Below are 71,470 nucleotides of genomic sequence, written 5' to 3'. Positions count from 1 at the left end.
CCTCTTTACTTTTCATGAACTTTGATCACTCTGTGAACTATTGGAATGTCTCGTCCTTCAACTTTAAAAACAACGATTTCACCAGCTCGAATGGGATCTTCCCGGAAGTTTGTCAGGAACAGCAGGTCGCCCCTGTGGAAGGCTGGCTCCATACTGCCACTGGAACGAAACACAAAGTCACACCCGAATTACCCTGGGGTCAAAGGCGAGCATTTCCATCCATAAAGATGGTAGATGAAATATCTGAGTTAAAGTTCCAACTCATATCCCTGACCAAGTCAGTCTTGGTCAGCCACAGAGGTTTCCTTCTGCCAGATGTTATCAGAGGTGATAGCATGATATGAAAAAGGAAACAATTGCTTCTTAGAGTTAAATATGGGAAGGGTGCTAGCAGCCCCTCCGCAGTTTGTAGTAGGCAGGAAAAGAACCAATAATAAAGTGACATTTTTAGAAAAGAATCTCAGTCTGAGATAACAATTAAGGAATGAGGCCGGCCACCCCCAGGTCCATCTCAGAGACAAGAGGAACACACTGCGGTTTGGCCTCTGGCGTCATTAGCGTGTCCTCCCAGGACAGCAGGTCTTTGAAATGTCTCACTGACATCAACTCATGCTTGCATTCCTCATGGGCCAGTGGCTCCCCAAGATCAGGGTTCCTCAGGGTCAAGTTTATGTTGACAAACCACACTGCTTCAGAGTGGTGACATGTGATTAAAAAAATAAAGCCCCTCCCTCCTGCAATTTCACGATAATTTCTCTGTGCAAGTGTGTCTGTGTGATGTGAGGGAAGCTGTGGTTTGGGGTCTGCCAAAAGTAAATCTGAGGTGCAACTGACTTGGCCTCGATGGGCGTCAGGTTCCTTACCAGTTAAAGTTTTCACTTTCTTTTTGTCAAGTCTTAAAATCCTTATTTGAAGTGTACTCTCACTAGGAAGAGTAACGAGCACAATACATAAAAGCAGGGCTGCCACAATTGAAGCCAGGCTAAGGCATCAGGAGCCCGTGAGCTAAGACACCCCGCCCCCAGTCTATCCAGCTGGACCCCAGTGGATTCGAGGCCCCCTCAGTTCTGGGTGGGAGCTGTGCTATCCTAAGGCTCCTGAGTTTATTATAAAACGCTGCATCTCTAGTTGTGGTGGGCCTGAGGCCAGTCACCCCAGAGGCCTGGTAAAGCCAGAGCGTTGGCTGTAGCCCTGTGACATCGCAGCAGGTGGTGGGGGGAAGGGCCCTGGCATGGGTGCTGAGAACCCTGCATGCAGGCCTTGGTCCCTGCACTGGCCGGCTGTGACCCCGCTCAAGTTACTGCTACACCCCTGAACCCCACACCCCACCTGTCACACCCTCTATCCACCCGCACTAAGATTCAATAACCTAAGGTATGTTGGATAGAGCATCTAAAGGCACCTCATGACTCCAGAACATGCTTATTTAATTTCAAATGGTGGTTTTTCCCTTTGGATGTCTGCAGGGGCACGTGAAGTCAACTGAAGTGCCAACTTTCCTAAAACTTTCCTGCTGTTTTTTAAGAGTAATGGTCACCTATAAGAGTATGGCTGAAGAAGTGTGAGAAACTACCACACGCTGTGTAAGATGCTGGGGATGCACGCTCTTTGCCCACTGGGTACAAAGAAGACAGAGAACTCATTTTAAATTAGTTATGTTTAAAAATCCATTTGTGCAGGCCTCCCTGGTGGTGCAGCAGGTTGAGTGCAGTGCTGTGAAGCTGTCCACAGCCTCTGCAGCACAGGTTCAATCCTGGCTGGCCAGGGAGATACCCACGTGGCACAGCAGACCTCTCCTGTCTCGCCGCTGCTCCCCTCAGCAGTGTATTTCAGTCAGTCTGCCTGTTCTGTTCCCCACTGTCACTGGTGAGTCCTCTCACACCCTGCACCTCTGGCCTGTACCCCAGTTCTTGTATGCATAAATAAATAAGTCTTTAAAAAAATGCAAAAGTTAGTCAGTTCATCGCACTGGAGAACAAGCACCAGTGTGATTTAAAGCTCTAACATGCCTATTGAGAAAGATGAGGCTTCTCAACGGGCCAGGAAAAAACACAGCCCTAGAGACATCAGTGAAGATGATGCTAACACTGTCACTGACTGACCACTGGGTCCCGGTAGCCCCTTGGGCTGCCCCAACGGCAGCGCCACCACCTACCTGAGCACCACCACGATGGGGCTTTCGCTGCCCGTGAGAACAATCAGGCCCTTCCAAATCATGAGTGCAGAAGACACGATCATGGCGAAGTTCAAAACCTGGTAGTAGAGCTGGAACAAAAAAGGCCAGACCCTCAGTGAAAACCCAGGGCAGAACATCCACCCGCCCTAAACGGCACAAGTGTTCATTGCGATTTTAGGATATGAAACCAAATTACACAAAGCACAAGATCACGTAATGTTGCAACTTTTGTCTGTGGAGAGAGCACCCCAGGTCTGGCTCCCCTTCCCAGACAGGAAAGGCAGGAACAAAAACCAGAACTGTGCTTAGGCCCTGCTTTGGTAAAGCTTCTCTAAGACTGTTTACCTCTGGGGAATCCTCAAACTTTCAACCCTGAAGGGCCTGCCACTCAGGTTGCACCACTGGGGCTGCTGCTCCCTACGCAGTGCACAGGTCCAGCCTGAAACCACTCCCTCACCCCAGGGCCCTGGCGGCCCCCTTGAAGCCTGAGTGCTTAGCAAAGGGGCCGCTCTGCGTGTGACATCATACTTGAAAAGTGAACAAAAGCTTTGAACACCTGCATGTTTAGATCTTCCATACCTTAAAGGCAAACACCTGAACAGGTGAACAGCAAATATTTATTTTAGAAGTCAGGCGGGAAGGCCACTTAAGGCAAAAATCTTACTTCCCCAGCTGACCTTGCCCACCACAGACCACTGAGCTGAGCCACACAGGTCTTGGCCTCACTCTGGTACCTCACATGCTGAAGCACCAGGCTCTTCCTTGCACCACTGCCTGCCCCCGTCAACCCCTGGGGATGACAGGAAAAAGCAACACTTGCCCACATCACAACACCCTGTTGGGCTATGGGTGACCTGTTACCCAGGAGTCTCCGGTCCTCCAAGAGGCTGTAGGGACTGGAGCAGCCTTACTGGACTTAAGCCCTCAGCACGGCCAATGGACTGTGCTCCAAGAGGGCTCGTTTCTCTGGCAGCTGCCTCAACCCTCCGTTTCACAGCCCCTGCAGCTGCCCAGGGGACCTGACGCCCCAGTGGTGATCCCTCCAACACTGGCAGCTCAGTACCTAGGCCTCCGCATCTCCACTTGAACCATACCCTCAGCAACATGCCTGGCACTGAAGACCCTCCAGCCCTGCATCTCCAATCCAATTCTCCCTCAGCCTGACCACACAGGCCTACACTCCAGGCCTCTGTGCTCACCTTCACCCCTTCACCTATCTTTCTACCACCAGGCAGTCCCTCGATGGACAGGATCCACAGCCTCCATGAGGCCTGGCTGCCCTTACTCCAGAACTTCTGTTTACCCCTCCAGGATATAAACTTCTAGAAAGTTCTCTACCTGGGAGGGGAGAACCTCCAAGTGGAGTGGGGAAAGACAGGTAGGCATGTCTCTGCTTTCCCAGCCTTTTTATACACTCCATGTATTTTAACCCCACCTCCTCCTCCACCCCCAGCCCTGGGGATTCCTGGCACAGCCAATTCTTGAGTCTTTGAAGATTCTGCATCACAGACTGTTTCCCCACTGCTGGCTCTGGCTCTGTCAGATGCCACTCTCCCATCTATTTTCTAGTTCCTGGTGTCTGACTGAGCATCCTATCTTGGTATAGCTGATGACTTTTCAAATCCCCTTGTTATAGTCTGAATGATGTTCCAGAAAAGCAAAACAAGCTAGGTTTCATTCCATCTTAACTACCTCCCAGCTCACCCAACCAGCTTTCAAGAACATCCTTTTGAAATGAGTTTGGAACTTCTTAAGTCTCACTTTAAATCCCAGGTCCTAGGGGAAGCGTGCCCTGACCCACTAGACAAGGCATCAACAAAATTTTTCTGTAAAAGCTAAATAATAAATATTTTTGGTTTATAGACCCTATAGTCTCTGTTGAAATGACTCGACTTGGCTATTGTAGTAGGAAAGCAGCTATAAACAATAAGTCAAAGAATGAACATGGCCGTGTTCCAATAAAGTGGTGGGTGGGGTGGAGTCTACAGACCTCAGCTATAGAGCCTCGGTCCTCCTGTTGTATGTTCTCACTGCGCCCTGTGCTTCTTCACACTATCCATCCTATCGATGCATATTCATTGCCAACATGTCTTTCACAACTGACTGGAAGTTCCACAAAGGTGAGGAGTGTTCAGCCTTGTCCACAGCTGTATCCCCAATGTTCAATAATGGCCTGACAAAAGGTAACTACTCAATTTATTGAATAGTGATAAAATGAATGTCTTTAATATACGGTGAGCACAAACCAGTAATAAGAAAAGCATTGAAATCCAAACCAAAAAACCAAAAAGAGGTAGAAGCTTAAAGGTATTACTTTTCCAAGAAGAAATACAAGTGGTAGAAAACACTTAAAATGTATAAACCAAATCCTGCCTCTACCCTCTCCTGCCTTTAATTTTTCTAGCAAATTTAAAGGAATTTTGTTTTTTAATGCCAATACTCAGTGCTTGGCAAGGGTGCCTTGTGGTGGAGGTGCAAGTTGATACAATTCCTTCTGAAAGTGATTTGGCATTAGAATCCAGAGGTTAATCTTGGCTCAGTAGTTCTAGGAAATTGTCTAAAATCAAGGCAGATAGGGAGTTTTTAGGGTTTTTCTAATAATGGGGCAGCGACAGATCGCCACATCATTCAGAACATACATAAAGAATATTCGTAACAGGGCCTCCCCTGGTGGCGCAGCGGTTGAGCGCTGGGCCGCAAAGCTGCCAGCAGCCTCTGCAGTGCCAGTTTGATCCCCGGCCACCGGTGAGGGTCCCACATGGCGTGCAGACCTCTCCTGCCGCCCGCTGCTCCCCTCAGCAGTGTACTTCCTCAGTCTGCCTGTTCTGTTCCCCGCTCTGGCTCTGGTGAATTCTCTCCGCTTCCCGCACTTCTGACTGTACCCAGTGCTTGTATAAATACATACATACATAAATAAATAAATAAATAAATCTTAAAAAAAAAAAAGAATATTCATAACATCACAAAATACTTAACATATGTTGAGTAAAAAATGCAGGCAGCAGCAGAATCTCCACAAACTGTAACAGTTCAGAAAGCAAACACATAGAGATACCCCAAGACGCTAATAGAGGCTTGCTTAGAACAGTGGAATTAAACTTCTTTCCTTTGTTAAACTACAATCTATTTTGTAAAATTCCTACAACGAGCATAGATTAATTCCAAAGTCGGGGGCAGTGTTTTACGGAAGTGCCATTTAACAGGATAGTATATGGTTGTTAAGATAAAAATTTTGAAGAATGTGACAAAATACTGCCATATGATAGAAAGAGCTTAAAACTGTCCTTTGCTGATAGTATACCTATAGGAAACTGTGTGACTTAAGGTAATTATGGAGGATATGATGAAATTGGGAACATTAAAAAAAGTGAATTAAAATAATTTTGAAGATATTTTGACATAATAAATAAAAATAGGAAATTTAATGTGTCAATAATTTAAAGTTACACACCATTTTTGAAAACTTCTGGGCTACTGCATCAGTAGCAAATTATGAAGTTACATTTATATTTCCAGGAGAGCATAAAAAGAGAAGTGTTAAGTGACGGCCTTTGTTAAAGTGTTGAGCTAGAAGACACCGAAGGGGTGCATCTAAAGTAGAATCAGTCTTGTAAGTCACATCAGCCCAAAACAGAAGCTGTTCACTAAAGGTCACGCTCAAAAACTCCACCTGCTCCTCTTGACTTAAAAGATTTGATGAAGAAATGTTGTTTCATTATGAATCACAGATCTAGTTAGGAAAGCTCCCAGCCATGGCCTTAAACAGAGATTGCCATTTTCAGAGAAATTTTCAAACAATGTGGCCCACCCTGATAAATGCAAACTATAAAATCATGCCACTTACCTACTAAAGATCGCATACAAAAATATATTGGAACATACATATTATATTTTTATAATTTCTTTTCTTTTTTTTTTTTTAAAGATTTATTTATTTATTTATACAAGCACTGGGTACAGTCAGAAGCGCGGGAGGGTGAGAGAATTCACCAGAGCCAGAGCGGGAAGCAGAACAGGCAGAAGGACTGAAGTACACTGCTGAGGGGAGCAGCGGGCGGCAGGAGAGGTCTGCGAGCCATGTGGGACCCTCCTCCGGTGGCCAGGGAGCAGCCGGGGATTGAACCGGCGCTGCAGAGGCTGCGAGCAGCTTTGCAACCCAGCGCTCAACCTCTGCGCCACCTGGGAGGCCCTATAATTTCTTTTCTTAACGTATGTATTTTACATCACTGTGTAGTCCCCGTAAAATTCCCACCACCAGTTCACCCATGAACCATCACCATAGTCCCTTGTGCTCTTCTCTCCCATGTTTTGATTCCTTTTCATCCCCCTCCCTCACAGAATGAACATATATTTTTTCTAAGTTTGAAAAATACATTGAGGGGAAATAAAATCAATTTCTAAAAAAAAAAAAGTCCTATGAACAAGATATCTTATTTGCTAAAGAAACAGCCAATTATACTGAAACCTAACGATCATGCTAACTGCACAACTAGAAATCACAATCTCACTACACTGGGAAATGTTGATCAAGCTACTGACAAGCTGATTGGATTCTGAAAAATACGCTACCACGTTTCACAGTGCCTTTTGTTGTTGTTCCTCTTTGCCCACCAACTCTGTATGCTTGGCACTTAACCCCAGCAGAGTTCAGATGCAAGTGCACAGTCAGTCTTTGTGAACCAAGGATGAAATAGCCAGTGTCTAAGAGTTTTAAGCAAATATTTCAGACCAGATGTTTTGGCTGACAGAGCAGCAGAAAAGCCAATAGCTGTATTTCTTCCTCTCTTTCTCACTGTGGAAACAGAGAGTCCTTGTATCTGCATGTGGCTTTTGCTTTAATTAGCAGCAGAGAAAGGAAGTCCCGCTTGCAAGATCAGTGGGCATGTGTTCTGACAAGGTGTCACTGGATGCTACTTTGGAGGGAAAAAGAAAAAAGAAACAAGCAAAAGGACAAAGCTTTTTTCAAAAAGTACCAGGAGGTATATTTGAGCTTCTGAATTTTAACTGGAAGATTAGCAAAGCACAGAGAGTGCAAATTGCTACTGATGAGCCTTATCACTGACAGTGGGAATGTATAAGTCTTTCAAAAGGCAAACTGGTGTCAGGAATGATGCATTCATCAGGCCTTCTCTGAATCTGCAGTAGAAGCATCAGCAATCAGAACCAATTTTAGAGACATTTTTAAAACCCAGCCAAAAAGGCTAGATTTTTAAATAAAGCTCCATTTTCTGGAGAATTTTCTTGTAAAATGAATGCTCTGGGTATTACAGTTGTTATTCAAACTAGTGATAATCTCTGCCACAGTTCACTGTAATTGCAGAAACTCCTAGGATCTCATCAGCTATGCAGAGCTAGGAACAACTAGATTTTTGAACCACAGTTCATGAAATTCAAGTCACCAAACTCTTGCACTCTATGGCAGTAGTCTGAAATTCTACTTGGGAAAAAAAAAAAAACAAAATTAAACCATATGCTCAAAGTAATAAGTTGTGCCCTGTTATGGGTGACCGCACTCAGTAAAGGGAGATCAAGGGAATAGGATGCTGTCCAAATTCTGAGAATTAATACCATTTTCAAAGCAATGAAAACTTCTGCATAGGAAGTGTCTGTTTTTCTTAGCATAACTTACTAGTAGTATGAATAGGAGTCTTAGTTTCCTTTTGGAGCCACCAGGATCCATTATATCTGGGTCCTAGGGATCCCCTACATTCTCAGGGGCTTCAGCAATCACTTTTCCTGACTGAGAGGGGTTCTTTTCCAGTCCCTCTTCACCCTTTAAAAGCAGAGATGCAGGGGCTTCCCCGGTGGCCCAAGCTGTTAAGACACAACCTATGAAGCTGTCCGCAGCCACTGCAGCATTCCCAGCCAGCCAAGGAGCTACCCACATGGCGCAGCAGACCTCTCCTGTCTAGCCTGCTTACTCCCCTCAGCAGTGTATTTCAGTCAGTCTGCCTGTTCTGTTCCCCACTCTGTCTCTGGTGAATCCTCTCTCCCCCCACATCTCTGGCCTATACCCCAGCTCTTGTATGCATAAATAAATCAATCTTTAAAAAAAAAAAAAAGCAGAGATGCAGGCCAGGAGCTGGCTAAGGAGAGAGTAAAAAGGAAGCTTTCCTGGGAGGTCCTCTCAGAGTGTCCAGTGCAGGAGCTAGAGAGGACTTCGCTGCTCCCCTGGAACGCTGATCCAAGCCACAATGAGTGAGCACCACCTGTGAGCTCTGGCACAAGGAGCTTTGTTCAGACCCTGTGCAAGGCGAGGAAAGCACTTCCCCAGCCGGGAAGGCACTTCCGTGGGCGGCATGACCGGACAGCCCCATCCTCAGACAGGTCTCCGAGTCCCTGCCCTTCTGCCCCTGCCATCGCGGACACCCCCCTCTGGGGGTCAGGCCTCCAGGGCAATCTGTCACCCCTTTCCAGCAGGCAATCCCTCACGCAGGTGCAGACGGTTGTCACTCACGCCCGAGCCACGGGCTCGCGTCGCGGCCACACCCGCCGGCCCCAGGCCCGGGGTCACAGCCCCTTCCCCTCCCGGCCGCCCCCCCGCTCCGCGCTCCGGCCGGGGCAGGCGGCTCGCGCGCGCGCCCACGCGGGGTGCGTGCAGATGAGCCCCGGGCGTGCAGCGCCAGAGCGGGAGCGGGGCGCGGCCGACCCCGGCCGCGGGGCGCGGTCCTTGCAGCCCCCCCAGGACGCGCGGCTCCCCGCGGGCACGGCGGGTGCAGGTGCCCGGGCGCGCCCCCCACGCGGGCCCCCGATACCTGGCGCTTGTTCATTTTCCGTAGGTCCCCGAAGATGTCCAAGCTGGACGCGGGGAGGTGCGTCCCCACGGCGCCCGCGCGCACCATGGCGGGGTCTCGGGGGCCGAGGCGCGCGGCGAGCTCCGGGGTCCCTGACAGCTGCGAGCACCGGCCGGCCCCGCCCCCAGCCCCGCGTCCCGGGGCCACGTGACCAGCGGCGCTCTCGGGCGTCTGGGAGTCGTAGTCCTGCGCGGCTGGGCGACCCGTCCGCCCGGAAAGGGCCGGAAATTAAAAAACTACAGTTCCCAGAATGCTGCGGGGCGAGAGCCTCGTCCACTGAAGACCCAGGGCTGCTCCCAGGGTGGACGGCGGCGGGGCTCGGGAGCCTCCTCCGACCCCCCCGAGGGAATTTGGGGGCTGATGACCCTCCATGTGTCAGGTGCAGACGGGGGCCAGTGGCTGCTCAGAAGAAGCGAGCCCCCCCGAGACTCTGGTCAGGCGCCAAGAGGACACCTAAAGCGCCCCGCTCGCACCGAGCCGTGTGTCTCCGCCATTGGACGGCGGCGCGGGCGGGCGGGGCGCGCGGGGCGGAGCCCCGGGGGGGCGCGGCCGGGGCGGGGCTGGGAGGTGGCGGGGACTTTGAAACGCCTCTGAGCTGCGGAGGCAGGCTTGGAAAGCAAAGAGGCATTTTTGCATCCCTTTCATCAGATCAGGTCGCAGCGGATAGGAAGGGAATGAATAACCAGTGTATGTTATGCATGAGGACACAGGCCCCCAGGTCAAATGCCACAGCCAAAGTTAAGTGGCAGAGTCTGGAATAGAGCTCAAAAATTTTTAAATTTTTAAAAAAGATTTATTTATTTATGCATACAAGAGCTGGGGTGTAGGCCAGAGGTGTGGAGTGAGAGGATGCACCAGAGACAGTGTGGAGAGCAGAACAGGCAGACTGACTGAAGTACACTGCTGAGGGGAGCAGCAGGTGAGTCAGGAGAGGTCTCTTGCGCCATGTGGGTAGCTCCCTGGCCCGCTGGAGATTGAACTCGTGCTGCAGAGGCTGCGGATTGCTTCATAGTGCGGTGCTTAATCCCTTGCACCACCAGGGAGACCCAGAACTCAAAATTTTAAATTGTCAAATCCTGGATTACTGCTGTCCGGACCCTAGATTATCTTTAGTTCATAATTCACTAATTTGGGCATTGTTTATTTCATTCACTAGTTCACAGATTTGGGGGGAGCACTTACTATGCACTTCACCCTGTTCTAGGCACTTGAGAATTAGTGTACAAAACAAGCAAAAACTCTAGCCCTCATGAAGCTTACATTGTAGCAGGGGGAGATTTCATAAATAATTACTCAGTATCTGGAGGAAATAAGAAACTACCTATATGTCTTCTCATAATAAAAAAATGAGAGAGGCTGGGGGCTCTGGGGGAAAGGCGCCTGTTGCTATTTAAGATGTCCCAGAAGCTGACTTCCGATGAAACAAAGGTAAGCTTTGTGACTCTTCAATTGCAAAATCCCCTCCCAAGGCCTTGAAGAAAAAATGATCATATGGCCTTAGAATATTTTCAAAAGCAAGATATTTGAATTGCTATTGGTAATGAGTCCTGTTTTTTGCATTTCAAGATCTCCTCTGTGATAATTCCTTTCACTCTGGAGGACAAGGAGCATTTTGAGGATTCAGTTAAGGAGAAGTTGAATGGAAGATACATTTGCTTTGAATTTAGAGGTTATGTTTACGTGGTTCCTGGTCATCTCCTGCCATCCTGATGTTGGAAAGTTTTCTTCAAATACTGTCCCCATTGTGCCAATTCACCTGTTAAGCAGGCAGTGGCACTAAAGATGGCATCCTGATGTGAGAGTGTCCTATAGCCCTTGGCTTTGCAAGTAGGTGGGCAGTAGTGGTAAAACAAGGCTTGAATCAGAAGTAGTCTGCGTAAAATTCTACCAAAGATCAGCTATACACACTTGTAAGTGGAAAATACTGTTCCCCTCAGTCCAGGAAGATACAGTGGTCATTAAAACTAGTACTAAAAACTGAAACTAGGTGGTAGCAGTGAAAATGTTTAGATGTGTTCAGATTCTGGATATATTTTGAAGGTAGAGTCCTCAGGAGTTTAAAGAATGGACAGAGGATATGAGAGAAGAAATGAAATTAGAACAACTCTGGGGTTTTCAGCCTGAGGAGCTGGGAGGTTAGCATTGTCCTTAACTGAAAAGAAGGCCGCTCGGTGCAGCAGGTTTCGAGAAGAGTTCACGTGCTTGACCAGCGAGCCAGCGCTTTCCAGTCCCCTGTTCTCAGGTCACATCCTCTGGGCTTTGCCTCTGCTCTTGTGAATTTGTTTCCAAGCAGTGTATGTGGAGAGAGAGGGGGATGCGGGTGAGGGGAGTTCTGGAAGATTAGATCCTGGAAATTGAATGACTGAGCCAAAGCGCATGAACACTTAAAGTTTACATTTTCCTGCAGAAAGGCTAATTTCTAAATCTGTACAGTAAAGATGATAAACAGTCTTGGAATGTCAAATTGGAAGGGACTATAGACATCACATAGTTGCAGCCCAAGGGCCCACTGATGAAGGATCAGATCAAGAAGACATGGTATAGCCATACAGTGGACTACTGTTCAGTCGGGAGAAAGATGAAATGCTGCCATTTACAGCAGAATGGAAAGAGTTGGAGGGAATTATGTGTAGCAAAGCAAGTCATAATGAGACAAGAAATATTGGATGTTTGACAAAGCAAAATATTGGATGTTTGACAAAGCAAAATATTATAAAAACATCAGACACTAATAAACGTAGTGAGATCCCTGACACTAAGCAGGCCTGGGGAAGGAGAAAGGGTCAGATGGGGTAAAGGGATGGTACTGGGAAAGAAAAAAGAAACCACGTAGTTAAAATCTTTTCACCTTTTTGATGGTGAGCATAAGGCTCAGAGAAAGAAATGACTTCTCAGTATCACACAAATTAGCTAAAACAGGAAGAAGCAAGAAACTTAAATTAGTCGACTAGACCTTAAGAAATTTGATTTTTTTAAATAGGTGTTTAAATCTTGTTAACCCAAAGTAAAGTGGTGAGCTGAGGCAATTTTTGGTGTCATGTTATTGCAAGGGTCGCACATTTCCAACAAAATCACCTGGGCTTCAGCCATAGGTGACTTTGAAGCCTGAATTACCTACCCATTAGCCAATTGCTCCATTTAGAGTCATATCTCATACTTCAAAGGGCCTATCTAGGACAAATCTCCACCCACAGCTGGCATCTTCTCTGAAAAGCTGGACAACCATAAAGCCTTTATTGAAACGATATTGAACAGCTCTGGCTAGCTCTTTGTCAGAGAACCTTGAAATTCTCTAGCAAAAATAGAGCAACGAACAAACACTTATCAAAAAATTATGCTCAACAATGTTAAATTGCACTTCCTTAACACTAGGCCCTTCAAAACAAGGAAAGAAGCCATTTGATATAGGGGGAAAAGGTAGGGGCTGTGACCCCAACTGACCCCCACCCCTTGCAACCTCACACACCTGGCCACAGGGCAGGGTCCACCCTCAACATGCACCTGTTCCCTCTGCATGTGTCTGTGATGACGTCATCTGGGAGATCTGTTGTGCATCTATTTTTGATGCTACTGGGCCCAGTTTTGTCTGCTTGACTTGTTGTTATAAAGGAAGTTATTTAGGTCAATTGAGGTCTCAAAACACCATCAAGCCCCCCACTCCACTTGGCTGGGACTCGTCTCCCCCAACCCCCGTCTCGGTCCTCATCTCCTGTCTCCATCTGCAGCACTGCTGTGATGTCAAATACAGTCTTTGCTCATACGCGCTCATATTCTCCAAAGGACTTGGACAAGGAGCAGAGTTTACCTACCTTTGGCTCTACAGCTAATATCTGGGGTGACCTAGTTTAACTGATGTCATAAAGCAAGCATTCCTCTACCCCAGTCTTGATCCTTATAGGATTTTCTTTGATTCATTATGTATCTTGGTCTCAACATAGTAGTTCTTTATTTCTCCTTTTTCCATGGAGAAATAAGCATATTAACTCTACTTGTAAAATCCCCTCAACCCAGGCGTCCATCCTCCCAAATACTCTTACTCCTCTCTCGTAAGATAAGCAGAAATAGCACTTTCAGAAATTTCCCATGCAACAATTGGTTCGCTCTCTAATTTATTGATGGAGTTGGTCTGTTGGCCACTAAGAATCCAGAGGTGAGTGAGACCCCACTCTTAGGACCAGCTGAAGCTGTCAGTGTGCAGACCTGATTCTAGGGAGGCTGTAATAAAAGGTGTATATGAGAGTTTAAACCTAAGCGCATCAGGATAACCCTTGTGAGTGGGGTGTGGGATTGCCATGGAGGCAGTCAGCACCAGCTAACATTGGTTGCATGTTTATTTTCTTATCACTTAAGTGCTTCTCTACCGTCAGTTTCATACTTACCCAAAAAGCCATTTTATAGAAAATAGAAACTCACAGATGATCTGCAACTTGCCCAATGTCACAGAGCTACGAGATAACAGTTAGAACTTGAATCCTGGGTGTCCCGACCCGCGGGATTCATAGGCACGAAAAGAGAAGGGCTGAGGATTGAAATGAGGGGCTGGAGACAACTTGACGCTAGCGCATGCTTCTTTATTTTTCCTTTTCCTTCTCTTACTTTTCCATGTCTTTCTTTTCCCTGTCTTTCTTACTTCCCTGGCCTTCTCTCTGCTCCTCTCGCAGCACTCTCCTCTCTCGTGGTTCTCCTCTTAAATCTCTTTTCTTCTCCCTTCTCGCTCCTGCGTTCTCCTCTTATACCCTCGTAGCTCCTCCCCCCATACCTCCCAGTCGCATGTAATTTACAGGAAAAACCTGTGGTTCTCCGAAAGCAAAACGGTAAAGCGAAACTTAACTCATGGCACACATATGCAACACGGCGCATGCTCCGGACGGCTCCGGACACCTGGGCCTCCCTGATGGCCTAGGGTTTAAGTCTCAGTGCTGTCACCCACCACAATCACCACAGCAGCCTAAGTTCGATCCCCAGCCAGGGAGCTACCCACATGGCGCAGCAGACCTCTCCTGTCTCACCTGCTGCTCCCCTCAGCAGTGTAGTTCAGTAATCTGCCTATCCTGCTCCCCACCCATTCTCTGGTGAATCCTCTCTCCTCCTGCACCTACACCCCAGTTCTTCTACACAAAAATAAATAAATAAAATCTTTTTAAAAGATACTTTAAAAAAAAGAAAGAACTTGAATCGTGGTGTGCCCACCCCAAACACACTCTCTCGTTTGCTACACCACACAGCCTCTCCTCTCTAATGCTACCCTTGGAAGCCCCAGGAGCTGCATGAACAGACACAGCTCCAGGTGGGAGTTGCAACTTTTGGTTTCCAAGTTCAAGTTTCCCTCTTGACCACATGGTGACAGAAGCCATCAGCAAGTCACAGACACTGCAGAATCTCGGGTCCTGGTCTACCGGCGCCCCATAGAGAGCAGTAGGGCTCATTCCTCATGGAGGGGGGGCAGTAGGATATCTGATGGGACACTGGGAGTTTGGTCAGCGCTAGAGGACCTCCAGATCCTGGCTGGCTGGGGAGGGATGAGTCAAGGTGTCTCAGATCTGAGTCAGCCGTGCCCGATGAGTGGCACCGTGACCAGCTGTCTGAGTCACTCTGCGCCTGTGGACGGATGTGTCTCAGAAGAACTGCCGTGTTATCCAGGGGTGTCATCAGCAGAAGGTGGGGGTCTGGGCTGCTGCTCCCTCCTCCTCCATCTATCTCACTCTGTGGCCTAAGGGCTCTCGTCAGAATAAGCCCTTTGTCAGAGTAACCCGTGTGTGGGTCAACTGACTCTTGTCATTACCTTTGCTTGTTGTCAAGGAGAGATTTTATGGTAAAAGCATCAAGGATGGGGGAGGGAGTGGGGGGTGCGGGGGAGAGAGAGAAGGAGGAGGGAGGAAGGAGGAAGGAGGGAGATGTTTTCTTCTACTTGCCTCATGGACAAGGTCAGGGCTTTCTGCGAGAGTTTGGCAGACACAGGCAGAGGACACCGCTCCCCCGGGGCCTGGCCTCGCTGGAACAAGACTCCAGAGTGGGGCTGCCCACCTGGCTGTGCCTGTGTCACCTTGAGCCATTTGTCCTCTTCTTGGGCCTCAGTTTCCTCAACTTTAGGAACCAAAGCATGGCCTCTCCTGGCCTGTGGGAGTATAAATGTCACAAGGAGCAAAACGTAACCATATTTTTTCTATAACTTGGAAAATTTACATTAAAGCTCCTCTACCTGGTTTGCAGCAACCAAGTGTAGTCATTTTCAGTGTTAAAACTGGGTCAATTTGTGATTATATAAAAATTCTTTCCTACCCCACCCCCTTCTCCCCAGATAGCAGTGGAGTTAAGGGGTCTTTGTGGGGGCCCGCATCTCCCTCCCCCCACAATCTGTCCTGTCCTGCCGCCTCACCTTGTCCCAACGTGTGACTCCTTCACCGCTGAGTCTTTGGCTTCCGTCCCTGCACCCATGAATGCACTTGAGGTCTTGTCCTGCTCCAGCTTCACACCCTCCTGCTCGCCAGTGGTGTCGCTGCCAGCCTGGGCTTCTCGGGTCTACCGAGTGTTTGGAGTGAGGCCCTTTCTTAGCCAACTTCCTGAGCCTTTCTGACTCCTGGTGAGTCTTGGCTCCACCATGACACCTGCAGCCCGCTCTGGATCTCATCTTCCCCCATGGTGCCTTGGGGGCGCCGGCAAGGCCTCACAGGCGCAGCTGATGCAGGTTGGCAGGTTCCAGTCAGCTCCCCATCCTGCCCACAGGTCCTGGCACAGATGCCCGATGGGCCAGCCACAGCACCCACACCATCATGGCCCCAGCGGTCCAGCTAGGGGGTGGGTCCTGCACAGCTGGTGCAGGAGGCCTTCTCCATGCTTTGAGGTGGAGACTCCCTGGTGCCTCAGGCAGCCTGCAGTGCTGTTTCCTCCAGGAACCAGGAAAGAGGCCCCAGGCGTAGAATGAGGGGTGAGGAACTGACGGGATGCACAGTGTGGGGCTGGGTTGGAGCTGGAGTTCTGGGTTCCAGAGGCTTCCAGGGTGACCTCATTCCTGTCCTGGGTTCCACACGACTCCCGGTATCTTTATCGCAAAGTCGCCTTCTGGTTTAAGCTGGAGAGCTAGGTTTCTGTCACTGGCTACCAGAAAAATGTTAACCAAACAGAACATTCTTCCAGCTACACGGGCAGGTGCCGTGGAAACAGGGAGGCAGTGACCACCGTCCTTCCTCACCTCCCAGGCCCCTCCGCCCCCAGGAGGCTGTCTGGAGCCCGGGGAGGAGCTGCCAGACAGCAGCCAGAGGTACCAGCTCAAGTGCCAGTTTCCCCAGAAGCTGGTAACTTGATGGCAGCGCAGATGCTTTGCCAAATGTTACTTAATTCATTAGCAATTGTGCGTTTGCCAAAATATGTGTTTGCCACAAGGGCCAGCACATTAGGGTTGTGTGTTTGTTAAAAATGAACAAGATCCTAAGGAGCCTGGGGAGGGTCACAGGCCACCTGGCAGATTGTGCCCCAATTCCCCACAGCAGGGAGGGAGCACAGCACACCCCACAAAGCTGAGGCTCTCTGGGAGCCTCCCCCTTCCCTTGGCACATTGCTGAGAGGGCCACAGCCTGGGCTCTTCCCTCATGGAAGACTCAGCCCAGCCTGCTCAGCATGACCCCCCCCCCAACATCCTGCTCACTCCACAACCCTCTCCAAAGGGCAGCCTTTGACCTGGTTTTATCTGCAATTTATACTCAATTCTCCATCCTCAGTGTTCTGATTTCCCTCCTCTTGTAACAGGGGGGTCCCCAGGAAAGGGGGAGGTTCCAGGTTCCCTGCCCCACCCAAGGGAGGGTGGAGCTGAGCAGAGAGAGAAGAGGCTGCAGAGGAGACTGAGGAAGGAAGGAAGCAGGATGGAGCCAAGAAGGAGACCTGGAGGAGGCGCAAGGAGCCTAGAGACACATGAAGAAACTGCGCTTGTCTTTTGGTCGTGGACTGGGTGACACAGATGTGGGTGAGACCCGTGGGGAGGTGACCATGGCAGCTTTTATCTTGATGTTGATTTTGCTCTTTTCCTTCCTGGCTTGTCTGGTTGTTTCTGACCCTTTTCTGTGGGTCCCCACTGGAAGGTGCTTTAGACTTGGGGCAGGCTTTGGGGCCTTGCTCTGGGCCAATCCCACTTGGATGGAGTTTTACCCACGAGGGGACGGGTCACTTTGGCTGCTTGATTTAGAAACTAGACTCTTTGCCTTTCCTGTATTGTTTCCTAGTTGTATTAAAGTTCCTTCCCATTAAAGTCTCATGTTTTGTGTTGATGCGGCGGATGGCAGAACCCTATATAGAATAGGCAGGTTTGCGGGGCTTGGGCTGCCCCTCTCCCTGCCCTCTAACACTCTGAGCCACACTTGCAGTGATATTTAAATGGCCCCTCCACTCCCTGCCTTACACACGTGGCAAAAAGCAAACTTCTTTCCAGGAGATTCCCTTAACTTCTCTAGGGAACAGTAGTCCTGATTTTCTTTGCAGCAAATTCTCTACTACTCTTCTCAACCTTCATTTGTCTGACATCCACAGCTTGCCTTCATTTCTTTTGCCTTTATTTTTGAAAGATTTTTACACTGAATATGGATTTTTTCCCCCTGATTTTAAATATATCATTCCATTGTCTTCTGGAGTTTTTTTTTCTGAGAAGCTGTTATTCTTATTCCCCGATCTGCTGCCTTTTTATACTTAATATCTGGCTGCTTTTAAGCCTTTTTTCATATCCAGTTTTCATCATTTTTGTCATGTGTGGTGTTCTTTGTGTTGGTCTCTCTTGGGGTTTGCTTACTTTTTCAATCTATAAATTGCTGTCTTTGATCAAACTGGTCAATATTTATTCAAATGTTTTTCCTCCAAAAGTTCTCTTCTGTAGTCAATGTTGCCAATAAATAATAATGGGTTCAGATTTGCAGAGGAACGTCTCCCTGTGCATTTGGCAGCCTCTCATAGCCTGAGGAACACGGTCCTGACAAGTTCAAGGATGTTCATGGATGTCCTTCTCTATAAAGTGCTCCCTCGAGTGGCTTCACCCCTACTGGCTCTGCGTGCTTATGAGTGTGTTTTCACACACAAGAGCGATATATTCTGAGCAAGTGTCTCCATATTTGCTTTGCACCTGAGTGTGGAAACCACTTAACAGTAATAATTCTGTCATACAGATTCAGCCAAATAGTACTTTTAGGTTAACAAATTTACATAATCTTGAGTCTAGAATAATGTTTATGATCAGGAATTGTCAGAATTCTTTGTGTTGCAAGTGACAGAAGTCTGACTCCAAGTTGATCAGGTATGATGGGGCATGTTTGGGTTTCTGCTGTCTCCCTGGGGGAGGGGTGGGGGACACTGAGCCTCGGGACTTGGGACTCCTTTCTCTCTCTCTCTCTCTCTCTCTCTCTGCTTCTCTTCCTCTTCCTCTTCCTAATATGTCAGTTTGATTTGCTCAGATTGGCTTTCTCCATTAGACCAAAATCTGTCAAGCAGTCTATAGCTCAGGGCACTACCTTCCCAGCTTCACCAACAGAAAGGAAAACAATGACTTAATTCCAGGAGGGGAATGATGGCTTGGGATTTATGCCACCGCTGTGGGCAGGGGTAATGGAGGTATTTTCCTTCTCTCAGAAGGTGCTGCTTAGCACATATAATAAACCTCTAACTGCCAAGAAGTCAATTGGAAGGACTTTTCATCAATATGTCAGACTAGATATTCAGAGAGAGCTGACTACAGCACACTGAACTTTCTGGTTTTTTAACTTAATGCATAGTTGAAGTGTCAGGAAGATAAAGGAGTTTCTCAGAGAGCAGAAATTCAATAAAGAGGGCGGCAATTCAATAAAACTATGCCTGGCCTGTATATATATTTTTATCCCAGGTGGCCTAGAGCCTGGGTTTTTTGTCCACATAGTAAGTGTATTTTTCAAAATGTTTGAAAAACAGAATCTCATACAAATACATAGTGAGCACATGACAGGGTGTTATGTAACCCATTAATGAGAGATCCAGTAGAAAGACAAAACAGCTTAAAGGAGGATATAAAAATTTCATATGGGTGGATGGATGGATGGATGGATGGACGGATGGATACATAGAATGTTATAGTTTCTGAATTTTATTTTTTTAAATGACTAACTAGTCTACAGGCAAAAAAAAAAAAAAAAGTCGTAACTTTTGGAATTACCTCTCTTACCAGCAAAAACCATTTGCCTCTATCAACAACTACATATTAACACCTAACCTTCTAGATTATAAGGATTCCAAGCCCCTAATCAACAGAAAATACTAAAAGGAACAAAAGTGCCTTTCCCTGTCTAGAGAGTGGATGACCTTTCAGAAGCTCGCTGGACAATGCCAGAAATGACAGTGAAACATGCCATACCATACAGAATAAAACTGATTCTCATCTTAAACAGTGTATCCTGACATTGACAAGGAACAGGGCGGAAGTCGCTAGGAAAGAACTCTCCTTCCATCTGATATAGTTGCCTAGACTGTTCCCTGCATCAGCTGTCCTGGGGCATCTTCCTCTGAATGTTCTAAGATTATCTGTGTGGAGCTAGGCTCTGAGTCCACGCATGCTCTCAGAATTTGGACAGCAGGGCTTCCTGTTTCCTCTCATCAGTTGGGCTTCATCTTAATTTGCAAAATAATGTATTTGCATCACTTTATTTTCCTTGATGTTTATACAGCCTCCCAGCTAGTTATCTGGCAAATAAAAAGCCTCAACATTCTAGTCTGTCTGTCTCCATGAAGCCTGCTGAAGTGCTGTTTGCCAGGAGTGTGTTCCTGAATTGGAGCATGGAGGTTAATAGGGGCGCACCTTTGCCAACAGCAAAATGCAGCTGGCGAAAAGCAGGGACAAAATCATGTTTGCAATGACCTGTTTGTCTAGAAGCCTTGGGGAGGGCCTCCAAGGTCCACTTCATCTTGAAGTAGTGCCCACGGTGCCTCTTGAAGACAGTCCCCACATGCTTGATGGACTTCTTAGCATCAGTCATCAAACTTGGCAGCTACTGTTCACTTTCTCCAGGCCTCTTCTCACCACCTGCACAGAGAAAACAGAAGGTACGAGAACAAAAACCTTGAGGGTAATTTAACCCAAACTTGCCGCCCCTCATCCCTAGTGGTTCTTCTAAAACACTCAGAAATATTATTTGTGTTAACTCTAGACTCTGTGAAAAGAAAATACTGTTTCCTAGAGGGGAGAAGGTGGAGAGAGGGGCAGGGGATGGGTACCGGCCCTGGAGCTATGGCGGGGGCAAGGAAAGCTGGCACCATGTGAGGGCGTGAAGGTGTTCTCCCCAAATCACCTAGCTTCATAAACAAATGGAAAATCACTCAAGTTTGATTGAAAAAATCAATAGCATTTTTTAATATGACGTTCAGAACCTCGTTTCCTGTGGCTGACATCCCGCCTTGGCTGCAGCCTGAAGCAGGACACAGAACCCAGCCTGCACCTGCTCCCTGTGCCACCCTGTGCCAGCTGGCCTCGGGCCGGGCCAGAGCTCCACAAACGGGGAACTTCGGGAACAGAGATTTGCCCTCCTGGAGGCCAAGATCACGGTGTTTCTGTCTGAGGCTGTGAGAGGGAATCCCACCCATGCTCTCCCCTGGCTTCTGGAGGGCCCCAGGAACTATGACCTTCTTTGACTTGTGCTGCATCACCCCACCTCTGCCTTCGTGCCACAGGATGCTGTGTGTGTGTCTGTGTCCAAATTTCACATGCTCAAGTGTGTCAGATTTTCGAAAAGAGATAAAAAGAAAGCCTTGGTCGGGCCTCCCCGGTGGCGCAGCGGTTGAGCGCTGGGTTGCGAAGCTGCCAGCAGCCTCTGCAGCGCCGGTTCGATCCCCGGCTGCTCCCCGGCCACCGGAGGGGGGTCCCACATGGCGCGCAGACCTCTCCTGCCGCCCGCTGCTCCCCTCAGCAGTGTACTTCGGTCCTTCTGCCTGCTCTGCTCCCCGCTCTGGCTCTGGTGAATCCTCTCACCCTCCCGTGCTTCTGACTGTACCCAGTGCTTGTATAAACAAAACAAACAGATGAATAAATAAATAAATAAAAAAAACATGCCTCTAAAAAAAAAAAAAAAAAAGAAAGCCTTGGTCACCTCCCTTGAGGAGGTCCCCTCCAAAACACAAGTGAGAAGTTCCCCATGAAGACGAGCACAGCAAGCTCTCTTGGCACAGTCAACGGCCAGAAATACGGAAGGGGTCCGCTCCGCCGTACCCACAGCAGCAGCACGTTACCTCGTGTCCCCACAGCCCTCGCCTCCATGGGTTCACCTCAGTAGTTTCTCGCTGATTTACAGGGAGGAGCAGGCCTGCCGCAGTCATTATCACTCATGCTATCACAAAATCAATATAAACAATTCAGGAAAGATTAAACGTCCTCAGAGCCGCCCCACACCCATAAACCAAGCAGAGTTTGGGGCCTGCCATTCAATTCAGCCATAAGAATCCGGGAAAGAAAAAGAAGGAGGTTGAGCAGAAGACAAGGAACAATGGTGAGGGGGGCCAGGACCCCAAGGTCAGGGTTCTGGGATGCCACAGCTCAGTGGTCTGTCCCGGGGCCTGGTGAGCTGCTAGATTTGTAGCCCCCCCAAATGGCCAGGTTTTCCTGCCTGAAGCATCTGTGTAACTTCAAAGACACACAAGGGAAAAAAAACCCGGTTCTTACACAACATGGCAAAATCTTTTTCAGGGCCGACCAAGGTCGGGCAGGACACGGGAGCCGGGGGAAGAAAGTACAAGGCAGATTTAGCCCAGGGAATTGTCTGGCGTTAGAGACACACGTTTGTACAGGGGACCAGTGAGGCTGAAGAGAAACCAGAGTCAAATGCCACGCAGCCTCCAGAACCCAGCAGCTTCAGCAGCTGCCTTTCCACAGGCTTCATCTGATGACACACGGCGTAATCCACGCCAGCCCCAGCAGACTGTGCTCTCGGATTTTCCTCAGCCTTGGGATTTTGCCATGTCTTTGACTGTGATTTTACCACCGACTGCTGACATTTCCTTCCTCACCAAGGGCCTCCCCACCCTGCCTGCCTGTCCTTTGGTCCCTCACCCATGTTACCACAGCCCCAGGGCCTGTCCCCAGCCTTGACAACCATATGATGGCAGAACAAACAGAAGAGAATGTCGTTACCCCCAAGACATGGGTCCTTCCAATGAGAAACATCAAGGAAGGGACAGCCTGGACTTTGTGCCCAGTTCCTCCTGCTCATTGTGCTGACTCCAAGCTGAGTCCACTAGGCCTTCAGAGCTGGGCCTCCCAAAATCCTGCCCCTTCGTGGGGCCCCCTGCTGTTCACCCCACACACCTGCATGGTCATCTGCAACCACACTATGTTTTAGAGGATCCTTGATGGGTGAGTCCTGGTGCAGCCCCGGACACCCCTTCTAAGGGCTGGCTCCTGCCCCCCCTTCGGTGGGTCTGATGCTGGAGCCCAGGCCAGCTGCTTGGGTCAGGAAGCACAGCCGGGGGCCTTCCTTCTGGCGTCTTTGACTGGGTGCTGGAGCCTGAGTGCCCGGAGGAAGCAGATTCACCCACAGTGGCTGTTCCTACCGTTGATTTCCACAAGCATCGCAAACATGTCAAGCTGTGAGGAGGGAAGGACATTCGGTTCCTCCAGAACCAAGGGAATGGCGCCCTGGCCGGGCGAGTTTGCATTTTAATGTCTTGAAAAGCAGCCAGCTTTGGGACGGCACTTCCGCCATTTTTTTTTTAAGGTTTCCTTTATATTCTCCTTCTCTGACGGCGGAGGCGGTCAGCAGTCGCCTCGGAGAGCCTCTGGATTCGAAACCGAGAGTTTGAAAGGTGTGCTTCCAGGGCTGCGTCCCTCCCTCCCCCAAATCCCTACGTTGAAGGCCTAAGAAAGCGACCTCGTTTCGGAGTCACTGCCCAGGTAACTCTGTAGGATGAGGGCAGACTGGAGGTGGGTAGGGCCCTGCTCCAGCATGAGTTGTGTCCTTGTGAAAATGGGAATCTGGACATGTGTGCGTGAGTATACGCGCACACACACACACACACAGAGTGGGGGGGTCACCATGTGGAGACGAGGGCAGAGATTGGGGTGATGCTGCAGCCAAAGAGGCCAGCACCCCTCTGGAAGCCAGAGGAGACCAGAGTGGAGTGTGGAAGGAATCAGAAGCACCAACTCTGCCCACACCTTCATCTTGGGCTTCCAGTTTCCAGAACCATGAGATGTGCAGTTCTTTTTGGTTTGTTTTGTTTTTTTAATTTTATATATTTTTACATCATTTTTCATTTTTGCACCATGTATGCATTTTCAATGGGTTATAGTCCCCATACAATTCCCACCCCCCTTATTTTGATCCTGGAGCTCACCCCCAACGAAGCAGCGAGGGTGGTGAGCCAAGTGGAGCCGCCCAGGGGGGCACAGCACTGCCCCGCCACCACAGAGCATCCCTGCAAGTGGAGGGGGCGGGGGCAAGGGGAAGGGTGAGCTCTTTAGGGCCAGGCAAAGCTGTGCACACAGACCCAACAATGGAACGTTTTAAGGAACAAAGAATGTTCTTTGTCCAGTGATGGCTGCAGGAAAGCCCCCTCCTGTCTCCCTGCCGGCGCTGCTGCCATCGTGTGGATGGCCCTGGAGGCTCCCTGCCGCCTGCCCTCGGGCTGCAGGAAGCGGGACAAGCACAGGAAGCCGGCAGGGTGCCTGAGTCCCAGGTGTGCCCACACTCGGTGCCTCTGTTGGTGGAGCTGGCCCTGGGCTCTCCCCACAAGGGAGGCTGGGAATGGCGTCCAGCGGGCAGCCTCCCGAGCTGTTCGTTACTGTCTGCTGCTATGAAGGAGGAGAAAATGGCTGTGGGCACAGAGAGCGGCCCTTCTGACAAAAAGGTGAAAAGGTGGAGGGGCAGGCGGAGGGAGAGTGAGAAGAGCAGACAGAGAATGAGAAGAGGGGGAGCCTCCACGGGCTGAGGGAGAGCCCAGGGGTGAGATTCCATCCCCGCCTGGCCTTGGAGCTCAGCTCCCCCCTCCCTAGTCCTGGGCTCTGTCTGGGCTCCACACTGTTACAACAGTGCTCCTGCTCGCTCTTGTTGGGCCACTTTAATGAAACAAATTGACCAGAGGACCAGAAACAGTAACTGGACGGGAGGGGCAGCGGCAGGTCCTCTTCTGGCTTGACGCCCCCCCCCCCCGCCCCTTTCCTGCCCTTTCTGTGGAGGCTTAACTTTTTTAAAAGTTCTTGCAGATGCTGCCTCATCTCTTTCCTCCGACAGCTCTGCCCGAGCAGGGACCACGAACCCCGGGAGGGCACAGGCCCTGCGGTGTGCATGAGCCGCAGACCCGCCTTGGCCCGGCCGTGTGATCTTCCTCAGCTCGCTCAGCCCCTCTGATCGCGTGTCTCTCCACTAGAAACGGGGCAATGCGCAGACGGCACCTACAGCCAACGGTTGTTCAGGGCCTACTTCATCGGCTTGTCATTGAAGCAAAAATATATTATTGAGCAAATGAAAATAATAAAGATTCCAGCAGCACTTCCAGCCCTGGTGCGATGAACACTCCGCTGCAGGCGTCATCCACAAGTTTGCTTAGCAGCAACTTCCCTTGCAAGATTCATGGCCAGGGCCTCCGCACTCTTATAAAGTAGGTCGGGCAGCCAACTGGCTGGTCTCTCTCTCCCAAATGCCTGCATCTTTCCCCCCATTGCCTGCGCCCCCTCTTGTCTGGGGACTTAGCGGCGCATGGTTGTGCCTGCTGAACACTGATGCTATCCGTGCAGATATGGACACAGTTGTCTATAAAAGGAACCCTTGGTCTTTAAACCGGGGCTCAGACCTTACGGGGCTACCCAGGTCTGGGACCTCATGCACGAGTAATAAAGCTTCTCCTGACCTCCCCTCTGCCTGGGTAAAGGGCTAGAATTTATTTCTGCAACATCATGAGGACTGAGTGAGTAATCATGTGCACACTGTGTGCACTTTACAGATGGAGAAACTGAGGCTCAATTCCCATGGCCTAACTTCCCTTTCTAGTTCCCCGCCTCAAGGCATAGCTTCTGGGGGGTCAAATAGGCAGGCCAGTGGCTTTCTGGGGGGAATGAACATTAATTGAAGGCTATGAGGTACTCCAAATATGTGAGAACAGGAACTCCAGAGTGGAGATGGCCAGGACTATCAGAGAAGGCCCAGGTGGGAACAGGATAAGATGGATGGAAGGGGTAATGGCTGTCAAGGCACCACAGCCCTGGCCTTTTCATTTTCCAGAGGAGGAAACTGAGGCACACAGCAGTCCCGGGCAATCCAGCAGCGAGGGCTGTGGGATACGGATGGAACCACTTCTGCCAGAGAACTTTCTCACCCTGGGGAGAGCTGCTGAGCCACCATCAGCATCAGCCTCTGTGCTCACAGTGACGGTTGGGGACCATTTCGGGATCTTCCCACTGCTGGCCACACCTGCCTGAGCCAGGTATAACCAGAGGGGGAGCAAGCTTGCTCCCCCTTCCCTGTCACACGCTGTTCTCGCCTGTTTTACTTTCAGCCCTCTAGGAACAGGAGACAGATAACCTTTGAATAATCTGAAATCCCAATAAAAAGAGTCTCTTTCTCTGAAAAGTACACAGTGTGTGGAAGGCTTTCGTACTTAGTGGACTTGTAAGATTTGTATCAGCCCTCCAATTTCTCCGTGTGCTTTGGAGGCAGTGAGGGGAGTGATATTAGCTGTATAAAAGGTCACCGCCCCAAGAGATGTTTTCAGCCAAGTAAATTTGACATGGCAGGGTGGGAAGCTCTTGGTAGATAATAAGTTGCTGATAATACCCTGGAGCAGGTGCAGAGTCACTTCTCACACAAGCAGGCAGGGCAGGCCATGCTCTTGCACGCTCTTGCTCCTCTTGCATGCTGCATTTGCTCGTCAATCTTTTTCTTCTCTGTTTTTACTCTTTCTGCTGCCTCACTCGTTTCATCTCCAATTTGCTTCAAGTCTTACCTGACTTTGCAACCAGGAACTTTTCCACTTCAATGTGGTTTTGCTGGTTCTCCAACTTGAACGTGGATCAGAATTGTTTGGAGGACTTTTGGAACACCCCCGGAGTTGGCAACGCCTGAGGTCGGGGGTGGAAATGGGGAATCTGCATTTCTGACAGGTTCCCAGATGATGCCGGAGAGAAAGGCTTGCTGAGAACAGCTTCCCTTCAGTGTCTCCCTGGGCTCTGCAGGAGCCAGTGCCACCAAGTCACTCGGCACTTTTGTGTCGCCAAGGGCCCAGGGAGAGCTTCAGAGCACTGGCAGCTGTCCAGTCAAGCTCCAGAGACATACCAAAGGCCTTCCTGGAGGGGCTATTCTGGTGTGCCTGGGAGCCAGCAATGCCGGAGTGCACCGAGCCTTGAGCATCTGGCCCCTGCAGGCACTCGGACTTCCTCTCACTCCCAAGGGGATGCACTGGTCCCTGTACAGACAGCTGTGCAGGATCAGACATCCTGGGTGGCTCAGGGCAGGAATGTCAGCACCCCCAAGGGCTCCTCTTCACTCTTACCTGGGTAGGATTGGAGGTGAGGGCACTTCTTGGTGTAAAGATCCTGGAACTTTGAGGTCTAGTCTGAGAGGCAGTCCTTCTTTTAACATCAAAAACCAAATAAACGGTCTCCCCGGCGGTGCAGGGGGTTGAGCGCTGCACTGTGAAGCTTTCTGCAGCCTCTGCAGCACAGGTTCGATTCCCGGCCTGCCAGAGAGATTCCCACATGGCCTGGCAGACCTCTCCTGCTTCGCCCGCTGCTCCCCTCAGCAGTGTTTTCGGTCTGTCTGCCTGTTCTGCTCCCCACTCTGTCTCTGGTGAATCCTCTCACCCTCCCGCACCTCTGACTGCACTCCAGTTCTTGTATAAATAAATAAATCTTAAAAAAAAAAAACCAAACAAATAAAACATAAGGTTCATTTCCAGTCCTCAGAAAGAAGCCAGTGGAAATCATTAAAAAGAGAGGTTCAGTTAAACATAACAGCTGTGTTGGATTAGAAATAAAAGACATCTTTCCAAATAGGAATTGAGTGGAAACTTAATTCTGGTCCTCAGGATAATCTAAATGTCCTTATGTGCTGGCCACTTAGGAGGTAATCACTCTTCGACTCTTCCTAATTCACAGTTCAAAGGGTCCACGGTTTTCCAAGAAATCCTGTGGCCTGCGGCCCTGCACCCGGTTCTGGGGCTGCCCTCCCTCCGGTGGCCGCCTGGGTTCTAGCAGCTCCACCTTTCCTCTGACTCAGCTTACCTGCCTGTTTAAAGCAAAGGACCTGCCTCTCCCACGCAGGGAAGGTGGTGGGGGAAGGTGGGTGGTGGAAGCAACCAGAGGGGACATGTGGCCGCGGGTCTGAAAGTGTTGCCTGAGCGGTCGCTTCATCAGTTTCTCACACAGAGCAGGTGAGAGAAATCATCCAGACAGGTCATTGATTTTTGTGGATGTTAAGAGGAAATGCGGCAAGTGTGATAGACAGCAGGTTCTTCAGTGCAGAGACGGATACAGGCACATCCATTTCCAAAACCAAGGAAGCGTCCTCCTGCTCCCCGCAGCTGCGCCTGTTCTGTGTCTCTGCAGCCACCCTGGCAAACTCTGCGCTGGTCCCTCTGTCCCTCTGTTCCCAGCAGCTCCTCGGTGGTCCAGCGAGAGACACTCCGCCTCTTTCTCCTCCTCAGTGCCGCCACTGTATGCTGCCTCACTGCTCTGTACCAGGTGGTGACCAACAAGTCAAATTTCTGATTCTGAAAACAGTTATTTCACCAACTCAATGTCTACATGTCAGGCCATGGGGGAACATAATTATTTTGGATTTTTAAAAAATTTTAATTCAACCAGTGGCAAGATTTCAAGTCCCGGCATGCCATGAGCTGGACTTCTGAGCCGGGGAGCAGGTGGGAGCTGCAGGGAGCTGAGCAGCCAGGGGAACCTGTACAGCATGGGAGGCAGGTGGGCTGTCTCTCTTGCTTCTGCAGCCCTGCTTGTACCCAGGGCTGCTGGGAAGGAGACTTAGAGATGTGTGGAGAGACATGGAGAGACACTTGGAAGGGACCCCATCCCAGAACTGGAAGGGATCACGCTCAGCAAAATAAGCCAGAAAGAAAAAGAAAAATATCGGATAGTCTCACTCATAGCAGGAATTTAGAAAACCTAAATAAGGGACCAGGAAAAAGGCTAATTATAATAAAGAAAAAATCAAAATCAACAAACAACCATAAACCAGAGACACACTAATGGATGTGTGGGGAGGGAAGGAAAGATTAGGGCCAAAATAAGGGGAGTGGGTATTATACGGGGACTATAACCAAGATGAAAATGCATACATTGTGCAAAAATGAAAAATGATGTAAAAATTATATAAAATAAAATATAAAAAAGAATAAAATTAACAGAACAGGCTTAAGAAGTTAGAAAAAAAAGGAAAAGAAAAAAGAAATTCCATCCAGACTCCCAGCCGGGGTCAGCATCTCAGAGGCCTCACCCAATTTGTCATTAGGTGTTTTGGGGGGGTTTTATCACTACTCTCACCCATGTCAGTGTAAGATCAAAGGAAGCAGAAATGGCATCTGTGTTGGTTGACATTGTAGTCCTAGTGCCTAGCACCAGGCCTGACACATAACAGGGCAAATATCTTTGTTGAACATACAAAGCTATGGGTGAGTGAGTGAGTGAGTGAAGACCACCTGGGTCCATAAATGACTGGTGACTGCTTGTGGAGAACCAGCACCCCCCACACCCCCTTGATGAACCCACAATTGAAAAGAGCTTTGTCCAAAGGATACTTGGTGGCTGGAAGAACTGATAGTGTGTCCTAAAGGGAGCCTGTGAGGGACCCTGTTTGGCCCGAGTGCTTGCGTTGAGTAAAAGACCAGGCATGGCTGGAAGAAGTTGCTATTTGCACATGAATGTCATAAATTCTGGGTGCGTGATTTTGAACCACTCATCAAGTCCTGTGGTTCAAAAACATCAATACTCACCAGAATCCTTGGGGAAATTTTAAGAAAGGAAACTACTATTGAGTCCCTTCCAACTTGCAAACCTCCAGAAGTTTCTCTGGCAACTGTGTTTTCTTTTTAAAGCTCCACAGCTGTTTTTGTTACAAGCAGCTGCCATAATCCCACATTTGAGAACCTCTACTCTGGTCAAACACTGTCATTTTACAGAGAAAGAAGCAGACACCACAGCAAGATTGATAGAGTGACTTTTTAATGAACAACGGAGTTCACTGCTAATTTGCTTGGGACCAGCCATGACGGTGTGTGACCCACCACAGCACGGAACACACGAGCGCTCAGAGGCATGGAAATGAGAGCTGATTGAAACAGCGAGGGCCACTTAGTCTCAGGTCCCCTCCCTGAACTCCCCACTGACCAGGGCGGATTCCCCACAATCAATGCAGCAGGACAATGTTGCTAAGCCTGGACCTGGGCCCAGTCTGTCCCTCACAGCCTTGCCCCAGGGCTTCCGCCCCTTGAGCCCACAGCAATCATGCCAGGATGCTCTGATGCGCTCAGCCTGGGCACTCCCGACGGGACTGGGTGAGAGGCGAGTCTTTGCTTGGGGAAGGGGCAGCGGCCTGTGCTCTGGAGGTTGTTCAGCAGCCGCCATGACGTCTGCCCCCAAACAACACTCAGCGCTGTCAAGATTCTGGACGTCACCTCCTACAGCTCCCCGAGGCTCATGCATCTTGGGGAGTTTCCTTTACCTTCAGGATCCGCACTCTCCAGTTGAGAGAGCTCTGGACTGACATGCAAAGGAGCAGACAGACCTCGGCAGGTGTTTTTAACTGTGTATTTGGGGCTGTGGGTCTGACTCAGGGCATTTACTAACCAGCCTTGGTTCCTCTGCTGTAAAAATGGCGAGAGCTGTTTGACAGAGTTCTGGGGAGAATCAGGGATAATGGATGTCATGAGCCTGGCTCAGAGCTTGATAAAAAACAGATATTCACCAAAGGCTAATTTTATCAATTTTTAAAACACTGTCTGCTGACACTGCCAGATCTCTCCGAGGGGCAAATCACCCCCTTTTACAAGACTACTCTGACTTCACCAGTCCCCTCTTCAGAGAACTCAAGTGTTTGCAGCCTGAGACCAGGCCCTCCTGAGCCCAGGGAGAATCTGTAAAAAAAACATTTCTATGGATCTCATGAGCAAGACCCCAAAGAGCACAAACTCAAAGGAAAAGAGAGGATTGATAACTTTGCCTGCACTGAACTGTAAAGCCTTCACACACAAACTATACACGAAGATGCCACAGACCCAAGAAACTTTATGGAACACAAATAATCAACAAATGCGTAATCTTCAGAATGCAGAGGGGACTGCTCAGGACCAGTAGCACAAAGACAAGCACCCCCAAGAGAACAGGCAAGAGTGAAGAAGGCAGTGGGTAAGAAGCAGCGCTAGGTGGTAACGATGTACTTAGAAAATGCGCGGGCCCGGCTGCCAGGGGGCGCATGACCTGACATCGTCAATGCACCCGCACCTCATCAGGATGCACAGCACCGTGCAGGCTGATACTATTGGGGGTGGGCAGGGCGGGGAGGGTCTTAGGAAACAGCACCTCCTCCCGATTACCACTAGTGGGAGAGTCAATTGGTGAAAATCACTTTAGAAAACGGTGTGAATTATCAGCTAAAGTTGAATAGAAATATACCCTATCATTCCCTCCCGGCTCACTACCCTGCAAACTCTCTCCCTGAGGAAACACAGAGGCGCGTGCTACAGCCCTGGGCGCACGTGCAAGCAATAGACACCATTAGCACTGCAAAACAACGGGCTGGGGAAAACCGAACTTTGAAAGGATAATACAGTAGGGATCCAATTATAGAAGCTGTTGAGGGACACGTGCGTGTTATTAGTATAAATAGGAAACCGTGGATGAAATTTGGACCAGGAGGAAGTGGTTTACACTGTGTTGTGCATTGTGTTTACACTGTGTGTTTATAGGTGGCTTACATTGTAAACATTGTGTTTACAATGTTTTTATTTTTTAAACAGACAAAAAGAAACATTTCCTAAGAAAAAATGGCAAAATGTTCACCTGTGTTAATTGAGAGGATGGAATCATTTCAAGTGTCTCTTTTAGGCTTATTTGAATATTTGAAATATTTTATGTTTTTTAAAATGAAACATCTAAGAATCAATCCACCTGGGAACAATAAAAGCACAGGAATGGGAACCATGGCTAAGCACTGGGTGGGGGTACAGACTGATGAAAGATGGGCCCCAGGAATTTGAGCAGTGACAGGTCTCCACAATGTTTATGGGGGTGGAGACACAGCTATGTGCATCTGTCAAAAATGCACCCTTTCAAAAAGGTGAATTGGGCCTCCCTGGTGGCACAAGGGGTTAAGACACAACCTATGAAGCTATCCGCAGCCACTGCAGCATGAGTTCACTCCCTGGCCAGGGAGCCACGCACATGGTGCCGCAGACCTCTCCTGTCTTGCCCGCTGCTCCCCTCAGCAGTGTACTTCGGTCAATCTGCCTGTTCTGCTCCCCACTCTGATGAGTCCTCTCACCCCCCACACCTCTGGCCTGTACCTCAGTTCTTGTATGCATAAATAAATAAATCTTTAAAAATAGAGAGAGAGAGAGAGAGAGAGAGAAAGGAACGAAAAAACTGACTGGGAGCTCTGAGTCTGGGGGAACAGGTGTCCCAGCTTGCCCAGGCCAGAAGGGCGCGCGGAGATATGGCAGGTATGGTGCTAAAACAGACCCTGCTGCATGACTTGCTCTCTACTCTTTATCCACAGTTTGAACGTGTCAACGTTGAGCTTCCCTAGAGCGGACCTGACGGGACACAGAGGGGAGCCTCTTGTGTCACAGACTTAGGGTTTTCATCTTGGGCCAATCAGAATCCCAAGAGAAGCAATACAGCCTCTCAGAGAATCAAGGCGTGTGCGCCAGGGTTGTGGAATCCTTCAGGGACAGTATCCTCACCACCCGAGTTACCCAGAAAGCCAACTTGGTGCCCCTTATTACAGACAGAACACGTCAGGTGGGACCTGACTTCTCACTGGGCAGAACAGACCAGACCTGGGGAGCTGGGCACCATCCCCTAGGCCCGCTGGAGCTGAGCGCGGTTACTGACCATGGCCCTGGCGAAGGAGCGGAGGTTGATGGTCCCACCACGAGAGGGCGCCGGGTCAGAGCTGGTTGAAGGCAGAAGGCGTGTGTGTGTGTGTGTGTGTGTGTGTGTGTGTGTATACGCACCCACAAATTATTCAGCAACTTTGAGCACCTTGGTTATTTATAAATCCTTCAGTTATTAAGACAGCGTTATTATAAGGGGTGTGAGATGTGTGGAAACAGGTGTGCCTCGTGTGAAATTCACACCAAGGCAAACACAAGCTGAGAACCCCGACAAGCAGATTCTCATCTGTCCTTATAATCTCACCCCAACTCTTGGCCTCACTTGGAAGCCAAGAGTGGGGCCAGCAGCCCCTGCTTCTGTTATTTTGTTGAGGGACCTTACCTGCTCCAGCCTCCGTAACAAAGCACCACACACTGGCTGGTTTAGCACAACAGAAATGAATCCTCTCACCAGCTTGGGGCTGGAAACCCTAAATCGAGGTGTGTGCAGCCTCTGAGGGCTCTAGCAGGAACTGATCCTTGCTGTTTTCAGTTTCTGGTGTTTGCTGGTAATCCTTGCTGTGCTGTGGTTTGTAATGGCCACCTTCTCCCAGAGTCTCCACCTCGCCTTCCTCTGAGCACAGCTGTCTGTGTCCTGATGTCTCCTTTGCACAGGACACCAGTCATGTTGGATTAGAGACAACCCCTACTCCCACCCCTTGACCTCATTTTATTTTTTTTTTCTATTTATTTATGCATAGAAGAGCTGGGATACAGGCCAGAGATCCAGGGGCGGGTGTGTGTGTGTGTGTGTGTGTGTGAAAGGATTCACCAGAGACTGAGCAGGGAGCAGAACAGGCAGGCTGACTGAAGTGCACTGCTGAGGGGAGCAGCGGGCGAGACAGGAGAGGTCTGCTGCGCCAGGTTGTAGCTCCCTGGCCGGGGATCGAACTTGTGCTGCAGAGGCAGCTAATTGCTTCACAGTGCTGCGTCTTAACCCCTTGCACCACCAGGGAGGCCCTGACCTCATTTTCACTTGATCACCTCTGCAAAGACCCCAAACTCCAACTACAGTCACGTTCTAAAGAATGATGGGGAGAAAGACTCAACAGAGTTTTTTCATGGGGCAAAATTCAACCCACAACAGGGCCCATGTGCAGAAAAGAGAGTGTGCGGAGGAGCTAAGGTTGCAGGAAAAACAAGAGCACAGAGTATCATAATAACACAAGAGCAGTTACGACGTGAAAACCGCATACTGTAATTTTTACCAAGATAAAGGATAGTATAACTCAAATGACATTAAATCCACTACATCTGATGTTTTCCTATGACATGTGATACAGAAAATAAGCCAGGACAAGATCCATAAGTGCTCTTGGCCAAAAAAGTATCAGAGGGTGACTAAAAAGATTGTCACGGGACTCTTAATGGAAAACACTTGGGAACTTGCATTCCTGGGACATTTGCACAATCAAACCCACATCCAAGGAACACAAGCATTCACGACACGCACAAGGCCACCCCTGCTTTGAGTATCCCCACCAGCAAAGTGTCATCCATTCTGTGGAAACTTCACGGCCCCGCAGGCCCTGGTTCCAACAGGCCTCTCTTCAGCCCAAGTGCCCCCATCCTGGCCGCATGACGTGGGGCAGCTAGACTGCCCAGAACATTAGACAAAAGCATAAACCAAATGGCAGAGCTCTTCTCTGTGCTGAGGCTCTCCCGCCAGTAACAGGAAGAACAATAAACCTCTCAAGGTGCAGTGGGGAGGGCAGGCTTCTCACAGCCAGCGGGCTGCTTGCTGCTGCAGAAGAAAAGGTGCTTGGCTGAGCTGGGCCTGGGAGCTGACTCACCATGTTGGTGTCAGTGTAGTGAATCAGCGTCTCCTGCAGCCCGTCGCAGAGGAGGATCAGGATGGGGTGCACCAAGTAGTAGCACGCATAGCTGATGCTGGCCAGGAAACCCCAGATGTCCCAGGAAAACAGCCGGTTCACGGGACCTGCAGGAGGGAAGAGGCACCAAGCCGATTTCAGAGTCGCTGGCCCTCTGCTCCCGATGAAGCCCGCACTGCGTCACATCGCACCCGGGGGCTTCTGCGTACAGCCCGCAAACTTTCCCTAAGGTCCTCATTTTAATATTTAAAAGAATATAGCAAAAAAAACCAACTTGCCATTGTAGTAATAGGATAAAATGAGAGATGTTGGGCCTCCCTGGTGGAACAAGGGGTTAAGTCTCAGAGCTATGAAGCTTTCTGCAGCCATTGCAGCACGAGTTCGATCCTGGGCCAGGGAGCTGACCCACATGGTGCAGCAGACCTCTCCGGTCTCCCTGCTGCTCCCCTCAGCAGTGTATTTCAGTAGATATGCCTGTTCTGCTCCCCACTCTGTCTCTGGTGAGTCCTCTCACCCCCTGCACCTCTGGCCTATACCTCAGTTCTTGTATGCATAAATAAATCAAAATAAATCTTTAAAAAGAACATGTGAGATGCTAATGCTGAGTTTACAGTGAGTTTGCTTTCTTAGCATAAGTTCAAGCCCAGAGCACGGAACATTCCCCAATCAGAACTAGACACCAAGGCCATTCTCTAGCCTCAGGGCTGGTTCTCATGTGTTGCTCCGAGGACGAGCCACTTAACCTGGCCGCTCGGACTCCTCACCTGTCCGTGAGGACCTTGCCTTGCATCACCTTCCAGGTCCCTTTCAGGGCAAATATTCTGCTACTTGGTGTAGCTGCTTGACTGCTGTCCTATAAGATAACTATCTGCCACAAGACTATTTAAATTAATTAACATTAAATACAATGGCAAATCCCTCTCTGAATAGGACCCGCTGAGATGTGTAGTGGGGTGAGTAGTGGTCCCCCAAAAGGAAAGTGCACCCTGGAACCTCACATGGAATAAGGTCCTTCTTTGCAGGAGGAGTTATGGGAAGGAACTCCAGGCGGGTATGACCTGAACTCTTGACCCCGCTGCTGGTCTTTTTTCTCACTTCATTACCCTGCCTGAGTTTCCTCTTCCAGCTTCTAAACCAACTGTGAGAGAGGCTGCCGGTCTTTCTTTCAGGGCCTGCATTTATACATGAACCCGTGCAAGGATCTAAAACAGAATATGTGTATCAATACACCAATTGATGTTTGGGGGTCACTATCATAATTCATTGACATTCCAGCACCCTGGGCGACCGGGGGACCCCACATCTTCACACTTGTGGCCTCAGGAGGACCAGCCTGTGAGCCTGGAGCCGCGCCTGGGCATCTACCTCTGTAGCCGTCGGCACACGCCAGCACCACCCAGCCCACGGCCGCCTCCCTCAGGGCCCGGTGGATGGCCTGGCAGAGGGCAGTGAGCTGGGCAAGGAGCTGGCAGAGGCGTCGTCCACCGTGTACGCCAGAGCGACCACGACGAGCAGGTTCAGGGCGGCGCAAGTCCACCCCAGCAGCACCTGCACCTGCGGGAAGGAAGGTGCTTCAGAGCCACTAACTTCCTTCTCTGTGTGCCACTGCTGCCACCTTGCAAACCTGAATCCGTGCCCGAATTTGACTAAAACAGAAGTTCAGAGTTGTGGTCACCAGGGGTTACAGTTGGGGCAAGGCAGGGACAGTAGGGTGGGTGGCTTGGTTAAACAGCAACAGTAGATCGAGATGGGGTCGTTCACGCCAAGCCCACCAAGACTTGATGTCTAACCCAACCGCAGTGTCCGCCTCTCCCCAAAGGGGAGTTTTAAAGCCGTCACCCCAGCACTTCCCGGTCAGCACTAGGAGGTCACCTGCACGATGAGAAAACCCCCCTCCCCACCCCCCAAGAGAGGGTTTTCAGCTTTGCCTGAAATAATCCTCTCTTTTGCTAACAACCTTGTCCCACCCTCCTGCTGACGATCAAACACCTTCCATTTTGTGCAAGTTCCCTGCAGAGCCTTCCTACTTGCTAAATGAGGTGCTGCTCAGAGGCAGGAGGGATCCTTACCTTGGTTTTGAGAATGCTTGCCGGGTGGCTTGGGTGCATGAAAATGCCCAGCAGGAGACCCGAAGAATGGCCTCAACCGGCAGTAGGGCTTGGTGTAGAACTCCACGAAATACAGCGCAGTCACGTCCTCGCTAGGAGACACAGGAAATAGCCAAAGGGTTCCCTGTGGGAAGGGGAATCCTCAGATGTCTGCTGGGGCAAAGAGAAGCTGGGGTGGACATTTGTTCATTTCCTGGGTGATGATCCACGAACGGTGACCTCATGAGGCTGTGTTAGGCCATGGCCGACGGGCAAAACTTATCCCCTGCCTTGGCCCATCGGATTCCAAGGAAATGTGGTGACCGTGTTTATGCTCAATCGTGGTTTCTGGTGACTCTGGAAAGGGTTTTTTTGTTTGTTTGTTTGTTTGTTTTAAAGATTTATTTATCTATGCATACAGGAAAGGGGGTTTTCAGAAGTGAGCCTCTTCTGAAGAAGCGAACATCTCATGGAAGCTCTGACAACATCGGGTTCCAGGCACACCCCTGGCGATTCTGATTCAATTGAGATGATTGTGCTGGTGCTTTCTGAAATCTCTGGGCTGTCAAAAGTCTACGGGTGACTCTAATGCACACCCAGAGCTGAGAACCACTGGCCTGGACAGGAGTGAGCCTCCTGGGTCAGCTGGCCACACCCACGCAGGCCGAGGGGCAGGATGCTCCCCGGCCATTTCCTCACTCCATGCCCCTCACAGACACACTGAGCATCATGTCAGGCGCTGTTCTGGGCTGTTTTGTATCAGTGAGGGCTGCTCAGGTGACCCTGGCACAGATCCCCAAAGACAGTGAAGGGGCAGTCCTGCCCAGATTGGAAGGAAAAGCATTCTGGGGTGCGGGAACAGCAGGTGCAAAGGCCTTGAGGAAGACATGTGCTTGGTGGGAGGAGGTTAGCACCAGTGCGACTGGTCCAGAATCTGCAGAGGGGCGTGAGAGAGGAGGTCAGACTGGGATTCTACTCTGGAGCATTGGCGGCCCTGGAGGAATGTGAGCAGGTGACTGCCCTGGTGAGATTCCCATTGCCAGCACTCTGCGGCACTGAGGACAGAGGAGAGTGGTCCTGCCGGCTTTCTGTTGCGCATACTTCACTGGGGAAGCAAAATTACATAGTGGGCAAAGCGCTAGCTTCAATTCACACCTATCCCACTTATTACTAGCCATGTGACTTGAAGGGGGAACCCCAAATTCCTGCCCTCCATTCACAACAGGGCTCCCCAGCAGAATTTCTCCACTGGAGAAGAGACACAAGGCAGCCACGTGGGGGCGCTCCTTGCCTCCGAGAAGCAGTTCATGGGCAACAATGACCCAGTGTAAGTTGAAAGCTTCGGGAATTTAGAAACAAGGAGTCAATTTTCCCATCCAGGCTCAACATTCCCACCCAGTATTTCCTTGAAGCGATGCGTAAAGTGCAAACAGTCCTCCCCAGGGGCTCTGGCATTTCTGCGGGCCTGCAAGGGCCTGGGTGGGGGTATAGTAGGAGGTACCTTGCTTCTGACAGAGCTGCGACAGGAAGGTGATAAATCAGTGTGAGCGGCAGTGAGTGGCAGTGAAAGATGCCAAGAAGAGTGCAGCTCCCAGGAGGAGAAGGACATGTTTACTTCTGCAAAGAACAGAGGAACAAAGTTCAGAGCACATTGACAGGAGCGCCCTTCAGTTTCCTTCCCAGCAAAATGTGTAATGGTATTTTTTATTTTTATTTTATTTTTTTTTTTTTGGTAGAAGAACTAGTGCTATCACCTCGATGGCCTGAGTTTGATCCCCAGGCCAGGGAGCTGACCCACATATGGGGCAGCAGACCTCTCCTGTCTCATCTGCTGCTCCCCTCAGCAGTGTCTTTCAATAGATTTTCCTGTTCTGCTCCCCACTCTGTCTCTGATGAATCCTCTCTCTCTCTCTCTCTCTCCCCATCTCCCTCACACCCCAAAATGCGTGATGATAAAAGGCTCAAAACCCTGCCGATCAGAGGCACTTCCTGCCAGGACTGCCTTTGAGGGAGGCTGACGTGAGTGGTGTGGCTGTGGCTGTGGCTGAGCAGGGGAGAGCTGGGCTGGCGTGGGAGACTCTGAGTTAGCCTTTGGACTTGACATTTACTATCTGCCTGACCTTCAGCAGGACATAGAACTTGAGTTTCCTCATCCAGACAGGGAGAGCAACGGCGTCCTTGACTGTCCAACCTTGACATTTACTGTGCAGACCAAAGTGATACCAAGCTCGGGAGTGTCCCTTGTCACCTACGAAGTATTATATGGACGTGAGTGGTGGTTATTTGGCGAGAGTTGGCTGTCAGGCACAGTGGGACACAGGAGACACAGGCGCCCACTGCAGGACAGGGACATAATAGGCTAAGAGGGGGCTGTCTGAGGGTTCCCCCCACCTTAATATAGTCCGAGACAAACACCTGGCTGCAGGTGGTTCATGTGGGAGTAGGACTGTCAGGCATGGGTGGTGGAATAGGGAGGCAGGACAACATGCGGACACACTATCCATTTTTCCAGAATGTTCACATTATGAAATACACTGAAAACTGTGCTGGGAATTGAATGAGGGAAGCATTTTCCTTTTATTCCCCCCCCCCACCAACACCCCTTTGCTCCTTTCTCCCTCCCTTGTCCCTCGTAGCCTCAGAACCCTCACTTCAATTATGAGTCACCACCATTTTACTCATTTCGTAAGTATTTTACTTTGTCAGATTGCCCCCATGTAAATGTCCAATGTTTGTCTCTGTCGTTCTGACCTGCTTCACTTCACATGATCCCCCAAAACCTTCCGTGTCATCCACGAGATGGGTAAACACCAAAAGACTAACAGCAAATTCACCTTTTTTTTGAGGGAGTGGGTTTACAGTGACCTTCGCCTCTCTTTGCCCCGGTATTTTCTGAAATTGAACATGTACTTTAACAACAACAATAACACATTTTAAAATGGCACCAACAGTCCATAAACTTTAATTTTCTCCAAGAATTACTGATACGGGGCCTCCCCGGTGGCGCAGCAGTTGAGCACTGGGTTGCGAAGCTGCCCGCAGCCTCTGCAGGGCTGGTTCGATCCCCGGCTGCTCCCCGGCCACCAGAGGAGGGTCCCACATGGCGCGCAGACCTCTCCTGCGGCCCGCTGCTCCCCTCAGCAGTGTACTTCGGTGCTTCTGCCTGCTCTGCTCCCCGCTCTGGCTCTGGTGAATTCTCTCACCCTCCCGCGCTTCTGACTGTACCCAGTGCTTGTATAAATAAATAAATAAATAAATAAATCTTTAAAAAAAAGAATTACTGAATCCTTAGTGTTTTTCTAAAACTAACAAAAAAATTAAGGGGCAAACTATCCCAGGTGCAGAGTGGGTGCTGTGCATGGCTTCACTCTTCCCACAATAGGTCACGAGCACCACAAAATTGTTCTTACCCTTTGACCTAGTAGTTCCACCTGCAAGAGGAGGCAGAGTTGTGCATTCAAGACACTCACTCACAATGATGAAAACCTCGGAGCCATCCCGCAGAGGCGCAACCTTCAAAATGGCACATGAATCCTAAAACTGACAAGTGTGCGGCGCACGTCAACATGGAAGTGTTGAGAAAGCTGAGCGCTAGCTAACACACAGGCACGGTGATGGTCTTGGCAAGGCCACACCATGGCACAGACTGGACAGGAGACCTGTCCCTCGCGTGCAGGGTCCAGTCTCTCCAGGAGGGATGGGGTGGGGCAGAAGCGGCTTTATTCTCCGGAACCCTGGAGAGAATGGCCCCCAGGCAAGTGAAAAAGAGACACAGGTTAAGTGTTTCCCACCAACATGAACAGTCAAGAGCAGGTCTCCGTAGGGAGCTCTGCACACACTCAAGGCCTGGCAGCCTCCAGCGTCCTCTGGCAAGTCTCTCAGGGAGAACACTGCCTGTGTCCCAACCAGTCAGCCCCGGGAAGAGACCAGACTCTCCTCCATGGCCCTGGTCACAGGTGGCCCACCCAGGGCCCACTCAGGAGGATGCCGGGCACCCTGTGAAGCTGCAGGGACAGGAAAGAGCCGAGGGCCTGGTTGGTAAGAGCTTAGGTGCATCCCCTTGGGCCCCCTTCAGCAACTCCTTCTGCAGTGGCACATGCAGGCAGATGCAAAATGAGAGCTCGTTCCCTTTCCTTCCCTCCAAGTTCTGGTGAGGTCACAGGGGCCTTGGGGAAGTCACCTGTATATACCGACCTGACTGCTCTGTCTGATCTGACTTGGAAAGGAATAAAATTCACTTGGGGGCATGTGATGCCACGTTGTCTTTCCAGACAGGATTTCTCTGTGGAGATAAATAAGTGTCTGCCCCCTCAGGGATGGAGCAGCCTCAGCTGCATCCGGGACATGCGCCCACACGGCTGACCCCTCAGTGCCCACTGCTCCCTCCCACCACCTTGCAGAGTAATGGCCCCTGCGAAGACAGGTGGGGTTGCACCCACTCCTTCACAAGAGGCCAGTCCCCCTGCTCACAGCCACCTTCCTACAGCATCACGACTACTCCAGAACATGCCAGAAGAAAGGGGCCCAGGCACAAATGGGCCCTTGGAAAACAGGCCACTCCATGTGAAGTGAAACCCACCCTGCGCCCATCTGCTCCTGGCCAGCCCATGGCATGGACTTACCGCCCTCTGCACTGACAGGAAGTTATTTAGCAAGAGCAGGTTCCTCCACCACGTTTGGTGACAGTTATCCAGGTGGGACTTGGGCACTTCCCAGATGGGTCCCCAGGGAACGAGGGAGAACAGCCCCCATAGTGAATACAGGTGAAGAGGCTGCAACCTGGCAGAAGGGGCCTGGAGTGAGGACGTGATGCCCATACAGACCACTGGGCGCAGAGAAGGGGGCAGGGCTCCGCAAGGATCGTGCTGGGTGTGCCAGCCTCCCCTTCCCTCAGCTCAAATGTCACACACCCCTGGGGCCAAAGTCTTTTCTTGAGCCAGCCCTTCTCATGCACTGGCTCTGGAGCTGCAGCTGCAAAACCCACCCTGCAGGGCTTTTCACAGAGGGAGCCATGCATGCCGGGCCCTACCATAGGAGCTTTCGAGATATTTCTAAGCCTCACAACACTCCAGTCACGCAGCTGTCAGCTCCATTTTACTGATGAGCAAATTATAGCTCAGAGAAGTTGGAGTAACTCCCCCAAGGCGTCCCGACCACATAGCAGTCCTCACTAAACCTCATGGACTAGTTCTGGAAACTGCCATTCTGTCCGAGCTAGACATTTTCATCACAAATGATTTTTAAAACGATGATTTTTTAGTGGTCTCTAGTAGGAATAATCACACAATTTTAAGCATCTGGAACATCTACACTCATTTCCCGTAAGATAACCGTTGCTCTGATAAAGTGGACCTGCCTTTGGGAGGTCCACAGGCCCACCCGGCCATCCCCACCCCACCCAACCTCTCACATCTCCCTCCTGCTGGTCTCGCTTGCTCACGCACACAGCACTGTGGGAATCTCTGAGGCTCTTTAAGTGCACAGACCACTCTTCCTCTGCAGGAGCTTTGCCAATGCACCTTCTTCCCTCAAGTAGTTTCCTGGCTTGGAACATCCCCTTACTTCCTTCAAGGCTCTTGACAAAGTCACCTTCCCAGAGGAAGACCCCCATCTCTCTTCCTGCTCCAAAATATCATTTTGTGCTAAGGGTAAGATGTTCCAGACCCTTCTCATAAATGTATTTGCATATTGCAACTTAATGTGACATATAGATTGTCTCGGTTCACCAGGACATAACCTCCGTGTGTCAGTCTATCTGTGTGGTTTATTAGCTGCCTAGTCCTGAGGGCTTAAGACAAGCTGATGCATGGTGTGCCCCCGCCCCGCCTGCCCTGCAAACAGAGAGAGTGGACAAAGGCTCTTATCTCCAGCCTTCTTGGAGGCAAATAGTCCAGTAATGAACCATAATGGGGTAATAGCAGCAAGTGCTTGAATGAGAACATCAACATGGCAGCTTTCCCCTGGGTTTACCTTAAGGAGGCTGAGTTCAAACTGTGTGTAGGGGATGCTTCCCCCGCTTCCCAACAGTGTCATCCCAGGCGGGACTCATTCTCTTCCTGGCTCCAATCTGGCCTTCTTCTAAAAATCCCTAGATCAAAAATACCACCACCATGCACACAGCAGTCGGATGCTTGCTCATTCGGCCAAGCATCTGAGTGTCCTTGATTTGCCCTCTCTCCAAATGCCCAAGGCCAGTGGCCAGTCCATCTCCTGCTCTCCTGCCTAGATAGTGCCCTTGTTTTGACTCACTGGTGTCCTTGCTTCCATCTTGCCCCTTAAGGTCTTACTGCACCTCCCCCAATTACACCCCCATGCTCTTCCTGCCCCCCACTAATTCTCTATCTGCTGCTAATTAAACATTTCCAGCTCCAGGAATTCCCTCTGAAGCGTGTTTCCCAACCGAAGCCACCATGTTGTTGGCTTCCCTTCCCAACCCCCAAAGAACCCACCTGAGCACTTATCACCTGAACGCCAGTCCCCTTCCTCTAGACCTCAGGGCAGGACAGGCCACTTAACCCAGTGCCATGCACCCAAAAGATATTGAAAGAATAAGCATCTGCCCTTCACAGGATGAGGCCATATTTAACAGAGCTTAGAAGAAGCCACAAAGGCTAATAGGGGAAAGAAATCAATAAAGGCCTACGCCTTAGGTCACACTCATTCTTAACCTACTTACAGGAAAAGTTATAAAGTACAGACAAGAATAATGACAGCTTATTGAAGGTTAACTCTGTGGCCCCCACTTTTCTAAGTCCTCTTCATCTGTTATCTCAGGGAATCTTCACAAGAGTCCAATGAAGTGAACGCCATTTGTAGGAAAATCAGAGTAAGTTCTTCCTGTAGGGACGCCATCTTAGTTCTACAACCAGTAACAGGTCTTCGGCCCTGGGGGATATCTCCAGTGTCCCCCTTGTGTTTTTCATGTGTATTAACCTGTACTCGTGATCCAGACACGGCATCACTGATTTCAGTAGAACAAAGTCGCATGTGGCCTGTTCTCCAGACATGTGGTGTCATTAGTCCCACTCAAGGATCACACGCACAAAGCAGGGCCCAAGGAGACTCCTGTAAGGCAGGGCAGTGTGGATCCTGCCTCGACCTGAAGCCTAACCACTGGCTCCTGTACTGAGGACACCAGTATGTAATTTGCTCTTAATTAATAAGTGTAATTAATGGACATGCCTACTGCATTCATCAGATTCAAACCACCTTCTCAATTTGGGGAAACTTACTTGTTCCCACAGCTACACACTCTATTCTCCCCATTTTTGAAATATGAAAACTTTTTTTTTTATAGTTTTATTTTTATTTTTTTTTTATAGAGGCATGTTTTTATTTATTTATTTATTATATTTGTTTGTTTTGTTTATACATGCACTGGGTACAGTCAGAAGCGTGGGAGGGTGAGAGAATTCACCAGAGCCAGAGCGGGGAGCAGAGCAGGCAGAAGGACCGAAGTACACTGCTGAGGGGAGCAGCGGGCGGCAGGAGAGGTCTGCGCGTCATGTGGGACCCTCCTCCGGTGGCTGGGGAGCAGCCGGGGATCGAACCGGCGCCGCAGAGGCCGCGTGCAGCTTCGCAACCCAGCGCTCAACCGCTGCGCCACCGGGGAGGCCCGAAATATGAAAACTTAAGCACAGAAAGGTTAAGACACTCAAAGTCACACAGCTGATATATCATTGAGCCCTGGTACAAGTCCAGCGGACAAATACTGGAGTCAGCTCTCCTCCACTTCATTTTACCAGCCCAGAAGATTGTTTCAACACCCGTATCTCATGAGAGTGCCATGTAACGAGAGGGACATGGGCTATGAGCAACAAGAGCAGGAGTCAAAGTCAGCAACTAAGCATGACTTAGAAAATATATAAATGGGGGGGGGGGGTTGGGTTACATGAGAAGAAGTTTCCTTTTGTCTCTAAACTTCTACTGTCTTATCACATTCCTGTCCCCTGCTGTCCGACTGCTGCCATGGCCCGTCCCAATTGTTCAGTCCCTTCTGCCCCAGCCAAGCACACGTTCTAGGGATCATTATCCTCTACCTCCCTCTCAGCAGGACAGCCATGGTCAAGCTCCCACCGGCCCCTCTCCTAATTGCATATTATTTTATTTTTATCATTCCCACTAGTACTCTTATTTACAAGACTAATCACTACTCATTTACAGGAGTCATGCAAATTCTTCTGTTGATAGACTCCATGGGAATCTGACAGCACATTTCTTGAAACCTGGCATCCATCAGCTGAGGAATAGGATGTTTTTGCCAGTGGAAGATACTAGTTTTCATGGGATTTCTCCTAATAGAATTTGAACTATATTAAACCAGTCAAAAATAAAGTGTGTAAAAGGAAATCAATCATGTCTCCCGGTTTATTTTCCTTTGAAGTTTTGTTCAGAAGCAAGCTAAAGACCAAGAACTAATAAATTATTACACTGCAGTAATGAATTGAGGAATTACCTACCTTGTAAGGCGACTGAAAAAGTATCTCAGTACGCTACAAAGGGTTATTCCTTTGTCTGAATTCTGATGCATTTTTAAAAATGACTTTGCATTTCACCAACCACTGAGAGACAAAGAAAAACAGTCACAGGAATTACTTATCAAGGATACAGCTCAATGTGTGAGAGATTCATTTTGGTTGTCTCTATCGGAACACAATAGGTTATGCCGAAATAACTGAGCATCTCCAAGACTTATAATGATACTGTTGTTTTTCTTGTTCACACTACTTTAGCTCAACTGGTGACCTTGGGTCAGCATCTTCCTCATCAGGGATCCCAGGCTGATGGAGCAGCCACCTTCTGAGAGTTCACCAGTGACTACGGCAGAGAATGAGACAATTGTGGAGGGCTTCAAACCAGCAATTAAATGCTCTAAGTCAGAAGCGAAAAGTTTAATACCAAACCACATCAAGGACGTGTGCCAACCCACCACAGTGGGGCCAGGTATAGAATGTTACCAAGTGCCTGGAGAGGGTGAGCAGTGCTAGCATTTCCACACTGGTCTCCTGAGTGACGTCAAGACCTTCCAATTTCCATATTGTCACATTGTTTTCAAAGCCCTTTCACTGATGAGAATGTTTTTGCTTCTCCAGCCACACTAAACTACTTTGGAATAAATGTTTGTTGACTGAATGATGGACTAGATGAATAAACAACCCTGCGAGGTAAAAGGGAAGATCCTACCATTCCTGCCAGCCTAGTCTGGAATTGAGAATGAGGTGGGTTGTCCCAGATCACAGTTAGAATTCTTACCCATCAGCATACCCGGATGACAAAGTCATCAAGCAGCTAAAGAGAGCCAGGCTAGTCCTTCAGGTTATAACTCAATGGTAAGCAAGTTTGTGAGTGTCTTTCCCAACCTTTTGACATTTATACAATAATTCTTGAGTGGGGGGAGGGGTTCCCCAGCAAACTAATGTATTTCCTATTGTGAAAGAGGGGTGTGTGTGTGTGTGTGTGTGTGTGTGTTGGGCAGACTCTCAACAGATCATGGAGAGCAAGAAACATCTTTATTCTTTGCCAGCTAGATTTTGTTGTGAAATGCCGCAAATAGGATTCACTTTAACAGGAGAAAATGTGTAGCGACATCTAACAGAGAACCTGAAATGGGGGAGGGCTGCCTCAGTGCGGCTGCCTCTTACTTGCAGGGAATTGTGAACCAGGGGCCTGAACAATCCTTTCTTTTCAGTCTGACTGGCTCCTCTCTGCCAGCTTGGTTGCTAAGCAAGCCGGACCCCCCCTCTGTGCGTGGGCATGCACTGCCCAGCCTTCAAAGAGGAGACACAGAGAGCGCCTGCAGGAAAACAGGCTCCGAGCAAGAGAAATATTTGCTCTAGGGACAGGCTGGGAAAGAGTGAAATCATGCCTCAGAGATGCATGAAGCCAGTCTGAGACACAGAAAAGGATTCCAAAACCATCACCAGTGATCACGACATCTTTGATTTTATATGTGAACACGTCAGAGACTTGGTGCTTAGGACCTGGTTTGGGCCTAAAACAATACATTTAAGCTCAGATTCTCACTCTCCTGGAGGGAGTGCGACAAGTGATTTCATCTCCAGAAATCAACTCAGATTCTCATCTGTAAAAATCACACACACACATACACACACACTCTCACAATGGAAACCCAACAGGTGGTCCTTGTTTGCTTTACCCATTGACATACACTCAGGGCCCAGAACCATGTCCGCAAATAGGCCATCCATAAATCATGGTTGGATGGAGGAATGCTTAGCTTTTTCTTTTTTTTTTAAAATTTAGTTATTCATTTACACAAGAACTGGGGTATAGGCCAGATGCACGGGAGGGTGAGAGGATTCACCAGAGACAGAGTGGGGAACAGAACAGGGAGACTGATGAAATACACTGCTGAGGGGAGCAGCGGGCCAGACAGGAGAGTTCTGCCACGCCATGTGGGAACCTCACTGGCCAGGATCGAACCGGCGCTGCAGAGACTGAAGACAGCTTCACAGCGCAGCGTTCAACCGCCTGCACCACCAGGGGAGGTCCATGCTTAGCTTTTGATAAAATCAGCTGCCATCTACCATGACCACCTCCCTAAGAAGGGATATTTGACCCATAATTGTCAGAGACAAGCCAGTACTCTGGCTAAGAGCACTGACTCTGGAGTCAGAGTGCCTGCCTTTGGATGGTGGGTCCACCAGGAATTACCCTGTTATTCTCAGTGAGGCCGCTCCATAAGGTGGAATAGTATGCAGCCCTACCAGGAATGAATGTGTCACACCCTAGAAAACCTCAAAAGCATCATGAAGGAAACTGAGTACTGAAGGCCACATATCATGTGCCCCATTTATAGGAAATATCTAGAAAAAGTGACTCTACAGATACTGAAAGCAGACTCCCAGGAGCTAGGGAGAAAGAACTGACAGTAACTGTTTAATGGGTGAGTTTTCATTAGGGGATGATGAAAATGCTTAGGGACCAGAAAGGAGTGGCAGTCGCACAAGATTGTGAACATACTTCAGGTCATTTTGTTCCCTTGACGTTGTTGATTTTATGCTATGTGATTTTTCAGCTCATCGAAAGCAAGAAAGAAAAAAATGGGGATTTTAACCATGGGGCCTACAATACAGGGACACCATGAGGATGGAATGAGGTAATGCCACAGAGCTCTACACACAAGGCCTGACATTCATCAAACAATTGAGAAAGTTTATCTCCTGCTGGTTAATTGAAATAAACATAGATTTATGAATCAGCATGCTGTTTTCTTATTTTTCACATTTCACTGTAGTGAGAACTAGAAACATTATCTTGGATTTGCATTAGTTAATGGACCAGAATTTGAGAATCAGTGAACCAAACAATTTTGAAAAAAAAAAATCACCTTCTATAAAAGGTCCACTTTAGAAAGCCGCCCTAACCCATCTAAGAAACTGGAGATACAGAGGTGAGGACAACAGTCTGACCAGAGGTAGACAGAAGCAAAGGCCAGGGCATCACTGTGAACAGGTCATTCAGTTTTTCTCACTAAAGTGAGATTGGCTGCGCACATATACAACCCCCCCCCCCCCAACCAAACAGCAACAGGCCCAAAAGCAGAGAAAACTCCTTATTACCCCATCAGGAAAAACGTATCAACCCCAAGGTAGAACGGGCCACTCCGAGAATAAAGGCACAGGGGGGTTTTAAGCACTCTGCTCTCCATTCCAGCACATTATCTGGAACAAACAAAAAACCAGAGTCTTATTGTTTGTTGGGGAAAAACTCGTATTTATCTTTTCAGCAAAAGCAAAAGGAACACCTTCAACTTCCAGCAGAACAGTCGCGGGAATTATGCACGCCCATAATTACTTCAGAGGAGAACCTAGCATGGGAATGAGAGATGGCACCAAGGCACCTGAAGTCCCCAGGCTTTGTGCCCCTCTGTGCTCTCACCTGGGCGCAGGCAGCCCCCTTAGGCCTACAAGAGCATCGCCTGCTCTCGGGCTGGGTCACCGGGGAGGTTCGTTAGCCCCTTCGCCTTAGTTTTGATCTATGTTTGGCCCCCTTTGGCGACAGCACTGCTCTGGATGGCTGTGCTTCCAGAATGCAGCACCGGGAGAAGGTCAAGAAACACTGACTAAGAGCAACTGCACAATATTTATGCTTGTTTGCTTTTCCAGGAAGTTTAAAAAAAAAAAGTTGGTTTCTGGCTTCACCAGTCATGATGCGAGGGAGCTCAGCTCTTCAGGGGAGGAAAGCACAGCGCTCAGGTCCCTGTACTCACCTGGCAACCAGGTGCCCGGTGCATACCCAGAAGGCAGTAAAGCAGCCTCCGGACAGGCCTGGGACACTCCAAGGTCACAGCTGTGTCTCTAAGGGAAGGCTGCTCAAAGGAAGCAGCCCCCCATGGCCCTCCACGTGACACGACCCCCAGAGGAAGGAGTCCCTCTTCCTTGTCTGCTCATAAAGGCCAGTGGTTCTGTGCACCCAGATTCAGCCAGGCGGTCATCTGCCCCGTGTGCCCCGACAAGGCCCAGAGGAGGCTCAGGACCTGGATGCCATTCAGGGGGCGGGGGGGCATGTGCGACCCTGTGTCTTTGTGGTCCAGATGGCCGGTGCCTTCTTCTGCCAAGAAAAGCACGTCAGAGCGTGGTCCACGGCCTCCGGGAATCCTGGGCAGGGGAAAAGAGGTCACTGCCCCACTGAAGGCAGCCTGGTCCGCGAGCCCATCGGCAGCACCCATGGGCACCCATCGCCCCCTGCCTGTGATGGGACCCCCTAGTCAGTTCCCACAGCCCCGGGGTCGGTCTCTGCACCGTGACTCCACTCCCTGCCCCAGGATCCTCCTCTCCCTCCCAGACCTAACCCTGCCTGGTGCTGGATGCTCTGCTATGTTCAGGCCCCAGGATGCCAACGCCTGGCCCCCATGGTGTTGAGGGAAGGGGACCTTCGGGTCACTAGGAAACCACAAGAACTGTGAAGCCTGCATTTCACTTGAAATGGCATTTCTGGTCCCCTCCCCCCGCAAGGCGATCCCCATGTAAATAAGTGCCTGCCAGTGCACGGGGGTGGAAAGAGGGGCGGTGGCCAGGTCCCAGGTTTCTAGGCTGCCAGGTGGGTCCCAGCTGGGCAGCCTGCGTCAGCGGTGCCCGTGGGGAGGAGGGCCCAGCTCTGGGGGGAAGGCCCTCGTCCATGTCCTCATGCTCCCCGGGGCAGAAGTGAGTGTGCTGAAACCTTCCTGAAGCTGCAGGAGCATAAATACCCGAGAGCACCCCTGGCAGCATCTGGTGGCCCCACCTAGTCCACAGGCTCGTCCACCATCGGCTCTGAAGGTGAGTGAGGAGAACCTGGGCACGGCCCAGGCCCTGGGGCCACAGCACTGGTGTGGGCCGGGACAGCCCGTGAGCCGAGGGACCCTGGGTTTGACCTCTTTACCTGCACAGTCGCCCAGTGCACTGAGCTTCCATCGCTCTGCTTCAGGCAGCAGATGCTTTAAACTAACAGCTTGGTTGGTCATGAAAATAGAGAGAACAGAGGGGCCGGGGCACAGCCACGAAGGGTGCGGGCCTGACAGTGCATCCCCCCAGCTCTCGGGCTGTCCTTCCCGGGTCTGTGCCCCCTGCAAAGTGAATTCACTTCTCTTCTCTGTGCTTAAGTTTCCACATGTGCAAACTGGGAGTCAAAGAGGGGCTTCTACTCACAGGACGGCGTGAAGAGCCCGTGGGGAGGCCACGGAGCTGCGCCCGCCATCTTCAGCCCCATTGTGGTAAGAACGGGTAAGCCTCCTATTTAATTGATTCCCTTCAATGTTTTAAACTTTCATTTGACTCATGCCGAGGGTCAGGTCAGTGACTGGAATTGTGAAATGGGCGACTCCCAAGATGGAGGCAGCTCTGCGGTCTCGGCTTCTCTCCTGACTCGGCCTGGTGCTTGTATCAGCGCCGTCGGTGAAACATACTCACAGATGAGATCTGCTCACTCCCAAACTCTGGAAATCGAAGAATGCAATAACCAGATATTCTGAGGTTCCAGCCACAGCCATGAGTGTCTCCACGAGTGGCTGTCAGATGCACCTGCCTGAAGGCCCCAGCGTGCCCTTCTACCCAGAGGGACTTTCGGTGCGTGTGTGGTGTGTATGTCTGTGACTGTGTATATGAGCCTATGTGTGTTGCATGTGTGAGTGATGTGCTTGTGTATGTGTAAATGTGTGAGTATATATGTGTGTGCAGGTTCACGTGTGTATGAATGTGTGTTAGTGTGAGTGTGTGTGTATGTGTGTGTGTTCCATTTGCCTCTCCACCCGAGCAGGTAGAAACGAAGGGGCTGCTCTTGGCTTTGCTGGAACCCGGCACAAGCGGCTCTGCTCCTCAGCCTCTCGCTGACTCTGGTTCTGGTTGGCTCAGGTGTGCTCTGCTGCATTTGTGTCCTCGGCGTGGCACATCCACACCCCTGGCATCTCCATGGTTCCGGGAAGCTTCTCTGAGTCACCGTGTAGTGGTGACACTGACCATAGATGCTGTGGCCGTGGGATTGTTCCCCGAGCACGACTGGAGTGACCCCCCAGCTCTGTTCTGACCTCATCTTTGAGGAGCACAAAACACACTCGACAACTGTTTCAGAGAAATAAAGGCATTTTTAGCGACCTCGCCTTACCACACCGCCAGTGGGCAGAGACTGAGCCGTAAAAGACCAGACCCAGTGTCCACGGCTGCATTTTGAAGCTGCTGGGCATTGCCTAGCCCCCTGCCCTGCAGGCAGGGTTTGCCGGCTTCTGCTGGCATCCCCATGACGCCGCCCTTAAAAGCCCAGTCTCAGTCCAGGTGAATCCCATCTACCTATGCCCACACCCTACTCCAGGTGCCCGCCATCAGGCATGCATTCAGGACAAGGATCCATCATCTATCCTGATGGCGGAAGGGCAGAAAAGCCTGACATTTTTCCTTACCCTACACATTGTTTGATGATCACACTGTCCCCCTCTGCAGGGGCCGAGAGCAAGGAGTTGTGAGCTACTTACAATCACTGTCCACAAGCCCTTACCGTAGCTGTCAAGAGTGCCCTTGCCTAGGCTCTGTCAGGCTAAGTTCATCTTGGGTTGGTAGAAATTCAAATTCTCAGCCCCCCCCCCCCAAACACTGTGCCAGCAGCTTGCAGGGAGGGGAGGCAGGAAGCAATCGATTTACCAGCCCCCCAGGCAACTCTGAGGCTGCTGAAATTTTCATCCACCGCCCTAGGCTGGCCACCAGTGTCTTCGCAAAGGATTTCTTTCGGTGACTAATTCGTTGTGTCCTCAGTTGGGGCTTCTGAGCTTCATTTCAGGAGGCTCTTTCCCCAGCCCGTGGGCTTTGGTTGCAGTTTTCCATCTCACATCTCTCTTGCGGAGAGAGGAATCAAAGATTTAAGCAGCGATGGCATTGTTTAGGGGCTCATTCCCAGAGTTTTGCCAGGAAAGGGGGTGAGAGGCCTGTCAGGCCGGGAATTCAGGAGTCTGGTGGCCTCTTTCGCTGAGCCAGGCGTACCTGGTCGTGCATTTCAGCATCTTGGCACCCGGTTTACTATACTTGTAAATCAGATGTTAGAGGTTAACATCAACACTTGTGTAGGGTAAGGTAAAAGGTATCAGGCTTTTCTGCCCTCCTGCCATCAGGATAGACGATGGATCCCTGTGGTCCTGAACACCTGATGGCGGGCACCTGGAATGGGGTGTGGGCATAGGTAGATGGGATTCACCTGGGCTGAGACTGGGCTTTTAAGGGCGACGTCACGGGGATGCCAGCAGAAGCCAAAAGAGAAGCCGAGAGAGAAGCAAGAGCAGCAGAAGCTGAGAGAAGGCCGGAGAGCCCAGAGTGAAGACTTGCTGGGGGCTGGGAGGCCCGCTGGCCTCCCGGCCCCCCAGCACCCCTACCTGCCATATGCCTGGTAAATCCCAATAAAAGCCTGCAAAAAACCACTGAGGAATCTGACTCCTCCGACTCCTCCTTCACCCAGTCTGATGCATCCTAGAAAACCTGCACCGTGTCCATTCCTGACCTTACACAATGTTATAAAATTTCCCAGGGGAAACACCGAGATTGAGTCCCTAAGGGTAGAAATATGGAGCCCTTCAAAGTCAAGTCTGGATAAAATTTACTAACTCAATGTTAAGCCAAGCCCCTTCTTTTTCAGCTGTAAGCTAACCCCGCCCCAGTCCCCACAAGCAGGTAAGGGGGTTGCCTTTGTTCAGATTTATCTACTGCTCATCTAGCACATTCTAATGGTGGGGCCCTAGGCTAACCGCAGTGAGTCACTGAATCCCTGTGTCCTTTAAGAGATCTCAGATAATCTAGCCAAACTAGAAACTAGCTAAGAGATAATGTTTGGGGTTGCATTATGTCCCTCTAAAAGGTTTAAGTCCTAAGCGCTGAGAATTGTGAGTGTGGCCTTATTTAGAAATAAGGTCCTTCAGATGTGATCAACTTAAAATGAGGCCATACTAGACTATGTTGGGCCCCAAATGCAATGTGACTGACATCTTTATACAAAGAGGGAATTTGGACACAGACACACAGGCACAAATGCCATGTGATGATGGAGGTAGAGATTGGGGCGATACATCTGAAGTCCTTGTTTACTTTGTTTCAGGAAATACAGAGATGTGAGTTGTGGGGCATCTAGGCTCTAACCTGGCTGGTAACCAGTTTATATGGTCACACATGAATTTTATCTAGGCGCCCACTTTGAAGTTACATATTCTTATTCTCAGGAACTCCCGCAAAGTCTGTAGGTTGAAACTGTTATAGAACAACCCCGATATTAAACGGGTTCCTGGCTGCGGGTCCTCACCCGCGCGCTTTAAAGGGACTTATGAATACTCTACTACAGGCACACACAAAGGGTTAATAAAAGGTTTATTTACAAGAGAAAAGGAAATAAGGAAAATGTACAACTCAGGGAGAAAATAGGGAAATAAAGTCTTAAATGCGTCCTACCCGATCCGACGACCTGGAAACCCAAAGGCACTCTCAGAGCTGGCCAGACGGCTGCGAGCTGGCAGAGACCCAAAAATGGGGATCCCCAAAGCCCACGTGTCTGCCTTTTATATCCACCTGGCTGCTGAACCCCACCCTCAGGTCCCAGCCACCTTCCCTTTGGTGGTGATGGGATTTGGAGTTCCCAGTGTCTTTGGCTTTGACCTGGGGTGGGGGTGGAGTCCACAAAGCCTATATGGAATTAGCTTTGGGACATCCTTTTCCCCCTAACAAAACTTCACAGCCTCCTGTGGCCACCACACTGTGTGGGTTGTTTTTTTTTGCTTTTTTTGTTTGTTTGTTTGTTTTTTGCCTAAAAGCAATACCCTCTGACCTGCCCAGAATCTCTTTGTCCCTCTTGGCAATACTGGGCTCAGTTCTTGGTTTGTTAGTTGCAGTCTCCACGTGTGAACCCCCAGTTCTCACTCCAGATGTTTGCACAAGTAGCCTCTTGCCTGCTATTGCTAAGCTGGTGGCTGCCACATCTGTAAAGGAAATATTGGTGACTCCATCAAAAAGCTTTAAGGAATAGCTGACAAATCCATTCCAGATGGGGACCTTTTTCCCTGGGCAGGCAGTCCTGTTTCTATCAGTTGCCACTGTGCTAAGCCAGCAAAAGCCCTGGGCAGCCAGGACAAAGTTCCACAATCCACCCAGTGAGCTCTTACTGTCTCTTTCCATTTTCCAAGTCCACAAGAAAACTAGCATCCTGTTTTTCTCCAAATGTTACTTCCCCCAAATATCTTTTTATTGCTAATAATTATTTCTTTCCTTCCACTTTATTCTAGTGTCAACTATGACTAATAAAATTAGCATTAGCTGGCTAATAAGTAAATCTCAATAATAGGGAGTCATGTGTTGACTTGCGATACTAATAAATGTTGAATTTAACAACAGCTCTGCAAATTTATGTTTCAAGACTATTTAGGGCTTATCCAACAAGAATTCAAGTTGATATCTTATTTATGAAAATTGGTTTTCTTTTCAACAATACATAAAATATTTGACTAGGTAAGTAGGTAGGTAGATAATGTGCCCGAGCTCTGGAGATAATCATAAATTCAGAGGACCATTTACGATTATTGAAAATTTATATCAACACTTTAAAAGAGGGCTCCAAATAGCATGTGTGATAGTATGAGATAATGAGAAATCAACATTTGGGCTTCATTCCTCTGCCTGGCACAGCACTCCCCAAATCCCTTGTAACATCCTGAGTGGGAGGAGTTATTTGTAGCAAGCACTTTTTGCCCAGATCTGAGCTTATGCTGATAAGGTCACTCTTGGAGAATGGGGCTGTGACAGGAACCAACGCCATGATTAAATCATATTTCAGCCCCACTCCCACCCTCTAGGGAGGAGAGAGGCATTGGGGGTTCAGCTAATCACCAATGCCAGTGATTCAATCAATCAAGCCCAAATAATGGAACCTCCATAAAATTTCTAGAAAGACATATGGACATACAGGAAGAGTTGCACTCAGGTGAGGTGGCGGCCCCCTGCCCTTCCCGTACCCTTGCCCTGTTCAACTAATCCATTTGTCTGTTCTGGAGATTTCTCCTTTAGATTCAACCAGAAAGAGAAAGGAAAGTGTTTCCCTGAGCAACATGAGTGGTTACAGCAAATTACGGAATTTGAGCAGCGGGTCCTGGTACCTCCTGATTTATAGCCAAGTGGGAAAGAAATGTCACCTGGTCCTCTATTTATGACTGGTGTCTACAGTGGGGGACAGTCTGTGGGATGGAGCCCCTAATTTGTGGCATCAGCACAACCACCAAGTGGTTAGTGTCAGAATTGCTTCATCTGAGGGGGAAACCCACACCTTGGCTGTTGGAAGTGTTCTGTGAGTAGTAAAACAGCGTTTTCCTTTTAATGTAGCGTGTTCGTTCTTGTTTGGATAACCAGAATAAACACAGATGATACCAATGGTAAAAATCTTGGGCTTCCAAGTTCTTCCTTTGAAAACTTAGAAAGACTTTGAGGTGATGAAATCAGTTTTCATGTGACCTACGATGGGTTCCGACTTCTGGCTAAGCTCAGGAATGACTGCAAGGCTCTAGACTTAGAACCAGGCTGAAATTTGTCGCCCACCCCTCTCTGTACAGAAGAGGCTGAAGCTTGGGGAAATTAAGTGACTTGCCCAAGATCACACAGCTGGGAGGAGACAACCAGGAACAAATGCTGGGGTCCCCATGCTAATCAACACAATACAAGAGTTCACACACTCCTAGTTCACAATGGCCACACGTGGGCTGCTGCAGAGAAGGCAATATGGCAACCAAACACCACCCACCTCCTTTTTTCAGACCTAACCAGGCAGTGGTTGGGGTGGGGGTGTGAAGATTATTTAGATGCACAATTCTATTACATAATAATCTGTCTCCTACTTTCTCTTGCCTTTCTCCTTCCTAACTACTCTGTTCCTCTCCTCCCAAGGCCCCCAAAACTCCATTTTCTTGCCTCGCTGGATTTATCAGGACGAAAGGCAGGTTCAGTCCTGCAGGAACAGTTGCTTTCAGCTCCCAGGAGTTGGGAGTTTCCCAACCTTACACTGAAGCAAGAGTTTCACTGGGTCTTCCTCTGGACCTACCCAGCTGAGACAGCACAGTCACGTCCTCCTCGGAACAAGAATCAGGGACACACACGCCCATGCTGTAGTAGGCGTCACCCTGGGGGACACAATGCCACAGTGTTCTTTAATTTTAGGGTTCCTAGTTTTGAAAAAGACATTTGTATTTAAATTTCTCTCTGCACGGGCATCTCCCTCACTGTTCTGGGAAGCGCTCATCTCCCTGTGTCTTTGCATTGGGGAAAGCAGAGCTTAAATCTGCTGTCTTCATCTACTTGCAGTCCCTGGTAACCTCCCTAACTGACCTTCTTACTTTCTCCAACCTTGTCTTAGCCAAGCTGTTTAAGATGGTGTCTAAAGCCTCAAGCCTCATGAAGGAGTTCATCACTTCTGTAGGGTTGTCCCTGTTCTGGAGGAGGTGTACACATGTGTTTTTTTAAAAAGATTTATTTATTTATGCATACTAGAGCTGGGGTACAGGCCAGAGATGCAGGGGGGTGAGAGGACTCACCGGAGACAGAGTGGGGAACAGAACAGGCAGACTGACTGAAACACACTGCTGAGGGGAGCAGCAGGCGAGACAGGAGAGATCTGCTGTGCCATGTGGGTAGCTCCCTGGCCGGCCAGGGATTGAACTTGCACTGCAGAAGCTACAGATTGCTTCATAGTGCGATGCTTAACTCCTTGCGCAACCAGGGAGGCCCTGTACACATATGTTATTTTGAAACTTCTTTTTGACATTTTCTCTTATCAAAAGAAATTCTTGCTAGTCAGATCACATATGCCTTTCTAAGTAAGGCGGCTACTGATTACCCATGGAATAACCACAAAAGGAGAGAGAGAAAAGGGTATTAAAAGAAGTTTGTTGATTTCTTTGGAAATGGCTTTTCCCTTGCAGAGCAGCTCAAGTAAATTTACAAAACATCAGAGGCACCCATATTTAAATTAAAAATATGCTCTAAGGCTTAATGTAACTGGTTATTTAAAAAGAAGTCGCCGATTTGGGATAATCTCTGCCCTAGTTACAGGTCAGTAAGAGTTGTTGACTGTCCTACACATTCCAACAAAATTGCCAAGTTGCCATTTCTGCATAGTAAGACACGCTATTCAAGTAAAGACTTATTAATAATAAGTCAAGCCAATAATTATTGGAATGTCTGTCTCAATAACACAAAGATCAAATTATAAATTTAAATTTCTGGGATGCTTTTACTAAACCTATAACTTACATGATTGTGTTGGCCTGACCTTTAGCTCTGATATCAAAACCATTCATCTGCTTTGGAAATAGGATATGACATTTGCACACACTGATTACACCCTCAAGCAAGCACAATCATAACCTTCAGGAGGACAAATGGAGGCAGGTGGTAATCTCCCTACTTCCAAGGGTTAACCATTTAAGACCATTTTATAGCATTAATATCAAAGAGCTTAGATTTCTTATTGCGTAGAATATCATTGGTATTAACCAGTCAACAGAGTGATTCTCCCCTAGCGCTGCGTGGAATGCATAAAATCTACCTTTGCAAGGGCTGTGCGGGCCACTCCTTTTGTTTTCCCATAAGCTGTGACTCCGGCCGGCTGACTTAGTCATATATTCAAAAAACTCACACCCCATCCGCTGGGATGACCCCACTTTCACATCTTGCAGCTGTTTCCCAGGAAGGGTGTGGGTACTGGGAAACCCACCTGCCCCTTGGTGTTGCAGTTTCTGGAATACCAGGAGTTAATGCTCAGGAACACTGACTTGAGCCGGGCTGTACCACGCAGAAGTGTTCCTTGGCAACGAGGATGCAGAGTAAGGATTTGGTCTGGGAGAACACAGAGTACCCTCCAAGTCCTAGTGGAAGAGAATTCCCAGGGGACCCTGGCAGGGGTTGCCTGAGCAGAGCCAAAGAGCCAGTGAGTGCTACCAACATGCAGAACCTCATTAGAGAGGTTGCTGACTGGGACTTGACCTTGGATTCCCCATGAAGGTCATCCAGAGGTCTTACTCCAAACAGTGTAGGGAGGAACTCCCAAGTCCTATATGGTTTGTAGACGCCTTCATAGCTTGTCCCCCCCGCCCCAGAAGATGTAGCACGTTTCCGACCACTAACATCTAGTTTTATTTTAACTTTTGCAAAGTACCTGGATAGGGTTTTGTTTGTTTGTTTTTCGATCAAGTAAAGCAGTCATGGAGCTGCACTGGGTCTCATATCGTGACGTCTGCTTGGCATTGAAGGGCATGGCAGGGCCCACACTCACCTGCGGGAGATGGAGCGTGCAGTACTGGCCACGGAAGCGCCCGGTGGCCATGAGGGCGGAGAGACACTCGCTGTAAGACCCCAGCCTGTCCACGTTCCCGTGAAGAACATTGCTCCCAAGTTTGCCGACGGAGTCATACACTGGATTTCAAAGCAGAAGTAGGCAGAGTTAGCTCTCTGTGTGGCATGCGAGTCATTTTTTTTTTTTTTTTTTTTTTTTTTGCCATTTAAAGTCTCTTGTCTATCTGATTATCTTTCTGGATTTTTTTTTTTTTTTTTTTTTTTTTTTTTTACAATTTCCTCAACTTTACCTTCTAGACCCTTCAAGTTCGCTGGAAAAATCAGAAGGACAGATACAGGCTGTTGCCACTCTTCAAGCCTGCATTTTGTACCCACAACCATTTCCTCATCCAGGTAGAACAATGACATGTGTTGGTTGCCTGGTCTGTTGAGGAGAAGTAGTGAAGGATTTAAAAGGATTTCCTTTCAAAACTAAATGTTTGGGGCAGCAATCCCACTGCCCATCTGTGACTATGCAGGTGCCTCTTTTCACCAACTCTCTCCCTCTGCAGGGCAGTAGCCTCCTGCCTTCCCATGACCTGTCAAGGCCACCTGTCTGCAACCATGCAGGCCTCTCTAAGCAAACCTGTCCCTTCTGGGCAGCTCTTCCTGCCCGCTTGTGTCTATGCAAGTGTCTTTAACTGTTTTATCCCTTCCCTAATAAACCTGCTCTTTAAATATAACTAACTAACTAAATAAATGTTTGGTGAGAGGAAAAAGGTGCAACTAAAAGTGGGTAGCTTTTCTGTCTTCCCCATGCAGCCAAAAGAAAATACTCATGTCTTGAATGTGTTTGTCCAGTTCTGTGGGACTTACTTTGGAGAGAGCTATTTTTTCAAGGAGAGGAAGGATAAGCGGTCACCAGCTTCCACAGTAGTTGGTGGGCTAGGCCTGGTCTTGCAAAGCTCTTCTGTTTGTGGTTCTGCATATCCTTCCTTCCTTCGCTATGAAAAAGTCATTTCAATCTCCTTCCTCTCTCCCTTTCTCTTTCTCTTCCTTCTGTTCCTCGCACCCCATGTGTCTCTCTCGTTTATCCGTGTTCCTGTTTGGAGCCGGTGCATTTGTAATGCGGGGAAGTGGCTTGGCACTTCAGCGCTCCTGGCTGCATCTTGCTGCACACTGCTGTTTAGGGCGGTGCTGGGCTCATCCGCCCAAGGTTCTAACCACTGGATAATGGTTTATCACATTTTAAACCTAGCTCTTCCTCGGCTGGAACACATACATGATCGCCAGCCCACAGAAGCACCGAGATGAACCTCAAGGCGTAGGATTTAGCTCAAACACTTACATCCGTGACCAGGATTGCTGCTGCGGGAGGCACAAACGCTGCCAGTCCCACCTTTGCATTCTGGACATGCTGGCACATCCACACTGCCCAGGGCTCCTGTCTCCTGGCTGGTGGCTCCTGGCTCTTCTTGCCACCGCCCCCCCCCCCCCCCCCCCCCGCCAACTTTCTCATTTTGGAGCAGTGAATAGATATAAAAGGATGTCCAGTTGTTGTCTGAATTTTCATATCTCTAATTATAAATAAGTCAGGATATTTTCGTTTGTTCATCAGCCATTGAAATGTCCTCGTCTATAAAGTACTGGCTTGTATCCTTTGCCCATTTTTAAATGATTTTTCTCCTTTTGATTTGCAAGGGCTCCCTGTTACTTTTTATGTTGGTCCTTGACTGTCTGCGTCATTGAAAATATCTACCGTCAGCGAGTTCTCTTTTGTCCTTCACTGGACAAAAATCCATACTTTTTGGGTAATCAAAACCATCAATATTTTGTCTTAGCGACTGTGCTTGTGTTTTGTTAAGAAATTCTTTCCCACCAGGGTCACAAAGAGACTCTAACATGACCTTCTTCTACTGTCTTTATAGTTTAGACACATTTAGACACAAAGATCATATTTAGATCTTTAATTCCTCTGTGTCTTGGGTGTGCTTTTCCCTCAAAAAAAAAAAAAAAAAAGAGTCAATATTCCCAAACCATCACTAAACCACTTTGCCTTTCCCTGTGAATTTTTGACGCCAGAGAAACCCCACCGACTGGGAGAACATTTTTGCACACAACACTAATGATAAAGGACTGATCACAAAAATCTACAAAGAGCTGACGAGACTCAACAAAAACAAAGAAAATAATCCAGTCAAAAAATGGGCAGAAGAGCTAAAAAGAAATTTCTCTGAAGAGGAAATGCAAATGGCCAACAGGCATATGAAAAAATGTTCAACATCACTTGTCATCAGGGAAATGCAAATCAAAACTACCATGAGATACCATCTTACACCAGTGAGAATGGCACATATTAAAAAAAACTAGCAACAACAAATGTTGGCGAGGGTGTGGAGAAAAAGGAATTCTCCCGCACTGCTGGTGGGAGTGCAAACTGTTACAACCACTATGGAGAGCTGTGTGGAGATTTAGAGCGTCCATATGATCACTCCTAGGTATTTACCCAAAGGACACAGAAACATCAATTCCAAAGAACACCTGCACCCCTATGTTTATAGCAGCACTGTTTACAATAGCTAAGCTTTGGAAACAGCCCAAATGCCCAAAAATAGATGACTGGATCAAGAAGATGTGGTACATATATACCATGGAATATTACTCAGCATTCATAAAAGATAAACACATGCAATTTGCAGCAACATGGATGGAGCTGGAAGGGATCACGCTCAGCGAAATAAGCCAGAAAGAAAAAGAAAAATACCGGATGGTCTCACTCATAGCAGGAATCTAGAAAACTTAAATAAGGGACCAGGAAAAAGAATATAAGAAAGAAAATATCAAAATCAACAAGCAACTATGAACCAGAGACACTCTATGGCGGGTGGGGGGGTGGGGAAAGGAGGGCTTGGGGTCAAAATAAGGGGGTTGCAATTGTATGGGGAATATAAAAATAAAATTTAAATTAAAAAAAATTTTTGATGCCATTTTCTTCTTACATCAGAGTCTCTTATCTAATGATCACCCATGAGCTCTGTTTTGTTTGTTCTAGTCACGACCAGCTACATCACCATTGCACCATTTATTTGTTCTAGTCACAGCCAGCTACATCACAGCTAATGCAAAAGGAAGGCACAAGGCCTCTTGTTTAAAATGTATTAAGAATTTCAAGATGGTGACAGTAAATACAATTAAAGCAAACACAAGGCCCTTTTAAGTGTGGGAGATTTTGAAGGGCAAAGGTCACATACCTCTGAAGCCAGTCCAGCCTTTAATACCAGAACCATATGGCTTTTATTATGATGGATTTGTAGCTGCTTGAGTATTTTGCCTTTAGTCTTCTTTTTCAAATTTGAGTTAGATATTTCTGGACCATTACTCATTCACACAATTTTCAGCACATGTTTATTGAACTGCTCAAACCATCCAGTTAGAATATTGATTGAAATTGCTTCAAATTTATAGATTCTATGGGCGAGGGAGAATTGACATAATTTTTATAAATCATCATTGGAAGTCATGTGATTTATTTAACTCTGTTGTGTCCTTATGATTTTACATTTTTTCCTTGGTGGACTTAAAACAGATTACATAAACAATTCCTAAAGGGTATATGGTTGGTTACTTTCCTTGGTATTTTATTCTAATTATATAGACTCATGGATGGTTGCTGGTGTGGATACAGGCTATTGAATTGTGTCATTTGTTCTGGTACCTGGGAAATTGGTTGAACTTCTAAGTGCTGCTTCTTTCTTCTTCACTTTTTGTCTGTTGTCGATCTGATTATCTTTCTCTCTGGATTTTTTTTTACAATTTCCTCATTGTTTTTAATGTTCTTAATTTTTAACACAGTCCGGAGATATAGTCAGGTCTAAATTCTTTATCACAAAGCTTCAACATTCTAAAAACAATTTCAGCCTTTTGGCTCTGGTCCTCCTTTAATTCTGTAGAAAATACTGCTACTCTGTTAAATAGTTCCTTCCTTCATTTGCTTTGTTATATTTCTCCTGTTTCCTATCATCCAACTGTTGGCACCTCCAGTCTCAAGTCTCATAGTTTTTCTTTTTCATTCTCTTATCCTTTCCTGTTGTTTTTGCAAGGTCTCCCATCTTCTGGTGCACTGATTCTTCTTAGATCATCCCAACCATTGTGTTTTTATTTCAATGGTGCTATCTTTACTACCTACACGTTCCTCTTCACTATGGGCTTCAGTGGAGATTGTGCCTCTGTTCCCCGAAATCACAGAGTGTTGTAAGGAGAAAAGTCCTCTTCACTGTTCTGGATGATTTCTTGTTCAAGCCTTGCATCACCAGTATTGTCCCTTATCCCTTTGATTTTATGTCTTGTGCCTGTTTGATGTCCTCAGTACCCCGTCTGTTCCAATAACTCAGCTTCCTATAGAAAATATATTGCTTCAGTAGACTGTTATCCTTTCATTCTCTCCCTCCTCAGGGATGTAGGCATTTGGCCTTTGTTAGAACAGGGCATGGGGGGAGCGTGAAGAGGAGCTCAAGAGGCGCAGAGCACAGAGCCAACTCCACAGACTCACTGCCAGTCCCATTGGCTGCTCTGCCTGGCAGCTCCTTCAGTCTGGAATCTTCCATCAAATACTAAGGAGACATAATGTCATGAGTCTGATATCCACACTCCCTAAGGGTGCATGCTCAGAACATTCTGGGCCCTCAGAGCCGGGGAAGTGGGGTTTAGGGGGGTGTGCCCTGATGATGCATGCCTCTGTAAGGCTGCCCTGGCTGTTGTGGATTTCTCCTTCAATGGCTTTGGTTTTTTAAAGGTTGGGTTGTCCTAGAATCACCTAGAGGGCTGATAAAAAAAAATTGCTGGGCTCCAACTCCAGAATTTCTGGTCAATGAGCTATGGTACTTTCATACTTTATAATATCATGCAACCGGGGCCCTCTTAGTGGTGCAAGGGGTTAAGACGCAGAACTGTGAAGCAATCCGTGGCCTCAGCAGCACCAATTCAATCCCTGGCTGGCCAGGGAGCAACACACATGGCACAGCAGACCTCTTTTGACTCGCCTGCTGCTCCCCTCAGCAGTGTATTTCAGGAGATCTGTCTGTTTTGTTCCCCACTCTGTCTCTGATGAATCCTCTCACCCCCCACACCTCTGGCCTGTCCTCTAGTTCTTGCACGCATAAATAAATAAATCTTTTTTAAAAAATACCATGCAACAACTCAAAAGAACTAGATCTATATTTGGAATATGCTCCAAGATGTATTATTCCATGAAGAAAAAGTATCAGAACAGTAAACATAGTTTTCAATTTTACCAACAAAATCAGATCAACCTAGTAGATACACAAGCATAAAAAATGGAAGGAGAAAGTTCTGGAAAGTTCTAGGATACGCACTTTATTGCTATTTCCCAGGAAGGGGATTGGAACTTGAATGAGGAAACAAAAAGGACTTGAGGTTTGTTTGTATGGATTAAGTTCCTTTATAAGGAGAATAGATTCATGTATGATTTCTGTTATAAAATATAAGGGCCTCCCTGGTGGTGCAGCGGGTTGAGCTAAGCCCTGTGAAGCTGTCTGCAGTCTCAGCAGTGCAGCTTCGATTTCTAGCCGGCCAGCGAGATTCCCAAATGGTGTTACAGACCTCTCCTGTTGCACCCGCTGCTCCCCTCAGTAGTACTTTTGGTCAGTCTGCCTGTTCTGCTCCCTACTCTGTCTCTGGTGAATCCTCTCACCCTCCCGCGCCTCTGGCCTGTACCCCAGTTCTTGTATAAATAAATAAGTTAATTAATTAATTAATTAATTAAATGTAAAATGTTTAAACCAATGTATTTTTAAAATGCTTCCATGTTATTCCATCGCATGGAGCAGGAGTAGGCAAACTGTAACCCTGCTTTTTGGGTTTTGCTGTTTGTTGTTTCTATTTTTTAATGTTTAGTCCCACCGGTTTTTATAAGCCAAGTCTTATTAAAATACAGTATCTCATTTGTTTACATACTGCGGATGGTGCTTTGGCAATAGTGGCAACACCTGAATAGTTGCGACAATGGCCATATGGTCTACAAAACTGAAAATATTTACTATCGGGACCTTTAGAGAAAGGTCTACACCTGGGATTCTAAACCCTGGGCAGACATTAGAATTACCTGGGGCATTTAAACAAGTACTAATGCTCAGGGTCCACCCTCACAAAGGATAACTAAATTGGTATTAGTTGTTTTTCAAAATCTCCCAGGTGATTCTAATGTGCAGCCAAGCTTGAGTGCTCTGATCCTTAGGAGACATTCCAGTCTACTGAGCGTGGATCCAAGGGCCCATTGACACCTGCCCACTGCTCCAGCCTCATCCTCCCACACCCGGCCAACTCCTCTGCCCCGCAGTACAGAATGCACCAGGCCTCCACTTGTCTGTCTCTCTGCCTGGAATGTCTCTCCTTCCGGGCTGCCTGGTAAATGCTGAGTCACCCTGGGAGTCTAGACGCAAGGATGGTCTCCCCCAGGAAATGGTGCAGACTCTCCTGAGTGCCTTCCACTGTTCACCTGTGTCCCCTGGGAAGGAAAGATCGTGTCTTCATTCATGTGGAGTTCAGAGGAGCTCAGCAAACATTTGCTGAATTAAACTAAACTTTGGAAAAAATTAAGTTCAAGTGCCCAAAATCCAAGTCCAGAATATATTTTGCAGTCCTCTCTGTGTCGAGAAAAACAACAATTTTAAAAAATTGGGTGTATTTGCTGTAAATAGACTCACTGATTTCCAAATTCCCTTCTCCATCACTGAGTACTCTGCATTCTGGAGACTGAAGGTTAAGAATCTAGAACTATCAGAGCTGAAGAAGACTAAAATAAGAGAGGTGTCAGTGCCAAGCCTGCCTTCACCCTTAGGGGAAAGCCCAAGGGACAAATTAAAGTTTTCTTCATTTGAGAAGATTAAATTCTAGTTTTCTTTCCCAGTTGGTATTTTGCTTTGTATACTGACTGGATTTGTGATTTTCTAACTGAGATTATTTTGTGTGTGATGCAAATTTTCAAATTGTATTTGTTTCCTTTCTGAGTCTGAACTCAAATGGACAAGTTGCCCTTTCTAGATTCATCCTGAATTACTTTCTGTCAAGAACCTGAGACACCAGCCCATAGGATCCATCCAAATCAAAACACTGTGATTGTCGTGGGAGGAGGGATAGAATAAACTAAAGATTAATCCCACCTGTCACTTCAAATCATGGGGCAGTTGTTCCAAGTTTCCATTTTCCAAAGATTAAAAACAACTCGTTTCAATTTTGCTGGGCTAATTGGCAGACAAATTTGCTTTCTCGCGTGGTGGCAATGATATGTAGATATTAGAACAGAAGGTGGATTAATCGCTGGATTTGAATGAATGAAAGGCCTGTTCAGTCATCTTAGATTTTACAATATAAATTCATTTATATAAGATGAGGATCAAGGCAGAGAAGCTTCTAGAATGCTAAACTACAAACAGATCTTGAAAGTAATGTGCATCTTCAGCATTAACAGCAAATATTTATTAAGCATCTAGCAGATTACATCTTACATTGGAGGTTTCCAAAAACTAGAATTAAATCATCCTTATGCAGTTGATGATACAGGGCCTACATGTAAATTCTAACCATCTGTTGCCAGAAATCTCCTTGTGGTAAGAAAATGACCTGAAAATGCCATCTAAGTTCCTGACCAGGCTCTTTGCAAACATCTCCTGGCAAAGAGATCTTGGACTTGGAGAATAAGGATGGCATGTGTAGTCATTTCCTATGATTGTTATAACACATTATCGCAAACAGGGGTGGAATTTTCCTCACCTTATCCAGTAAGGCATGTGCGAACAAGAAAGATGTATCTCAGCACTCACTTGTCCATGACTTGGGCAATGTTTTTGCTGAATTGGATGACAGTTTTCAAGCACTGGAGACCATTTCCTCATTTTTTGTGCTACTTATAATGTGACCACTAGAGACAAAGCACACTTGTAAATTTGTTTTGCATTCATAACATTTTCTCCCACAATTTCTGTAATTGAGGTAGTCCACAAAGCAGTAAATCGAACCCCGACTTAAGCAATTGCTGGCTTCAGTGGTGGAGAAGTTTCTACCACTTTTAACTTCCAGCTCTGACCTGAACTTGCAGTTGGAGGTTCACAGAGGTGCATTCCAACCTCACAGGCCCAGCAGACACAAACAACTTCAAAAGTGCAGTATCCACTCCCTACCTCTGCCCTTCAAGTCATCAACATGTCCTCGGAAATTTTGACTTTAAGCAAAACAATGTTTAAGGAAACCAAGTACTCCCACAAGATCCTTTCATTCAATACAGGCTAGGATTTCTTTTTTCCCATCAGCATTAGAACAAAACTTCATTAAACTTATTGTAGAACAGCTGTATAGACAGGAGCTGTGTGTGATAAAATAATTCTGAAGTGATGAATTTTGACTATTCATTACTTTTGTGGTAACACAATTTATTTAATTACAAATTCATGTGATGTATGTGCAACTGTGTTTGTCAAACAGCCTGAAAATTTAACAGCTGGTTCTCACATGCAAGCACAGGCCAGATGTAGCAGACTGCTGGGTTAGAACTCGGAATTTTTTTTTAGGGTCCAAGATGTCTGTCTTTTTTTTTTTTTTTTAAGGCCGCATTGGTTGACAGCACCATACAGGTTGTAAACACCTCTTCAGGTGTCTGTCACCACACCACACCCAACACCCAAGCACCCAGACTCCCCTACCGCAGTCCAATGGAAATTGGCACTTTTTTTTTTAAATAATAAATTTTATTTTTATATTCCCCATACAATTGCAACCCCCCCATTCTGACCCCAATCCCTCCCCTCCCGCCCCCCACCCCCCAAAAAGTGTCTCTGGTTCATAGTTTTTTGTTGATTTTGATTTTCACTTTCTTATAGTTATTCATTTTCCTGGCACTGGAAGGGATCATGCTCAGTGAAATAAGCCAAAAAGAAAAAGTAAAATACCGGATGGTCTCACTCATAGCAGGAATCTAGAAATTGGCACTTTTTAAGCTGTGGCAGGTTTTCAGAGTTTGGGGACCACGCCACCTTCACCTCACAGGTGAGGAAATCTGTCTGGTCAGGTGGTGGCATGGGCGAGGCTGGCGGCAGGCTCAGGAATAACCACCATGAGCCCACAGGCCCTGGGGCTGCTGCCCTGGAGAGATTTTGATGACTCAACACCCTGTTCCTAAAATGTGATTAGTTTTCAAACCCTAGAAATCTGAGGGCAGAATTGAGGCCCTAGAGGGGGAGGGAGAGGCTGGGAAACAAATGGGACAGGAGGCCCCACGGACTGTGGAGAAGATTATGGGTCTTCGGTGGTGGGCATGGTGAGGTCACCTACATCTGAAAGGGTCATCAACAGGTCCTTGCAAACTTTGACTTTAAGCAAAACAATGTGTAAGGTCCTTCCAAACCCTGTACCTCTGAATCATATCTGTGTTGTAAATGAAATTAAAATGCTGAATAAACATGGTTAGCTTTCAAGAAAAGCAGGAGGAGGAAAGGAATTCGGTGCCTACGGGAAGATAGGGTGAGTCAGGTAGAGAAAGTGGAGGACGAAGGTGCCAGCAGCCATCCCAGAATCAAAATCAGACAAGTTTAAGGAGGAAGCCTCTTACCACCAAGTGATCCAGGAGAAAGAAAACTAAGGGGGACGGCCTCCTTGGTGACGCAGGGGTTAAAGACAGCGCAATCAAGCTATCACCAGCCTCTGCAGCACGAGTTCCATCCCAGCCGGCCAGGGAGCAACCCACATGGCATGGCAGACCTCTCCTGTCTCGCCCGCTGCTCCCCTCAGCAGTGTATTTCAGTCAGTCTGCCTGTTCTGCTCCCCACTCGGTCTCTGGTGAATCCTCTCACCGCACCTCTGGCCTGTACCCCTGTTCTTTTATGCATAAATAAATCAATCTTTGAAAAGAAAAGAAAACTAAGGGGGGGGGGAATAATTAACCAGTAGGGAGGAAGACAGAGATGGTCCTACCTGATCAGAAATTGAATGTAGATTCCATTCTGGGGGTTATGGAGTTTAATAATAAACAAATAAAAGGCAGAAGCAGAGGGAACAGGACTCTGACCTGAGGACCTGAGCTGTAAAAAGGTGAAAAAGCAGCTGGTAACCCATGGGAGTAACAAAATGAAAGCTCACAGGAGTGAGCTGGTTCTCTTTAAGATGGCGGATGTGAAATGGTGGACGTGAGTCAGGAAGCAAATGGAGAAACCCAGTGAAGGGGGAGAAGTAGAACCTCATCTTAGAGTTCTCATATCAGTCTTTCCTTCCCTGTACTCCATCCTTCCCCCAAGCAGGTTGAGTCTCTGGATCAGTCCCTTGTGTTCTGGAAGAGCCAGGACTTTCATTCCCCTATGCCAGGACAGCCCCACTACAATTTCAATGACCCTGTCTCTCCGCCGTATTCCGTGGACCCTCGCCCATTAGCCAAGGTTCTGCTTAATATCATGGCTGTGCCTTGGGTGAAGGAGAGAGATCCAAGCCATTACCAAGTCACACTTAATATATTAGAAAGGCAAAACGAGAACATTAGAAATCCGTGTGTTCCCATCACTCAGCTTATCATTGGGAAATCAATGCATCCCCCACTGCATCCCACCATGGCCACCCCGCTCCGAGGCAGCCACTACCTGAATTTGGAGGTGATCTGTCTCATGCATCCCTTTCCATGTGTATCATATACCTGTTTCCCTGCAAATATAGCACCTTGATGTGCTTTTTTATTTATTTTTTTTAAAGATTTATTTTTTTGTGCATACAAGAACTAGAGCACAGGCCAGAGGTGTGGGGGGTGAGATGATTCACCAGAGACAGAGTGGGGAACACAACAGGCAGATCTACTGAAATACACTGCTGAGGGGAGCAGCGGGCAAGTCAGGAGGTCTGCTGCACCATGTGGGCAGCTCCCCGGCTGGGGATCGAACTTGTGCTGCAGTGGCTGCAGATAGCTTCATAGGTTGTGGCCTAACCTCTTGCACCACCAGGGAGGCCCTTGATGTGCATTTTTAAAACTTTATGTGCCCCATGTGTTTTTCTTAATGGTTTTCCAGTGGATTTCCTCCACGTGGATACATGTAACTCTGCTACATTTCTTTGCTGCTGGCTTTATTTTGGTTTTGTTTTTTCTTTGTTGTTTCTTATAAACAGGCACTGATTGAAAGTGCAGTCATGGGGATCAGACGTCTAGCGTTCAAATCCTATCCCTGCCACTTACTTTAGGTAAAATGGTTTCCATTTACCTCTAACTCAGTCTGCTTGTTTATAACCCTCCTTAAAGTGGGGTTGTTAGGGTAACAACCACTCCTTCAAGGGGCTGGAAATTGAGTCTGCCATGTAAAAATACAACCTAAATATTGACTCTTATTATTTTTCCATCCACATGGCTATCAGGAAATGCAACATCAAAACCATAAACAGGGCCTCCCCTGGTGGCGCAGCGGTTGAGCGCTGGGCTGTGAAGCTGCCCGCAGCCTCTGCTGCGCTGGTTCGATCCCCGGCCCCCGGTGGGGGTCCCACATGGCGCGCAGACCTCTCCTGCTGTGCCTGCTGCTCCCCTCAGCAGTGTGTTTTGTCACTCTACCTGTTCTGTTCCCCGCTCTGGCTCTGGTGAATTCCCTCACCCTCCCACGCTTCTGACTGTACCCAGTGCATGTATAAATAAACAAACAAACAAATAAATGAATGAATGAATAAATAAAGAAATAAACAAATAAACAAACCATAAACAGCGCTCAGAAATCTCAGGGAAAATATCAAAGCAACAACATCAAGCGTTTCTGGCGCATTATCGTCACTGGCTACAGGTAGCGCTATTCACTCTCTCTGTCTCTCATCTATCCCCCTTACGTAAATCACTCCATTCTTTCCCGGACCACTCATCCTGGAAAAATTGTTTTAAATAAACAAAAAAGATTTTCCATTTTCAAGCTCATACAGATTGAACATGGGTTAGTGGATGACTAGAGTGACTTGGAGGTGAATAGAGTTAACAAGACTGTGACTGGGCCTCCCCGTTGGCGCAGCGGTTGAGCACTGGGTTGCGAAGCTGCCCGCAGCCTCTGCAGTGTCGGTTCGATCCCCGGCTGCTCCCCGGCCACCGGAGGAGGGTCCCACATGGCGCGCAGACCTCTCCTGCCGCCCGCTGCTCCCCTCAGCAGTGTACTTCGGTCCTTCTGCCTGCTCTGCTCCCCGCTCAGGCTCTGGTGAATTCTCTCACCCTCCCGCGCTTCTGACTGTACCCAGTGCTTGTATAAAATAAATAAAGAAATCTTAAAAAAAAAATTAAAAAAAAACAAAACAAGACTCTAAGGAAGAAATATGTGCAGCTTCTTCATCACCAGAAATCTGAGCCAGTCATTACACCTTCTGGATTGTCTTGGCAGCTCATTTGGCTGGGTTGTCAAAATGTTCCCTGTTAATACCACCAACCACTGCAGCAAAACATAATTATTTCCAAAAAGAAACGTCAGAATGGCTGTTGAAATCGGATTTATATTTTCCCATTGTTTTATTATATGTCAGGACATCTAATCTAGTGTAGAATGGCTATTGCTTCAAAGCATGTGTTATTTCTAATTACCCGATATTAGATCAAAATTATTGTTTGTCTCTATGGTGTACATTATGCTACTATGAATTTTCCAATGCAAATGTTCAAAATGGAAATGGAAATTGCTATGTCAGTTTTTCAAAAAGCAAGGTTTTACATTTTTCTTTGGGGGGGCGGGTTGCATCAGCACCAACAATGAATCATTCTACCAGAGAGGTTATCCCACTGCAGAAGCATCTGTTTGCCTGTCCCCTTCCAGCAGGAAGGTATGTGTCACTTTAGTTGTGAGAATAAGTTTGGGAAACAAAAAAATAAATGACGGCTACCTGAAGTCTGTCCTATCACATGCAAATTTCTTCCAGCCTGAGCCAGTACATTTACCAAGAGAATTTATTATCGAACATATAATGGGCAACACTTGTTCCCTGAAGAGTGAATCAACTCATTATCAAAAGCAGGCAAATGTCTAGAAAGAGAAATAAACTGAACTATCTCATTCAACAATGAAATGTCATCAATTTCAATAATAGACACCACCACACAATTTAAAAACAACGCTCATCTTATTCAAAGTTTGGTCTTCACGCCATTCCTTCTGGCTAGAATTCATACTCCTTCCTCTATTGCCTTCAGCAATAAAAAGTCCTCCTCCCACCTCGATCCCTGATGCAATTTGCAAATGGAGCCTCCTCTTGTGTTCCCTCTCTGACCGTTTTTAATTCTCAAGAGTTTTCTATAACCTCAGATTGCCATGTGTTCACCTACCCAAAGGGCCAGCAGAACCTACTTACTTCTTAGAGCATATTCTCTGGGCTCCATTGATTTCAGATCAGAAAGGAATTCATTGATGTCTTGCATGCACTTGAGGGAAATGTTTCTTGCAGAAAAAAACAAAAGGCAATTGAAATTGCAAAGAGAGTAAGACACAAGAGGAAAGTCAGGGCCATCATGGTGGCTTAACCTGTCAAAGAAAAATAAAATCCTTTTTAGACAAAGAAGCTTATATTTATGAAAGGTGGATCTAACACGTTGGGGAAATGTGGCATCATTCCCGACATAGCATCCAACGAGCTGCGTCTCCTCAGCCACCTGCAAAGCAGCCGAGATGAACGAACCATGGAAACCGATTTACACACAACTTGTAACTGCTGAGTAAAATGGACGTGGGAG

At 48.2% G+C, this 71,470-nt stretch overlaps 1 protein-coding gene and 1 pseudogene across 2 annotated transcripts in view; both read right to left on the bottom strand.

Annotated features, from left to right (window-relative positions):
• The window catches only part of SEC11C (SEC11 homolog C, signal peptidase complex subunit), a gene marked incomplete at both ends in the record, with an annotated part of 13,157 nt that extends 4,139 nt beyond the window's left edge, over positions 1-9,018 (bottom strand). Inside the window, 3 exons of the mRNA XM_084252268.1 lie at positions 10-159; positions 2,156-2,265; positions 8,932-9,018. Of these exons, the coding sequence (XP_084108394.1) occupies positions 10-159; positions 2,156-2,265; positions 8,932-9,018 (347 nt within the window). The remainder of the gene's footprint in view (positions 1-9; positions 160-2,155; positions 2,266-8,931) is intronic.
• Positions 9,019-26,142: 17,124 nt separating this feature from the next.
• LOC311183371 (O-acyltransferase like protein-like) lies at positions 26,143-71,247 on the bottom strand (annotated as a pseudogene). The gene is made up of 15 exons: positions 71,092-71,247; positions 57,740-57,885; positions 55,517-55,595; positions 48,407-48,591; positions 47,554-47,655; positions 45,995-45,998; positions 44,431-44,513; positions 40,594-40,750; positions 39,926-39,975; positions 37,473-37,588; positions 35,954-36,084; positions 35,361-35,438; positions 35,250-35,319; positions 33,846-33,991; positions 26,143-26,355 (listed from the first exon to the last, which is right to left on the bottom strand). The product of its transcript is annotated as an O-acyltransferase like protein-like (transcript).
• Between the last annotated feature and the right edge of the window lie 223 nt (positions 71,248-71,470).

The sequence above is a fragment of the Talpa europaea genome, assembly GCF_964194135.1.
Source record: "Talpa europaea genome assembly, chromosome: 13".
In the NCBI taxonomy this organism is placed as follows: Eukaryota; Metazoa; Chordata; class Mammalia; order Eulipotyphla; family Talpidae; genus Talpa; species Talpa europaea.
This window is presented reverse-complemented; position numbering and strand designations above follow the sequence as displayed.